General features: G+C 47.8%; 1 protein-coding gene and 1 pseudogene across 1 annotated transcript; one reads left to right on the top strand and one right to left on the bottom strand.

The window, feature by feature from the left end:
* Nucleotides 1-28616: 28616 nt before the first annotated feature.
* On the top strand, nucleotides 28617-51133 carry STC1 (stanniocalcin 1). The gene is made up of 4 exons (XM_066639719.1): nucleotides 28617-28734; nucleotides 38455-38597; nucleotides 41824-42035; nucleotides 50863-51133. The coding sequence occupies exons 1-4, from the start codon at nucleotides 28617-28619 to the stop codon at nucleotides 51131-51133; spliced, it is 744 nt and encodes a 247-aa protein (XP_066495816.1).
* Nucleotides 51134-53776: 2643 nt separating this feature from the next.
* LOC136662683 (5S ribosomal RNA) lies at nucleotides 53777-53890 on the bottom strand (annotated as a pseudogene).
* Nucleotides 53891-71718: the final 17828 nt, after the last annotated feature.

Genomic DNA, 71718 nt, shown 5'->3' with positions numbered 1-71718 from the left:
AATTATCACGCAAGACGTCCTTTCAGCTGTCCTGCTTCTCCTGCAGTGTTTCGTTGGAGCTCAGCAGCTGAGAAGTGGTTTGCTAAGTGACACTTGGGCAGAAGTGGAGCTGCTGAAAGGGCAGCACAGGTGATAAACGGGTTCTCCCAGCACCTTAGCAGCATGTCCCTGTCTCTCTCCTCTTGGTCTGCCCCTTTCTTCCCTAGAGATCCTTGCCACCTGAGGTCTCCTTCCATCTCTCCCTCCTGGAGCCATGGCAGAAGTGATGTGCTGAAAGAGCAGTGCTAGGAGAGCCCAATTATCACAGGGGATGGATAAAGAACTTCCAAGGGCTGCATCTGGCCCACGGACCTTATGTTTGACACCCCTGCCATAGATGGCTGATCTGTTGGCGGTGCACGGCCTCCTGGGTTGCGAGCCACTGGAAGTGCTTCACAAGACAGTCAGAGAGACTGCAGCCCAGGTAATGCACTGACAGATCTCATGGTCTGCCAGCAGGATGTACAAATAGGACTGGGCTGCAAGAGAGATGATCAGATGATTTCTTGGTTAAGAACTAAGAGCCCAATCCTATCCAACTTTCCAGTACGGGTGCAACCGCAATGCAACCCCAGGATAAGAAAACAAATATTCCCTTACCTTGACAAGGCCTCCGTGACTGCCTCTCCACCTCAGGATGAAGTTACAACCCATTGGCACGGCTCTGGGGCGGACTGGGCCCTATGGGAGCAATCCTAACCGGCACTTATGCCGGTATAGGTGCTCCGGAGGACTCATAAACGTGCCATAAAGAACGTTTGCGCCTCCTTAGGCGGGAGCCGCGTCGGCGCATCTGGATGCGCCAATGTGCGGACAGAGGCAGAAGCCGCCGCCGCAGCTCCTGCGCAGGCACAAGCAGCAAAGCTAGGCGTGGGGGGCGGGGGAAGGGGGTGGGAGGGGCGTTACTGGGCGGGGGAGGGCGGGCCCAGGGGAGGGTGCGCCGGGAGCCGGGGACAGGGCTGGGACCCGGCAGTTATGACGGATCCCAACCCCCCATCCCCAGGGCAAGCGGAGCAGCTTCAAGCCGCTCTGCTCTTCTTGGACTTGCGCCACCTCCGGAGGTGGTGCGGGTCCGAGGAGACCCTTAGGGGCATGCAGCCCTTACCCAGGGGTAAGGGGAAGAGCTTCCCCTTGCCCCTGGCTGCTTGCTGCAATCCCGCGTTGGATGCAGCACAAGCCTTTTGGCTTCCTGCTCCAGCGCGGGTTAGGATTGCGCCCTATATGACTTCCTGCAATAAAGCTGATAGAAAGTTTTTCAAAGCATTGCTAAGCCCTCTTATTATGACAATCATGATAGGGCCATTATCTTCACTTTAGGGAGCCTGGCTACCAGCCAAACTGTCCGGTCGCTGCTTTGAGACATTCACCAGCTGAAGAAAACAACCTGGGATTCCTCCAGCATTATCAGAAAATTGAAAGCACTTGAGTTTGTAGCAAGTGAAACTTTTTTCCCAACTCATTGGCTAGAAAGTTATAGGGGGGAAATGGGGAGAGGTTGTATAATGAAGGGTGAACGGAGAGCTGTCTGCAATATATTCACTTCCACACAAGAACTAAAATACCTGGAGAAGCGCAGGCAGGCAGCCAGCGCAGGCAGCGCAAGCGCAGGCAGCCAGAGGAGGACCGTGGGGAGACTTCTGGGGACGATCAGGCTTCGTCCCAACCTCAGGCGTGCAGCTCCTCGGCTGCCCGGGTGGGAAGTCTCGGGACTGGAGGACGTCATCCTGGAGAGGAGGGAAACAATCCCCTAGGGGGGATCCCTTCTCCAGGGGATGGGCCCATATCCGAGCGCACTCGGGATACTCCTCGGCGGGAGGGGGGTGGGGGGCTTCTTGTAGTGGGGGATTCGATTATTAGAAACATAGAGAGGGGGGTTTGCGACGGATGTGAGGACCGCATGGTGACTTGCCTGCCTGGTGCGAAGGTTGCGGACATCACTTCTCGTCTAGACAGGCTAGTAGACAGTGCTGGGGGAGAGGTAGCGGCTGTGGTGCATGTCGGCACCAACGACGTGGGCAAGTGTAGCTGGGAGGTCCTGGAGGCCAAATTTAGGCTTTTAGGCAGGAAGCTGAAAGCCAGGACCTCAAAGGTAGCGTTCTCTGAAGTGCTACCTGTTCCACGCGCAGGGCCAGCTAGGCAGGCGGAGATCAGGGGTCTCAATGCGTGGATGAGACGGTGGTGTAGGGAGGAGGGGTTTAAATTTGTTAGGCACTGGGGAACGTTTTGGGACAAGCGGGGCCTGTACAAGAGGGACGGGCTCCATTTGAAGCAGAATGGAACCAGACTGCTGGCGCATAACATTAAAAAGGTGGCAGAGCAGCTTTTAAACTGATCCCTGGGGGAAGGCCGACAGGAGCCGAGGGGCATCCGGTTCGGGACTCCTCATCCCTATGGGTTGAGGATGGGGAGGTTAGAGAACAAGACAAAGGCAGGGTAGGAGAAGAAATTGGGAAAGGTAGGGAGATGGGATGTGATAGACGGTTTGGCAAAATGAGAGGATGCGGGGACAAAGGAGCGAATAAGCAGCCCATCCTGGGGCATTCCGTGTATAAATGCTTTTATGCGAATGCCCGAAGTCTACGAGCAAAGGTGGGAGAACTGGAATGTCTGGTGACAAGGGAAAATATTGACATAGTGGGCATAACGGAAACCTGGTGGAATGCGGAGAATCAGTGGGATACCGCAATCCCGGGCTATAAACTCTACAGGAGGGACAGGCAGGGGCGTGTTGGAGGTGGGGTGGCCCTTTATGTTAAGGAAGGGATAGAATCCAGCAAAGTAGAGATTGAAGGTGGGTCCGACTCCACCGTAGAATCTCTGTGGGTTAAATTACCAGGCTTGTGCAGTGATGTAATACTGGGGGTGTGCTATCGTCCTCCAGACCAGAAATCTGATGGGGACCTTGAAATGAGGAAACAGATCAGGGAGGTGACAAGGAAGGACAGGGTTGTAATCATGGGGGACTTCAATTATCCTCATATTGACTGGGTCAATTTGTGTTCTGGTCACGATAAGGAAACCGGATTTCTTGACGTGCTAAATGACTGTGGCTTAGATCAGCTAGTCACGGAGCCCACCAGAGGACTGGTGACTCTGGATTTAATTTTGTGCGGTACGCAGGACCTGGTTAGTGATGTAAACGTTACTGAGCCATTGGGGAACAGTGATCATGCTGCGATCCGTTTTGACGTGCACGTTGGGGGAAGAATACCAGGCAAATCTCTCACAAAAACCCTTGACTTCCGACGGGCGGACTTCCCTCAAATGAGGAGGCTGGTTAGAAGGAGGTTGAAAGGGAGGGTAAAAAGAGTCCAGTCTCTCCAGAGTGCATGGAGGCTGCTTAAAACAACAGTAATAGAGGCCCAGCAGAGGTGTATACCGCAAAGAAAGAAGGGTTCCACTAAATCCAGGAGAGTGCCCGCATGGCTAACCAGCCAAGTTAGAGAGGCTGTGAAGGGCAAGGAAGCTTCCTTCCATAAATGGAAGTCTTGCCCTAATGAAGAGAATAAAAAGGAACATAAACTGTGGCAAAAGAAATGTAAGAAGGTGATAGGGGAGGCCAAGCGAGACTATGAGGAACGCATGGCCAGCAACATTAAGGGGAATAATAAAAGCTTCTTCAAATATGTTAGAAGCAGGAAACCCGCCAGAGAAGCGGTTGGCCCTCTGGATGGTGAGGGAGGGAAAGGGGAGATAAAAGGAGACTTAGAGATGGCAGAGAAATTAAATGAGTTCTTTGCATCTGTCTTCACGGCAGAAGACCTCGGGCAGATACCGCTGCCCGAACGGCCCCTCCTAACCGAGGAGTTAAGTCAGATAGAGGTTAAAAGAGAAGATGTTTCAGACCTGATTGATAAATTAAAGATCAATAAGTCACCGGGCCCTGATGGCATACACCCAAGGGTTATTAAGGAATTGAAGAATGAAGTTGCAGATCTCTTGACTAAGGTATGCAACTTGTCCCTCAAAACGGCCACGGTACCAGAAGATTGGAGGATAGCAAATGTCACGCCTATTTTTAAAAAGGGAAAGAGGGGGGACCCGGGAAACTATAGGCCGGTCAGCCTAACATCCATACCGGGTAAGATGGTGGAATGCCTCATCAAAGATAGGATCTCAAAACACATAGACGAACAGGCCTTGCTGAGAGAGAGTCAGCATGGCTTCTGTAAGGGTAAGTCTTGCCTCACGAACCTTATAGAATTCTTTGAAAAGGTCAACAGGCATGTGGATGCTGGAGAACCCGTGGACATTATATATCTGGACTTTCAGAAGGCGTTTGACACGGTCCCTCACCAAAGGCTACTGAAAAAACTCCACAGTCAGGGAATTAGAGGACAGGTCCTCTCGTGGATTGAGAACTGGTTGGAGGCCAGGAAGCAGAGAGTGGGTGTCAATGGGCAATTTTCACAATGGAGAGAGGTGAAAAGCGGTGTGCCCCAAGGATCTGTCCTGGGACCGGTGCTTTTCAACCTCTTCATAAATGACCTGGAGACAGGGTTGAGCAGTGAAGTGGCTAAGTTTGCAGACGACACCAAACTTTTCCGAGTGGTAAAGACCAGAAGTGATTGTGAGGAGCTCCAGAAGGATCTCTCCAGACTGGCAGAATGGGCAGCAAAATGGCAGATGCGCTTCAATGTCAGTAAGTGTAAAGTCATGCACATTGGGGCAAAAAATCAAAACTTTAGATATAGGCTGATGGGTTCTGAGCTGTCTGTGACAGATCAGGAGAGAGATCTTGGGGTGGTGGTGGACAGGTCGATGAAAGTGTCGACCCAATGTGCGGCGGCAGTGAAGAAGGCCAATTCTATGCTTGGGATCATTAGGAAGGGTATTGAGAACAAAACGGTTAGTATTATAATGCCGTTGTACAAATCTATGGTAAGGCCACACCTGGAGTATTGTGTCCAGTTCTGGTCGCCGCATCTCAAAAAAGACATAGTGGAAATGGAAAAGGTGCAAAAGAGAGCGACTAAGATGATTACGGGGCTGGGGCACCTTCCTTATGAGGAAAGGCTACGGCGTTTGGGCCTCTTCAGCCTAGAAAAGAGACGCTTGAGGGGGGACATGATTGAGACATACAAAATTATGCAGGGGATGGACAGAGTGGATAGGGAGATGCTCTTTACACTCTCACATAATACCAGAACCAGGGGACATCCACTAAAATTGAGTGTTGGGCGGGTTAGGACAGACAAAAGAAAATATTTCTTTACTCAGCGCGTGGTCGGTCTGTGGAACTCCTTGCCACAGGATGTGGTGCTGGCGTCTAGCCTAGACGCCTTTAAAAGGGGATTGGACGAGTTTCTGGAGGAAAAATCCATTATGGGGTACAAGCCATGATGTGTATGCGCAACCTCCTGATTTTAGGAATGGGTTAAGTCAGAATGCCAGATGTAGGGGAGAGCACCAGGATGAGGTCTCTTGTTATCTGGTGTGCTCCCTGGGGCATTTGGTAGGCCGCTGTGAGATACAGGAAGCTGGACTAGATGGGCCTATGGCCTGATCCAGTGGGGCTGTTCTTATGTTCTTATGTTCTTATGTAAAATAGTGCTATCTGCTCATAGAGGTACCTGTAACCAGGACCACCTTGAGAGTGCAATCCTAATCCTGCACCAGTACAGCCAGGCTGCATGGCCAGCACTGTATCCAACACAGAGTAGGAGGCTGCTGGAGTTCACCTCGGAATAAGGGGATATTTCCCCCTTTACCCTATATAAAACTCCAGCCTGCCTTATGGGGCTACTTGGATCTGCAACAGTTATTTAGGTGGCACAAATTCAAGCAGCCTGCCTGACTCAGGAGCATAGGTTAGGATAAGGCGTGTGCTGTTGCCACAGATCCCACCCCCTCCTAGGCTCGATCCTCCCCTGTTCCACCCTCCTCTGCCCAGGAACACCCCCTCTCCAAACCCAGAACGCCCTCCCGCCACCCATTCCCTGCATGTTCGGCACAATCCTATCTGTCCTGGTGCCGTACCGCTGGCTCTCAAGTCAGTGCAAATGTGCCTTACGGCGCACTCAAGAACCAGCGCAGGAGCCTGTGTTGGTGTGAATAAGTGCTAGGACTGGGCTGGTTGGCAACCTTCAGTCTCCAAAGACTATGGTATAAGCCTACAGCACTCCTGATTTTAGAAATGGGTTATGTCAGAATGCCAGATGTAAAGGAGGGCACCAGGATGAGGTCTCTTGTTATCTGGTGTGCTCCCTGGGGCATTTGGTGGGCCGCTGTGAGATACAGGAAGCTGGACTGGATGGGCCCATGGCCTGATCCAGTGGGGCTGTTTTTATGTTCTTATGTTAGTATTCCCAGGTGGTCTCCCATCCAAGTACTAACCAGGCCTGACCCTGCTTAGCTTCCAAGATCAGACAAGATCGGGCATGTGCAGGGTAGGACTGGGCTGCCCGGCTGCAATCCTATGTACGCTTTCCTGGGAGTAATCCTCACTGCACAGAATAGAACTTACTTCTGAGTAAACATGCATAGGATTGTGCTGTCAGTTAATTACTTAGTTTATGAGTAATTACGAGAGTCTAGCATCTGGGCGAGTTCAGCAGCAGGGCGAGGAAGCCAGGGCCCCATACACTGCACTTCCTCTTCCCTTGAGAAGAGGGCTGCTATTCAGTGTACGGTTTTAAAAGGACCCCTAAATAAAACAACAACAACAACAACAACAACAAAAAAGCTATGCAGTCAGACAGCCAGCAGCAGGGTGGGGGCTATCCAGTGTTCTGCATCGAGTGCCACATGTATGATTATATGCCTCTGGGGCATAAGTCATGGGTGTGTCCTCGGTGCAAGGAGCTCCAGGGTCTCAGGGAACGCGTCCGCTCCCTTGAAGCCTTGGTGGCCGACCTGGAGAAGCGCAGGCAGGCAGAGGAGGACCATGGGGAGACGTCCGGGGACGATCAGGCTTCGTCCCAACCTCAGGCGTGCAGCTCCTCGGCTGCCCGGGTGGGATGTCTCGGGACTGGAGGACGTCATCCTGGAGAGGAGGGAAACAGTCCCCTAGGGGGGATCCCTTCTCCAGGGGATGGGCCCGTATCCGAGTGCTCTCGGGATACTCCTCGGCGGGAGGGGGGTGGGGGGCTTCTTGTAGTGGGGGATTCGATTATTAGAAACATAGAGAGGGGGGTTTGCGACGGATGTGAGGACCGCATGGTGACTTGCCTGCCTGGTGCGAAGGTTGCGGACATCACTTCTCGTCTAGACAGGCTAGTAGACAGTGCTGGGGGAGAGGTAGCGGCTGTGGTGCATGTCGGCACCAACGACGTGGGCAAGTGTAGCTGGGAGGTCCTGGAGGCCAAATTTAGGCTTTTAGGCAGGAAGCTGAAAGCCAGGACCTCAAAGGTAGCGTTCTCTGAAGTGCTACCTGTTCCACGCGCAGGGCCAGCTAGGCAGGCGGAGATCAGGGGTCTCAATGCGTGGATGAGACGGTGGTGTAGGGAGGAGGGGTTTAAATTTGTTAGGCACTGGGGAACGTTTTGGGACAAGCGGGGCCTGTACAAGAGGGACGGGCTCCATTTGAAGCAGAATGGAACCAGACTGCTGGCGCATAACATTAAAAAGGTGGCAGAGCAGCTTTTAAACTGATCCCTGGGGGAAGGCCGACAGGAGCCGAGGGGCATCCGGTTCGGGACTCCTCATCCCTATGGGTTGAGGATGGGGAGGTTAGAGAACAAGACAAAGGCAGGGTAGGAGAAGAAATTGGGAAAGGTAGGGAGATGGGATGTGATAGACGGTTTGGCAAAATGAGAGGATGCGGGGACAAAGGAGCGAATAAGCAGCCCATCCTGGGGCATTCCGTGTATAAATGCTTTTATGCGAATGCCCGAAGTCTACGAGCAAAGGTGGGAGAACTGGAATGTCTGGTGACAAGGGAAAATATTGACATAGTGGGCATAACGGAAACCTGGTGGAATGCGGAGAATCAGTGGGATACCGCAATCCCGGGCTATAAACTCTACAGGAGGGACAGGCAGGGGCGTGTTGGAGGTGGGGTGGCCCTTTATGTTAAGGAAGGGATAGAATCCAGCAAAGTAGAGATTGAAGGTGGGTCCGACTCCACCGTAGAATCTCTGTGGGTTAAATTACCAGGCTTGTGCAGTGATGTAATACTGGGGGTGTGCTATCGTCCTCCAGACCAGAAATCTGATGGGGACCTTGAAATGAGGAAACAGATCAGGGAGGTGACAAGGAAGGACAGGGTTGTAATCATGGGGGACTTCAATTATCCTCATATTGACTGGGTCAATTTGTGTTCTGGTCACGATAAGGAAACCGGATTTCTTGACGTGCTAAATGACTGTGGCTTAGATCAGCTAGTCACGGAGCCCACCAGAGGACTGGTGACTCTGGATTTAATTTTGTGCGGTACGCAGGACCTGGTTAGTGATGTAAACGTTACTGAGCCATTGGGGAACAGTGATCATGCTGCGATCCGTTTTGACGTGCACGTTGGGGGAAGAATACCAGGCAAATCTCTCACAAAAACCCTTGACTTCCGACGGGCGGACTTCCCTCAAATGAGGAGGCTGGTTAGAAGGAGGTTGAAAGGGAGGGTAAAAAGAGTCCAGTCTCTCCAGAGTGCATGGAGGCTGCTTAAAACAACAGTAATAGAGGCCCAGCAGAGGTGTATACCGCAAAGAAAGAAGGGTTCCACTAAATCCAGGAGAGTGCCCGCATGGCTAACCAGCCAAGTTAGAGAGGCTGTGAAGGGCAAGGAAGCTTCCTTCCATAAATGGAAGTCTTGCCCTAATGAAGAGAATAAAAAGGAACATAAACTGTGGCAAAAGAAATGTAAGAAGGTGATAGGGGAGGCCAAGCGAGACTATGAGGAACGCATGGCCAGCAACATTAAGGGGAATAATAAAAGCTTCTTCAAATATGTTAGAAGCAGGAAACCCGCCAGAGAAGCGGTTGGCCCTCTGGATGGTGAGGGAGGGAAAGGGGAGATAAAAGGAGACTTAGAGATGGCAGAGAAATTAAATGAGTTCTTTGCATCTGTCTTCACGGCAGAAGACCTCGGGCAGATACCGCTGCCCGAACGGCCCCTCCTAACCGAGGAGTTAAGTCAGATAGAGGTTAAAAGAGAAGATGTTTCAGACCTGATTGATAAATTAAAGATCAATAAGTCACCGGGCCCTGATGGCATACACCCAAGGGTTATTAAGGAATTGAAGAATGAAGTTGCAGATCTCTTGACTAAGGTATGCAACTTGTCCCTCAAAACGGCCACGGTACCAGAAGATTGGAGGATAGCAAATGTCACGCCTATTTTTAAAAAGGGAAAGAGGGGGGACCCGGGAAACTATAGGCCGGTCAGCCTAACATCCATACCGGGTAAGATGGTGGAATGCCTCATCAAAGATAGGATCTCAAAACACATAGACGAACAGGCCTTGCTGAGAGAGAGTCAGCATGGCTTCTGTAAGGGTAAGTCTTGCCTCACGAACCTTATAGAATTCTTTGAAAAGGTCAACAGGCATGTGGATGCTGGAGAACCCGTGGACATTATATATCTGGACTTTCAGAAGGCGTTTGACACGGTCCCTCACCAAAGGCTACTGAAAAAACTCCACAGTCAGGGAATTAGAGGACAGGTCCTCTCGTGGATTGAGAACTGGTTGGAGGCCAGGAAGCAGAGAGTGGGTGTCAATGGGCAATTTTCACAATGGAGAGAGGTGAAAAGCGGTGTGCCCCAAGGATCTGTCCTGGGACCGGTGCTTTTCAACCTCTTCATAAATGACCTGGAGACAGGGTTGAGCAGTGAAGTGGCTAAGTTTGCAGACGACACCAAACTTTTCCGAGTGGTAAAGACCAGAAGTGATTGTGAGGAGCTCCAGAAGGATCTCTCCAGACTGGCAGAATGGGCAGCAAAATGGCAGATGCGCTTCAATGTCAGTAAGTGTAAAGTCATGCACATTGGGGCAAAAAATCAAAACTTTAGATATAGGCTGATGGGTTCTGAGCTGTCTGTGACAGATCAGGAGAGAGATCTTGGGGTGGTGGTGGACAGGTCGATGAAAGTGTCGACCCAATGTGCGGCGGCAGTGAAGAAGGCCAATTCTATGCTTGGGATCATTAGGAAGGGTATTGAGAACAAAACGGTTAGTATTATAATGCCGTTGTACAAATCTATGGTAAGGCCACACCTGGAGTATTGTGTCCAGTTCTGGTCGCCGCATCTCAAAAAAGACATAGTGGAAATGGAAAAGGTGCAAAAGAGAGCGACTAAGATGATTACGGGGCTGGGGCACCTTCCTTATGAGGAAAGGCTACGGCGTTTGGGCCTCTTCAGCCTAGAAAAGAGACGCTTGAGGGGGGACATGATTGAGACATACAAAATTATGCAGGGGATGGACAGAGTGGATAGGGAGATGCTCTTTACACTCTCACATAATACCAGAACCAGGGGACATCCACTAAAATTGAGTGTTGGGCGGGTTAGGACAGACAAAAGAAAATATTTCTTTACTCAGCGCGTGGTCGGTCTGTGGAACTCCTTGCCACAGGATGTGGTGCTGGCGTCTAGCCTAGACGCCTTTAAAAGGGGATTGGACGAGTTTCTGGAGGAAAAATCCATTATGGGGTACAAGCCATGATGTGTATGCGCAACCTCCTGATTTTAGGAATGGGTTAAGTCAGAATGCCAGATGTAGGGGAGAGCACCAGGATGAGGTCTCTTGTTATCTGGTGTGCTCCCTGGGGCATTTGGTAGGCCGCTGTGAGATACAGGAAGCTGGACTAGATGGGCCTATGGCCTGATCCAGTGGGGCTGTTCTTATGTTCTTATGTTCTTATGTAAAATAGTGCTATCTGCTCATAGAGGTACCTGTAACCAGGACCACCTTGAGAGTGCAATCCTAATCCTGCACCAGTACAGCCAGGCTGCATGGCCAGCACTGTATCCAACACAGAGTAGGAGGCTGCTGGAGTTCACCTCGGAATAAGGGGATATTTCCCCCTTTACCCTATATAAAACTCCAGCCTGCCTTATGGGGCTACTTGGATCTGCAACAGTTATTTAGGTGGCACAAATTCAAGCAGCCTGCCTGACTCAGGAGCATAGGTTAGGATAAGGCGTGTGCTGTTGCCACAGATCCCACCCCCTCCTAGGCTCGATCCTCCCCTGTTCCACCCTCCTCTGCCCAGGAACACCCCCTCTCCAAACCCAGAACGCCCTCCCGCCACCCATTCCCTGCATGTTCGGCACAATCCTATCTGTCCTGGTGCCGTACCGCTGGCTCTCAAGTCAGTGCAAATGTGCCTTACGGCGCACTCAAGAACCAGCGCAGGAGCCTGTGTTGGTGTGAATAAGTGCTAGGACTGGGCTGGTTGGCAACCTTCAGTCTCCAAAGACTATGGTATAAGCCTACAGCACTCCTGATTTTAGAAATGGGTTATGTCAGAATGCCAGATGTAAAGGAGGGCACCAGGATGAGGTCTCTTGTTATCTGGTGTGCTCCCTGGGGCATTTGGTGGGCCGCTGTGAGATACAGGAAGCTGGACTGGATGGGCCCATGGCCTGATCCAGTGGGGCTGTTTTTATGTTCTTATGTTAGTATTCCCAGGTGGTCTCCCATCCAAGTACTAACCAGGCCTGACCCTGCTTAGCTTCCAAGATCAGACAAGATCGGGCATGTGCAGGGTAGGACTGGGCTGCCCGGCTGCAATCCTATGTACGCTTTCCTGGGAGTAATCCTCACTGCACAGAATAGAACTTACTTCTGAGTAAACATGCATAGGATTGTGCTGTCAGTTAATTACTTAGTTTATGAGTAATTACGAGAGTCTAGCATCTGGGCGAGTTCAGCAGCAGGGCGAGGAAGCCAGGGCCCCATACACTGCACTTCCTCTTCCCTTGAGAAGAGGGCTGCTATTCAGTGTACGGTTTTAAAAGGACCCCTAAATAAAACAACAACAACAACAACAACAACAAAAAAGCTATGCAGTCAGACAGCCAGCAGCAGGGTGGGGGCTATCCAGTGTTCTGCATCGAGTGCCACATGTATGATTATATGCCTCTGGGGCATAAGTCATGGGTGTGTCCTCGGTGCAAGGAGCTCCAGGGTCTCAGGGAACGCGTCCGCTCCCTTGAAGCCTTGGTGGCCGACCTGGAGAAGCGCAGGCAGGCAGAGGAGGACCATGGGGAGACGTCCGGGGACGATCAGGCTTCGTCCCAACCTCAGGCGTGCAGCTCCTCGGCTGCCCGGGTGGGATGTCTCGGGACTGGAGGACGTCATCCTGGAGAGGAGGGAAACAGTCCCCTAGGGGGGATCCCTTCTCCAGGGGATGGGCCCGTATCCGAGTGCTCTCGGGATACTCCTCGGCGGGAGGGGGGTCGGGGGCTTCTTGTAGTGGGGGATTCGATTATTAGAAACATAGAGAGGGGGGTTTGCGACGGATGTGAGGACCGCATGGTGACTTGCCTGCCTGGTGCGAAGGTTGCGGACATCACTTCTCTTCTAGACAGGCTAGTAGACAGTGCTGGGGGAGAGGTAGCGGCTGTGGTGCATGTCGGCACCAACGACGTGGGCAAGTGTAGCTGGGAGGTCCTGGAGGACAAATTTAGGCTTTTAGGCAGGAAGCTGAAAGCCAGGACCTCAAAGGTAGCGTTCTCTGAAGTGCTACCTGTTCCACGTGCAGGGCCAGCTAGGCAGGCGGAGATCAGGGGTCTCAATGCGTGCATGAGACGGTGGTGTAGGGAGGAGGGGTTTAAATTCGTTAGGCACTGGGGAACTTTTTGGGACAAGCGGGGCCTGTACAAGAGGGACGGGCTCCACTTGAACCAGAATGGAACCAGACTGCTGGCGCATAACATTAAAAAGGTGGCAGAGCAGCTTTTAAACTGATCCCTGGGGGAAGGCCGACAGGAGCCGAGGGGCATCCGGTTCGGGACTCCTCATCCCTATGGGATGAGGATGGGGAGGTTAGAGAACAACAAGACAAAGGCAGAGTAGGAGAAGAAATTGGGAAAGGTAGGGTGATGGGATGTGATGGACGGTTTGGCACAATGAGAGGATGCGGGGACAAAGGAGCGAATAAGCAGCGCATCCTGGGGCATTCCATGTATAAATACTTTTATGCGAATGCCCGAAGTCTACGAGCAAAGGTGGGAGAACTGGAATGTCTGGTGACAAGGGAAAATATTGACATAGTGGGCATAACGGAAACCTGGTGGAATGCGGAGAATCAGTGGGATACCGCAATCCCGGGCTATAAACTCTACAGGAGGGACAGGCAGGGGCGTGTTGGAGGTGGGGTGGCCCTTTATGTTAAGGAAGGGATAGAATCCAGCAAAGTAGAGATTGAAGGTGGGTCCGACTCCACCGTAGAATCTCTGTGGGTTAAATTACCAGGCTTGTGCAGCGATGTAATACTGGGGGCGTGCTATAGTCCTCCAGACCAGAAATCGGATGGGGACCTTGAAATGAGGAAACAGATCAGGGAGGTGACAAGGAGGGACAGGGTTGTAATCATGGGGGACTTCAATTATCCTCATATTGATTGGGTCAATTTGTGTTCTGGTCACGATAAGGAAACCGGATTTCTTGACATGCTAAATGACTGTGGCTTAGATCAGCTAGTCACGGAGCCCACCAGAGGACAGGTGACTCTGGATTTAATTTTGTGCGGTACGCAGGACCTGGTTAGAGATGTAAACGTTACTGAGCCATTGGGGAACAGAGATCATGCTGCGATCCGTTTTGACGTGCACGTTGGGGGAAGAATACCAGGCAAATCTCTCACAAAAACCCTTGACTTCCGACGGGCGGACTTCCCTCAAATGAGGAGGCTGGTTAGAAGGAGGTTGAAAGGGAGGGTAAAAAGAGTCCAATCTCTCCAGAGTGCATGGAAGCTGCTTAAAACAATAGAGACCCAGCAGAGGTGTATACTGCAAAGAAAGAAGGGTTCCACTAAATCCAGGAGGGTGCCCGCATGGCTAACCAGCCAAGTTAGAGAGGCTGTGAAGGGCAAGGAAGCTTCCTTCCGTAAATGGAAGTCTTGCCCTAATGAGGAGAATAGAAAGGAACATAAACTTTGGCAAAAGAAATGTAAGAAGGTGATACTGGAGGCCAAGCGAGACTATGAGGAACGCATGGCCGGCAACATTAAGGGGAATAATAAAAACTTCTTCAAATATGTTAGAAGCAGAAAACCCACCAGAGAAGCGGTTGGCCCTATGGATGGTGAGGGAGGGAAAGGGGAGATAAAAGGAGACTTAGAGATGGCAGAGAAATTAAATGAGTTCTTTGCATCTGTCTTCACGGCAGAAGACCTCGGGCAGATACCGAGGAGTTAAGTCAGATAGAGGTTAAAAGAGAAGATGTTTCAGACGTCATTGATAAATTAAAGATCAATAAGTCACCGGGCCCTGATGGCATCCACCCAAGAGTTATTAAGGAATTGAAGAATGAAGTTGCAGATCTCTTGACTAAGGTATGCAACTTGTCCCTCAAAACGGCCATGGTGCCAGAAGATTGGAGGATAGCAAATGTCACGCCTATTTTTAAAAAGGGAAAGAGGGGGGACCTGGGAAACTATAGGCCGGTCAGCCTAACATCCATACCGGGTAAGATGGTGGAATGCCTCATCAAAGATAGGATCTCAAAACACATAGACGAACAGGCCTTGCTGAGGGAGAGTCAGCATGGCTTCTGTAAGGGTAAGTCTTGCCTCACGAACCTTATAGAATTCTTTGAAAAGGTCAACAGGCATGTGGATGCGGGAGAACCCGTGGACATTATATATCTGGACTTTCAGAAGGCGTTTGACATGGTCCCTCACCAAAGGCTACTGAAAAAACTCCACAGGGAATTAGAGGACAGGTCCTCTCATGGATTGAGAACTGGTTGGAGGCCAGGAAGCAGAGAGTGGGTGTCAATGGGCAATTTTCACAATGGAGAGAGGTGAAAAGTGGTGTGCCCCAAGGATCTGCCCTGGGACCGGTGCTTTTCAACCTCTTCATAAATGACCTGGAGACAGGGTTGAGCAGTGAAGTGGCTAAGTTTGCAGACAACACCAAACTTTTCCGAGTGGTAAAGACCAAAAGTGATTGTGAAGAGCTCCAGAAGGATCTCTCCAGACTGGCAGAATGGGCAGCAAAATGGCAGATGCGCTTCAATGTCAGTAAGTGTAAAGTCATGCACATTGGGGCAAAAAATCAAAACTTTAGATATAGGCTGATGGGTTCTGAGCTGTCTGTGACAGATCAGGAGAGAGATCTTGGGGTGGTGGTGGACAGGTCGATGAAAGTGTCGACCCAATGTGCGGCGGCAGTGAAGAAGGCCAATTCTATGCTTGGGATCATTAGGAAGGGTATTGAGAACAAAACGGCTAGTATTATAATGCTGTTGTACAAATCTATGGTAAGGCCACACCTGGAGTATTGTGTCCAGTTCTGGTCGCTGCATCTCAAAAAAGACATAGTGGAAATGGAAAAGGTGCAAAAGAGAGCGACTAAGATGATTACGGGGCTGGGGCACCTTCCTTATGAGGAAAGGCTACGGCGTTTGGGCCTCTTCAGCCTAGAAAAGAGACGCTTGAGGGGGGACATGATTGAGACATACAAAATTATGCAGGGAATGGACAGAGTGGATGGGGAGATGCTCTTTACACTCTCACATAATACCAGAACCAGGGGACATCCACTAAAATTGAGTGCTGGGCTGGTTAGGACAGACAAAAGAAAATATTTCTTTCCTCAGCGTGTGGTCGGTCTGTGGAACTCCTTGCCACAGGATGTGGTGCTGGCGTCTAGCCTAGACGCCTTTAAAAGGGGATTGGACAAGTTTCTGGAGGAAAAATCCATTATGGGGTACAAGCCATGATGTGTATGCGCAACGTCCTGATTTTAGAAATGGGTTATGTCAGAATGCCAGATGCAGGGGAGGGCACCAGGATGAGGTCTCTTGTTATCTGGTGTGCTCCCTGGGGCATTTGGTGGGCCGCTGTGAGATACAGGAAGCTGGACTAGATGGGCCTATGGCCTGATCCAGTGGGGCTGTTCTTATGTTCTTATGTTCTTATGTTCTTAGTTGACCTGATAGTGATCATGGCTGATCTGAAACAAAATGAGAGGCGTTGCACTCTGGTCCCTGTTTGGGCTCGGACAGCCGCTTTCTTGAATCATCTGAACCTAACCAGCCTATCTGAAAAGGTTGATGCTGTCAGAAGTGCATAGTCAAGTGTGAATTGCTCTCATTCCCGCTCCACTTTGTGCATTAGGGCCACCCAATCCATGGCCAATTGGAGGCACTTTCAGGCAGCAAACTGGTGGGGTGGTGACAGTATCCTGCCTGCTTCTGTCTCCGCCACTCCTCCTCTTACCTCTAGGTTCAAAAAGGAAAGGACTCTCTGTGTCCTCCCTGTGACACTCCCAGTGTCAAACGTAAGGCCTGGGGGCCAGATTCGGCCTGTGGAAGCTCTTTATCTTGCCTTCAGGCTCTCCCAGTACCACTATCAGATGCTCTCAGTGACTGACATGTGCCTGCTGAAAGGGGAGCCTGCATGACAATTGGGCTCTCCCATATCTTGAAAGCATGATCAAGGTTTGGCGTAGTTTCTCTTCCGATATTTGCAGCTAATAAGTTTGTAAAGGTAAACGTTCTCCCCAGCATTAAGCCTAGTCATGTCCGATCTCAGTTTCTAAGCTCACGTCTCAGTTTCTAAGCTCACAACTCAGTTTCTAAGCTCAAGAGTCGGAGTTGTCCATAGACAGTTTCCATGGTCATGTGGCTGGCATGACTAAACACCTAAGCTGATGGAACGCCTTTACCTTCCGCTGAGGTGGTAACTATTTATCTACTCTCATTTACATGCTTTTGAACTGCTAGGTTGGTGGGAGCTGGGACAAGCAATGGAGGCTCACCCTGCTTCGAGGATTCAAACTGCCAACCTTGCAGTCAACAGGCTCATTGGTTCAGTGGTTTAACCCGCCATGCCACCACATCCTTAATAAGTTCCTAGGTGAGGAAAAAACGTGATTTTTTTTCTGGTCAGTTCCTGCTTAATGACATCACTTCTCAGTACGGTATCTGTTCAGAGACTTTATTTGCCAAATATTTATGCCAAATAAAGGTTGAACGAACGACATCACTTCTGGCCCTCGGCAGGTATCATGAATGATATATGGCCTGCTGTATGAAATGAATTTGACTACCACTCTCTTATCTTCCCCACTTCCTCACCTGCTGCCGTGATGCCGTAAATGTGACTCAAGCACCAAAACAAGTCTACTCAGATCTGCACCAGCAATTAGACCTGCTCCTCGGACCTGCTGGTGCTGATTGCACCAGCGATCAACTGGCGTGGATCTGTGGGAAGACGGATCAAGGCCAGGAATGGGGATAGGGTATTGGTGCCAATACTGCTCCCTTCTAGGCCTCACTCTGCCCCCATTCTGCCCCAGTCTCCTCCACATTCCATCTCACCCTGTACCACCCCCTCCCTTGCTGCCTTCCACCCAGCCATGTGCAGGTGGCAGGGGATGTCCAGGGACCGCTGGGTGGGTCACTGCTCCCTGCTTGCCTCAGCGGCCCAGCTCCACAATATAGACTTTTGCGACAGTCAGAAATTTATTTATTTTTATTTATACAGGTATTTATATACCGCCTTTCTTTGGTCATCAGATTTCTCTTCAGACTTTAATCCAAGGTGGTTTACACAGGCAGGCTGTTCTAAACCCCTGTAGGGATTTTTACAATTGACTAGTTCTGGTCTTTCATAGAACTCCTCGTTCCAGCTGGATTCCTTCCTGGTCTGGCCTCTCTCTGGCCCTTTGCCTCCCACGCTCCACTTGATGGCAACTCCTCTCTGCCACCGAGGGTCAGTGTGTCGTCAGTTCTCGGGTACTTCTGGTTGTTCGAACTGGCAGCCTCAGATCTTCAGGCATACAAGGCGGCAGCTCTACCAACTGAGCCAGACCTCCTTACCCTCCTGCTGCTCCTTGCAGCAGCATAAGATCAGATTGTTTCATAGGACTGGTTTCAGCTCAGCCTACTCTGACTGCAAAACGTTAGTTGAATCCGCTGATCCCAGAACTCATTAAGAGAATTTTCGAACGTGTTCTCAGTCTGTGGGCATCCAGCAGCTGTCCTCAGAGAAATCTTCTGCATGCCTTTTCTCCATCTCCTCTCTTGCCAAACCCTGTAATGGTGACCTTTAACAATCCCTTTCCTAATTGCTTTCTCAAGAGCATTTCCATCTCCACACCGCATTTAGACAAACTACTTATATGTAAGCCTGCTGATTTCCGGGAAGGAAATCAGTTTGAAGATGGATCTTTTGGTCTCTGTTCCCTCCTTCTATCCCAGTATCAACAACCTGAGGCTTTGGGATGGGAAGTTGCCTATAAATGAATAAATGAGGGGGTCTTTGAATGACTTGCCTGATTCTTAGTAATGTGCAATTGACATTTGCCTGGCTTTATCATGTAGCTAGCCAATTGATAGTTAGGAGGGGATAGTTGTCTCCTAACTCAGTGGTTCTCACACTTTTAGCACTGGGACTCACTTTTTAGAGTGAGAATCTCTCAGGACCCATTGGAAGTGATGTCATTACCGGAACTATCATTGTTAAAAGCATATCCATAGTAGCCTGTTCAAAGTACAGATCTGTAACATTTCCCCAAATGCAGTAATATACTATGGCAGCATCAAGTCTAATATATTAAAAATAAAATATGGAAGTGAATGGGGACCCACCTGAAATTGACTCGCAACCCACCTAGTGGGCCCTGACCCACAGTTTAAGAAACACTGTCCTAACTGACAATGGCAGAAAGCTGAAACCACTTGTCAATAAAATGCTTTAAGACTGACAGGTCCAGTGCTGGTGTGGTGGAGCCACAGGGCCTCTGCTGTATCCAGCACTCATCAAAAGAAGACTGGAGGTCTCCTCAGGATGAGGGGATATTATTTCCCCCCCCTTACCTCAAGGAATACTCCAGCCTCCCCTGAGGGGCTACTCAGATCTGCACTTGCTAAATTGCAGGTGCAAGCTGCCTGTGTAGGGTGTTCAGGTCCAGGAGAACATAAAAACATAAGAACAGTCCAGTGGATCAGGCCAAAGGCCCATCTAGTTCAGCTTCCTATATCTCACAGTGGCCCACCAAATCCACCAGGGAGCACACAAGACAACAGGCACAACCTGTATCCTGGTGCCCTCCCCAGTATCTGGCAATCAGATGCAGCCTGCCTCTCAAACCAAGAGCTTGCACATACCTACTATGACTTGTAACCCGTAATGAACTTCTCCTCCAGAAATTTGTCCAGTCCCCAAGGGAGGACAGGATATGGCAGAGGCCTGCTCCGTCAATCCCACCCTCTCCCGGGCCTAATTCTTCTGCTGTTCTGCCCTCTTACCCCAGAAACACCCTCTCCCTGTCTCCATTCCACCCTCCCATCACTCTTCCACCACCAGATACCAACTCTTACCTCTGCCATTGGCCGATCCTTTGGCTTCTGCATCAGCAGGGCAGCACAAGTGTCCCTGCTGGTGCTGCTTACTCGTTCCACAAATGTACTTTACGGGACATTTGTGACACTTACCAGCCAGCGCTGGGACTGCTGCGCCAGCGTAAGGCCAGGTTTGGATTGCACTGTGACTGACGTAATCCTATGAACCTTTGAGTGGGAATTCCATTGAACTCTACAGGACCAGGTTCCGGGTAAGCTGGCAGAAGCAGGGTCAGAATCAGAAGTCATGAAGCAGAGGCTACGGAATGCTTTTGCCTTGTTTTCAAGAAAACATCTCTCAAGAATATTATTTTAAATCTGCAAGTCAACCAGCCCAATCCTATCCAACTTTCCAGCACTGATGCAGCCTCAATGCAGTCCCGAGGTGTTCCCCTTCCTTGAAGAGGCCTCAGTGATGCAGTGCACCCCATTGGCGTGGCTGCATTGGCACCGGAAAGTTAGTTAGGATTGGGCTGACCATCTAGTAATACCTTAATTCAGTGGTTCACCAACATTTTAGCACCAGAACCCACTTTTTTAAACAACACTCATAGCAATTTTCAACCATTTTCATCTCATGGCACACTGACTAAATTTAGCACTAAATAGGTGCTAAAATTGTCAAGGCGCACTATTGGTTTTTTGGACAATTTACAAGGCACACTGTATGGCTGAAGGGTGATTCATATCCCTTAATGGCCCAACTAATAAATGACCCTCCCCCACATTCCCAAAGCACACCTGTGAGCCATTTCTCCCTCTCCACCTTTCAAAATTATGTGCGCCTGCAATGCTGCTCTCTGCCCCTCATTTTTCTTCCAAATGGCCTGAAGAAGAATGACCTCTCATTCCAAATGAAAGAAGGAGTAGTATGATGCTGTATTAGGGCACGTGGATTGGGTCCTACCAGGAAGAAGCATGGCAGCTTACCTGCCCACACCTCTCATCTGCTGGACTCTCAAATACTGATTCCATGTTACTGTTTGGGATTTGGTCCCAGCTGTTGACAATGGCTGAATCTCATTGGCTGAGAGAGATGCTCCAGCAGTTGATCTGGTGACTTGCCCTTTGAAGCGAACAGCTCACAATTCCTTCTTGCAAATCTTGGCTATCTTTGATAAAGCCCATCTTGGAATCTTATGAAATAGATATGAATCTTTTACCCACTTTTGCCTCTAATAAGATCAAGATTTTAATTAAGAATAAAATTCAACTTTTTTTTTTAAGAAAAAGGATCTATGTAATATTTTTAATTTACCTTTTCCCCCTCCCCTTTCTTATATAAATCAACTTTTGGAGCAGAAAAATATTTAACTAATTTAACTTTGCTCCCTCTACGAAAGGCTTTCACTGCAAGTGTAATCATCTTAGTCGCTCTCTTTTGCACCTTTTCCATTTCCACTATGTCTTTTTTGAGATGCGGCGACCAGAACTGGACACAATACTCCAGGTGTGGCCTTACCATAGATTTGTACAACGGCATTATAATATTAGCCGTTTTGTTCTCAATACCCTTCCTGATGATCCCAAGCATAGAATTGGCCTTCTTCACTGCCGCCACACATTGGGTTGACACTTTCATCGACCTGTCCACCACCACCCCAAGATCTCTCTCCTGATCTGTCACAGACAGCTCAGAACCCATCAGCCTATATCTAAAGTTTTGATTTTTTGCCCCAATGTGCATGACTTTACACTTACTGACATTGAAGCGCATCTGCCATTTTGCTGCCCATTCTGCCAGTCTGGAGAGATCCTTCTGGAGCTCCTCACAATCACTTCTGGTCTTTACCACTCGGAAAAGTTTGGTGTCATCTGCGAACTTAGCCACCTCACTGCTCAACCCTGTCTCCAGGTCATTTATGAAGAGGTTGAAAAGCACCGGTCCCAGGACAGATCCTTGGGTCACACCACTTTTCACCTCTCTCCATTGTGAAAATTGCCCATTGACACCCAGTCTCTGCTTTCTGGCCTCCAACCAGTTCTCAATCCACGAGAGGACCTGTCCTCTAATTCCCTGACTGTGGAGTTTTTTCAGTAGCCTTTGGTGAGGGACCGTGTCAAACGCCTTCTGAAAGTCCAGATATATAATGTCCACGGGTTCTCCCGCATCCACATGCCTGTTGACCTTTAATCACCTTGTTACAGGACAGACCCACTACAGCTCAGGTCTGCTGCCTTCTACTTGATGCTGACATGGGGATCACTTTGAAAGTGGCCAATTTTGCTCTTGCAGCGTTGAAAATTCTTACAAATTATGTACAATCTTGTGCAGTATAGTAATTGTTCTTATGGGAAATTAATCTATTCCATAGAGCTGATTATGTCAGGGGTCACCTTATTTCTATGGAATCAGATTCGGTTTTTATTTTAGCTAATTTTACCTAATTCTGAGCTAAGCAGTGAGCTCTTTTAAATGGTTTTTAATATTGTGGTCTATTTTATGTTTTTATATCTTTTATTAGTTGGTTTGGTCTGTTTGATGTTTATAATTATTCTCCCTTTTTAGCTTATGGATATTTCGCAATTTACTGATCTTTTATTGTAACGACCTATGGTTATCACAATTAAACTTTGACTGACTGGCCCTCTGAAGCAGCCACGCGCTCCCGGTTCTTGCTCCTAATGCCCACAGACTCCAAGGATCTCAGTCCTAAATCTTATGTAACTTGGCCAAGTTTAGGGACCCCAAGTGCTCCAGTGAAATATGGTGTGCATTCCTCTTCCTTGTTGCTACACATTCGCAGCTGTTTTCTTTCAGGGATCAGGCTTTTTCAGAGGGGGGTGGTCTTCCATCACAGAATGGGCTTTCTGTTAGCTAGAAGCAGGGGTTTTGAGGATCAGAGCCTGAGATCAGTCTCTCCTTCTCCTTCTCCCCAGTAACGTTTACCACAAACGTAATCCTTATGTACATGACAGCAAGGCTGGTATGAACATCTTTGCAAGCCAAGCTTTGGATTCATTTGCAAAAAGCGGGATCAGAGCTTGATGGGGACGGTGGCATTTGCACTTGTACGCCACAGAATTGCATGCACGGATGAAGGCCTATTTCTGATCCAAAGCCCTCGGACCATCGATCTTGATGAAGAAATGTTTGGCAGCTCAACTGAGAAGCTGGGTTTTTATTTTAACCTTTAAGAATGACACCAATTTCACAGCTGTTAATGGTATGTGGAGCTGGTGCTTTCCAATGCAAATTAGCCATCAGGGGCTAACAGGCCTCAATAAATGGAGGAAGAGAGAAAAATTCATATTAATGTGCTGGGGCATCTTTGTTTCAGAGTCTCCCATGTTCTGCTTTAATCAGATCACTTCCTGTAGTTATTAAAATATTCTCAGAATAAATAAATAAATAAATAAATGTAATAACAATAATACAGGTATTTCTATACCGCCTTTCTTGGTCCTTAGATTTCTCCTTAGACTTTATTCAAGGCGGTTTACATAGGCAGGCAATTTTTAAATCCCTGTAGGGATTTTTACAGTTTGAAAGAAGGTTTCTATCTTTCAAGAAACCACAACATTCAGGTGTTTCTTTCTTGATCTGGCCGCACATTCTGGCCTCCATCCTCCCACGTTCAGAGCAGATGGAATAACTCGGCTCAGCTTGTCAGCCGCTTCAAGGTCGCACGGTGCTGGTGGCCTCGAACTGCCAACCTTCGGATGTTATCTTCAGGCAAATGGAGGCTCTACCCTCTAGACCAGACCTCCTGCCCAAATGTATGTATGTAAAATTTAGACATACATTGAAGTTGTTGAACCCAGGATACTGCCATGCAGAGGAAAAATAATGGTACCCTACCAGGCAGGGCTGCTCTAAGACTACCAAGTGCTTGAGGCAGCATGCCAAATGCACACACACACACCCTTAGTTTGCAGCATACCAGCTTTGCCACCACTTTTCCTTCTCCCACTCCCTGGATTCGTAAAGGAAGAGGGAACGGAGCAGAAAAGGAAGAAAGAAGAGTGGAACTGTGGCCTAGAACTGTGGTCTCCTTCAACCTGTTTTATGCCACGACCCCAATATGTAAATAAAGTATGAGACTGGGAACCCAGCCATTGATCCCGCCCTCTCCCAGGACCCTATCCACCCACACCCACCCTCATCATGTCACTCCCTGCCCCTGTAATGCCTTCCCAACTCTGTTCACAGTTACCTAATATTCTTTGGCATATTGGTATATTGCTAGAAAGCAGAAAAAGTCACCATGAAGCCTGGCGCTAGTGAAAACCAAGAACCTGAGCAGAACACAATCCCCTGGTCCCTGAATGAGTACACCAGGTGCTTCCCCCTTGATGCTCTAGTCCCATTTATTAGTAGGGCCATTGGGGGATTTCTAGTCTTCAACCTTTTTCATTCCCATAAGTTGCCACAACCCCAGAACTGAGACTTTGTTACCCCCAAGGTTGAAGAACAGTGGTGTAGACCAGGGGTGCCCAAACCTTGGCCCTGGGGCCACATGCGGCCCTCGAGGCCTCTCAATGCGGCCCTCAGGGAGCCCCCAGTCTCCAATGAGCCTCTGGTCCTTCAGAGATTTGTTGCAGCCCGCACTGCTCTCAGCGTGAAGGCAACTGTTTGACCTTTTTGCATGAGCTGAGGGATGAGGGCTTCCTCCACTGCTTGCTGTTTCATGTCTGTGATGCAGTAGTGGCAGCAAAGGAAAGGCCAGCCTTGCTTTGTGCAAGGCCTTTTATAGGCCTTGAGCTATTGCAAGACCTTCATTCATTCATATAAGTTCATCTTTAATATATTCATTTATGTAAACTTATGTAAATTTATTCAAATTTTAAATGTAAATGAATTCTTTCTTTCCCAGTGTCAGACGCAGTGTCAGACACAGTGTCTTTCCCATTCTCTGACACAGTGTCAGAGAGATGATGTGGTCCTCCTGCCAAAAACTTTGGACACCCCTGGTATAGACCATCGTGGTTCAACAAGCAGCCCAAGGACTCTTTTTGGCAGACCTCAGGAGCCCAGCTGCAGTCCCCCACTGTCTCCTCCTGCTTCATTGGTTTTTTAAATTTAATTGCAGTTCTGAGTTGGATCTGAACAAGTCCCATTGGGCAGACTGGAGAGTTACACAGGGTAAAGGGGAAAAATGCCTCTTAACCTGCTCTGGATACGACATAAGACAGTCGACCCAGCTGTGCTAGCACATATTAGAACTGGGTTGTGAGTGAGTGGATCAAGGATCTTATTCACTAGTGGGCAGCCAGCTTTGTATGTTCACAACGGCTGAGACTGAGGAGCTCGCTGGGGTTGAAAAAACAACCCTAACATCTAGTGCTATCACTGTTTTAACGAAGCATTCCCAATAGGCAAAAATAGGACTAGGGGCAGTTGGAGCCTATGCACCTGATGGTAGGAGATTTTGGTTGCAACATCCCTCTGATTTTCTTTTTTGCTTAAGATGGGTGGGGGGGGGGGAGAAGGGATATGAAGAACATGAATGGTAAAAATAAATAAATAAATAAATAAATAGAATTCTTGCTGCAGAATAGGGTAAAAGGTAGGAGCTTGGATTCAAAAGATGAATGGCGATTTGCATCAACCGAACCCTGCTTTGCTGTCAGTTCACCTGCATCGTCTGGCTTCATTCATTGGCCTCCCCTTCCCTTTGACCAAATGGCCTTGGACAATCTATGCAGTTGTTATTACCATGGGAACAAAATCAGAATTGACACAAGCAGCTTCACTCCATCACATACTTCTCCTTGCTCTGGAATTTGTGTAGTACTAGGGTGGAGAAGACACACTGGCTTCCCCCTGGATTTTGAATCAGTCATAACATCATGGATTCGTAAAGTTGGAAGGCAGCCACAAGGTCAACCTCCTGTCTGTAGCAGGAAATTCTCCTAGAGCATCTCCAGCAGGTGCCTATGGAGCCTCTGTTTGAAGATCTCCAGGGAGGGACAATCCACCACCTCCCTTGGCTGTCTGTCCCACTACAGAACTCCTTAGATCTTCCTGCTCAGCCAGTTCCAGTACCTTCAGCACATGTCTTGTGATGATCTCCAGGCCACTCAGCAGAGGCTCTCTCAAGTTTATACTCTCAGTTCCCTCAGGGAACAGGTAGGCAGGTGGAGACCTGTTTCTACCATCTGCCCATCTGCACTGTTCCTCATCCTCCTGCTTCCTGGATTGGGCATCTGATGGAACAAACCGATGGGAGATTTAGGACACATAAAAGGAGGTGCTTTTCACACGATTAGTCTGTGGAATTCATTGCCACAAATGCAGTGATGTTTAAAAGGGGATAAATTGGATTGGATAAATTCCTGGAGAACAAGTCTATTAATGGCTACAAGCCACAATAGCTTATGTGCGGCCTCTGATCTCAATAGTATGTGAGCCTGTGAACCACCAGGCAAGCAATGGTGGAGAGGGGCATGCATTCACATCGCTAAGCATTCTGGGTAAATATTTCTTTACCTAGCATTAATTAGTCTGTGGAACTCCTTGCCACAGAGTGTGGCAATAGCTTCTGACCTAGATGTCTTTAAAAGGGAATTGGACAGATTTCTGGAGGAAACAAGATTTCTTGTTCTTTTCTCCAAGGCTGCAGGTGGAGGACTACATGACAGGATGCTGGACAAGGTCCACATTTGGTCAGATCCACTAGGGCAGTGTTTCTCAACCTTTGCCCCCCCGACATACCACTTCTCATGGTCTATCAAGTACCAGCAATACCTGTGATGTCAACTCATGGTTCTGTGCCTTCTGGTCCCTCCATGCAGAAGCTCTTGGGGAAGGGGGAAGGGGGGAAGATTCTTCATGCAAACAAATGGCCACCTCATTTCAAGGCTGGCATCAGGTGACAGCTGTGGGGCATTGGCCAGGGGCCCCAGAACATTAGGGGCATAAGACTTGCTTGGTGCCCAATTTGTGCAATGAAAAAGATGACAGCTACCAGCCCAGCCGCTGAGAAGTGCTGAGTGACTGTTAAAAGTGAGGGGTGTCAAACATAAGGCCCATGGGCCAAATGCGGCCCCCAGAAGCAGTTTATCTGTCCCTTGTTAAAATTGGGCTCTCCCAACTTGATAATTGGGCTTGCTCATATCTTGAAAAGATAAATAAAATTAGTATATTTTCTGTTCTGTCATCTGTAGCTACTGAGTTTCTAGGTCTGGCCAACATCTGCTTAATGATGTCACTTCCTGCTGATTGAGGTCACTTCCGGTCCTCAGCAGGCTCCATGAATGCTAGCTTTGGCCCTCTGTATGAAACAAGTTAGACATCCCTACAAACACTTTCCTAGGAGTAAGCCCCACTGAACACATTGGGCCTTACTTCATTATAAACAAGCACAGGTTTGTGCAGTAAGCCCCCCACAATATCAAAGAGCTTGGTAGTGGAGGAGCCTGATAAGCCCCTCAGCAGCTGTGCTGTTGGCTGCCATCTTTTTTGTCAATAATGCAGAGCCACCCCCCATTGCGATGTCACACTCATGCAGCAAAGGAAGCACAATCTATTATGGGTTACAAAGTCAGCGCCTGCAGCTGTGTATTCTAGATTGCCACCACTCACACCTGTCAGAACCTGGGGAGCACACCAAGATACTTGGCCTCCATGAAGTCATCCCTACCCCCCACACAAGTGTTTTGGACAGCCTGCATGCCAAAGCCATAATACGTAGATTGGTTCCATGCATAAAGAAGTGGGAGATACAGGCTAGTAGTTCACACTCATCACTTGAGGACTGCTACACCAAGTGATGACTTGCCTGCATAAATGGGTAACATCACAGATATTATATCATCAGGAGAACTTGCATTGCTCCACCTGGCCTGCATTTCACTGGAGTTCATTCACACATTCAACTGCCATCAAAGGTTGACTTAGGGCATGCACACTCATCAGCTGATGACTTAAACATCAAGTAATGATTTCACTGCCAGCACTGGGATTCAAGGGGGAGACTGGGATCAAGTTCCACACTGGATCCTCAAGACACACCCCTGATGGTGCATTGGGTAGCACCACTGACAATGTTACTGAGAGCACAGTCCTATGCATGTCTACTCAGAAGTAAGTCCCATTGTTTCAAATGGGGATTACTCCCAGGAAAGTGTGTATAGGAAAGTGTGCCACTGAGTTCCCCAGGATACTTAGGACTGCAGTTTGAGTCAGAACCAAGTGCCACTGAGTTCCCAGGGTGAAAAGGACTGCTGTTTAAGTCTGAACCAAGTGTCAGTGAGTGCCCCAGGATGCATAGGGCAGCAGTTTGACTCAGAACCAAGTGCCACTGAGTTCCCAGGGTGAAAAGGACTGCAGTTTAAGTCTGAACCAAGTATCAGTGAGTTCCCCAGGATGCATAGGACTGCAGTTTGACTCAGAACCAAGTGCCACTGAGTTCCCAGGGTGAAAAGGACTGCTGTTTAAGTCTGAACCAAGTGTCAATGACTTCCCCAGGATGCATAGGGCAGCAGTTTAACTCAGAACCAAGTGCCACTGAGTTCCCAGGTGAAAAGGACTGCAGTTTAAGTCTGAACCAAGTATCAGTGAGTTCCCCAGGATGCATAGGAGTGCGGTTTGACTCAGAACCAAGTGCCACTGAGTTCCCAGGGTGAAAAAGACTGCAGTTTAAGTGTCCAAGTGTCAATGAGTTCCCCAGGATGCACAGGGCAGCAGTTTGAGTCAGAACCAAGTGCCACTGAGTTCCCAGGGTGCAAAGGGCTGCAGTTTGAGGTGGATCTCTCTCTCTCTCTTTCTCTCTCTCTCCCTCCCCCCCCCCTTACTTGAATGGAAAGGAAGGCGTGTGCTTGCGCTAAACGGTTCTCGCCCGGCAGCTACTTTAATGGGCTGGAAAAAATTCTTCCCCTGAAGTCCCCACGTTCTCCTGTGCTTGAATGAGCATCGCTCGCCATTGGCTGCCGGGCCGCTCCTTCGGATTGGCTCCGGCGTGGGAGTGGGGCGTGGGAACCGGACCAGGGAGGCTATAAAAGGACCAGGTCGGTCACCTGCAGCTGAGCAGGAGGGAGCGGTGGGGAGGAGAAGAAGGGCTGGGAGAGGGAGCCTCGGTGAGCCCGGTCCCGCCTGTGCTGAGGCTCCGCAGGACGAGCAAGCCCAGGGGGGGCGCACGCCTAGCAGCAAACTTCGGAGAAACTTCCTCGAGGATGCTGCCGAAGTCTGCGGTGCTCCTGCTCCTGGCGATCGGGGCTTCAGCATCCTTCGAGGCTGAGCAGAATGACTCTGTCAGCCCCCGGAAGGCGAGACCTGTAGCCCAGCACTCAGGTATGGCGACCCCCGCCCTCCCACTGTCACCCCCTGCCTTCCTTGGGGGCCTCTTTGGCTGGGGCCATGCACTGTTGCAGCTGACTCTGGGTAGAGTTACTGCAGAGCGTGTGCAGGGGAACTTGCCAAGGGGGGTGAAATGGTACCTTTTCTCTCCCCCCCCCTTATCTCCCTGGTACAAGAGATGGCTCTGGGGTTCCATAGCCCAAGGGGGAGGAAGCAGCCCTTCCATGATAGGCACTCATCAGCCATTTTCAACCACTGTGCCGTGGCACCCTGGCGTGGCACAAATGGTCTGCAGGTGTGCCGCAGGAGTTTAAAGGAGGGTCGTTTCTTAGTAGGGACATTGGGAGAGGTAAGCTGTCCCATCAGCAGCCTGGTGTGCCTTGTCAATTGTCAAAAGTCTGACAGCATGCATTGCCAACTTTAGTAGCTGTCAGTGTGCCATGAGACGAAAAAGGCTGAAAATTACTGAGCTAACTGGGGACATTTTAAAAATGATTTTTTCCTCATTTTATACTGCCCTTCCTCCAGAGAGCTCAGGGCGGTGTACACAGCTGCTCCCCTCTTTTTGTCCTCACAACATCCCTGTGAGGTAGGCGAGGCTGAGAGAAAGCAACTGGCCCAAGGTCACCCAGGAAGCTTAGCGGCTGAGCGGGGATTTGAACCTGGATCTTCCGGGTCCCAAGTTCTACCTCCCAAACCACTACAACCGCCCTGGCTCTCAAAATGAATATTATGGTTTTAAAGAAATAATCATCTAAGTCTAAAGCAGTGATTTTCCCAACCTTTTTCATCCCAGGGCACACTGCTGAAATGGTCATGGTGCACCATTGGTGTTTCGGCGCACTGCTCTGCTGTTGAGGGGCTCAAATCACCCAATGGCCCTACAAAGAAATGACCCACAGCACACCTGCAGACCTTTCACAGCCCATCAGTGTGCGGCATAGTGGTTGAAAATGGCTGGTGTAAACCTTCTGATTTCTCTATCTTTTGCCCCACTGTTGCTGCAAACACAGGAAGCATGTTTCATGCATCTGCAAGTTAGTTTAAAAAAAATCTCCTAGTTAAAAAAAAAAAATCCTAGGAAATATCTTGTGCTCCCACTAGCTGTACTGAGAGGGAGGGGTCACATGTGCTTTTCACTGACAGACTTGGAAGGGGGTGTGGGGAAATCAGTGCCTATCCCTTTAAGACCCACTTTTGTGAATAAGCAAACCCCTTTTTGGGCTTAGAACTTCTAAATCTGTCCCCTGGTGCATGTGCACAATGCATCACTAAATTGATAATGGTTGCATTGCACATGGAACTGTCAATGAGCTGGGAACTGGACAGTGCATGCTTCAGTTGCTAGACTTCCCTGCAATATGTTAAAAACTAAATTCTTGGCAGATCTTTTTAGGCTGCTAGTATTGCGGGGATCCTTTTTTTTGCAGAGACACTCATTCCAGGCAGGGATGGCCCTCTTAAACTGACACTTGCAAAAAGAGGTGTATTTTTAATTTCAGCTGTGCAGGGTTGTGTTGCACAGTGTGAGGACATTTGCTCAATATCCTTTTGTACTTGGTTGCTATAGAAACATAGGGTCTGGATGATTCCACTGTGCTAAAACAATAAAGACCCCAATGCATATTAAACCTGCTACATGCAAAGTTATATACTTGGAATCCATGGAAACATGTTAGGAAAATGAGCAAAATGGACAGTGATGGCTGAATGGTGGAGAGCCTCATCGGATTAAAGATTTCTCTCGCTGTATAAAGTCACATGGGAGCATCATATCTGTTTTTTCCTTGAAAGGTGCGAGTTATAAGATGGTGCCCTTAAGCTTTGAGTTGAGATGCAAGGGTTCTCAAACCCCCCCCCCCCATTGACTTTTGCCTGTCATGCTGAAATTCTCCAGGCCTCTCAAACAAAGTAGCATCTTGCTGTAAAAGTCCTCATCCGTGACATCTGTAAAGTGATTGGGCAAAAAGAGTAATGGATATGCCCTTCAGGGTTGATGCACGACTGAGTTGAAATTGCTAGCCAGTTAATCTAAAGGACATATTGTTTGCTGGGAGAAAATTGTTATTCCGACTTAGCCTTGAAAAGTTCAGTTTTTTCCTATTTTGCATAAACCCTGGTGGGTCCTCCTGAATTGCCTTAATGATTTTTTACATCTCATTTTTTACCCTTCTCTGGAGTCAGTAATCTAGTAAGACTAGAGCCCTACTCCCTGCAATGACAGGCAAGTTATCCAGGTTTTGAGGAGAGGGGCCTTTCCCAGACTTTGAACCAGAAACCTCTTCCATTCAAAGCAGGGACTCCTACTGAACTAAGGCCTTTCCCCATCCATAGTTGCTATTAACTAGGGTCCAGTGGTGTTGGTGTTCTGCATAAGAACAGCTCTGCTGGATCAAGCCATAGGCCCATCTTGTCCAGCACCCTGTTTTCCCCACAGTGGTCCACCAGCAGCTTCTGGGAAGATCGCCAAGATTTTAAATGGAATTTTGCATACACTTGAATTGGGGTTAAGAAGTTCTATATTAGCCATCCTACATAACACCAGAACCAGGGGACATCCACTAAAATTGAGTGTTGGGAAAGTTAGAACAGACAAAAGAAAATATTTCTTTACTCAGCGTGTGCTCTGTCTGTGGAACTCCTTGCCACAGGATGTGGTGATGGCGTCTGGCCTGGACACCTTTAAGAGGGGATTGGACAAGTTTCTGGAGGAAAAATCCATTACGGGTTACAAGCCATGATGTGTATGTGCAGCCTCCTGATTTTAGAAACAGGCTATGCCAGAATGCCAGATGCAAGGGAGGGCACCAGGATGAGGTCTCTTGTTATCTGGTGTGCTCCCTGGGGCATTTGGTGGGCCGCTGTGAGATACAGGAAGCTGGACTTGATGGGCCTATGGCCTGATCCAGTGGGGCTGTTCTTATGTTCTTATGGTTGTTCTGGATATACGGTCCTTCCATGTTCAGAGGTTCCTGAATACCGCATGTTGGGAAGTGCAGAGAAATAGAAAGAGGTTGGCTAGAGTGATGCTCCAGCCCATTTTTTTCCCCACACTTCTCTTCTGCTCCAGCCTCTTCCTCTGATCTAGAGATTGGGAGGAGCAGAGTTTGGGACTTCACCAGGTAAGGGAGGGCAGCATTTCGCCTGCTGTCCCAGGTCCTGGGAGGTCATGGATCAGTCCTGTAGAGGGCATCACCTTTTAGTTGCTGTGTTGGTTCAACTCTCAGCCATGGGAGTATCTCCAAACAAGTGTAATCTGATCTTGAATTTGTCCCAGGTGTCTGTCTGTGTTCCAGACTGCCCAACCAAGAGTACTGCCATGCAGGTATAGCCTCAACAGTGTTGGCCCCACAGAGAAGCAAACTTTAAAGAAGAGAGAAGGTTAAGCAGCTGCCTCAGATGGTGGGCTTGGGATGCCATTGGGCTTGGGTGGCTTGGGGTGGGCTTGGGTGGCAAAATTGGAGGCAAGCCAAGCTAAGCTCCCAGAAAATCCTCTGAATAAATGCCCTAGATGGGGTGGGGAGAGAATAGATAGCGGTGCATGAGCAAAGCAGATCATGCCCTGGAGGTACATGAAATCTGCCATACAGATTCAGACCTTTGGTCCATGTAGCCTGATATTCTTGACACTGGCTGACAGCAGTTCTCCCAGGTTTCAGGTGGGGAGGTTGGGCTTTCCTAACCCTACCTGGAGATAACAAAAATTGAATGTAAAACCTTCTGCATGCAAAGCAGAGTTGCATTCTTCTACAGAATGGTGTCCCGTCCCTATAAGTTAGTGAGGAGGAAAGCAGATACCACCTAGATTTTCTCAAATAGACCTCTAGGTATCTTGAGTTGTCATTTTGGCAAATGGCCAAAATGTGAAGTAGCTCATCTCTGCACGAACTAAGGCCTGGAAGGTCCAGGTTCAAATCCCACACAGCCACAAAGCTTCCTGGGTGATCTTAGGTCAGTCACCTATCTTGCAGTCTCACCTACCTCACAGGATTGTTGTAAGGACAAAAGGAGGGGAGGAACTATATACACCACCCTGAGCTTCTAGGAGGAAGGACGGCATAAAAATGTGAAAATTAAATGAGTATGTTAAGGCCACTGGGGACTATCCTCAGAGAAGGGCTTTTCTGTCACAAGCAGGCTAAGGTCCAATAACTTCACAGCAGGAGCTCTGCTCTTACCTTTGAAAGAACCCTGCTGGATCAGGTGAAAGAGTCATCAAATCCAGTGGTCTTCAACCTTTTTTGTGCCACAACCCCAATCAAGTATGAGACTGGGGACCCACTGTCAGTCCCACCCTTCACCAGGATCCAGTCCCATTTCATCCTACCTCTTGTGTCTTCACAATAACCCTGTAAGGTAGGAGCCAGAGCAGGGCTGGCCTTAGGAGATGCAAGACAGCAAGAAGAGCAAGACAGCAAGAAGAGGCTGGGCAGGATTATATCAAGAACTCAGTTTTGATAAGACGGCACCATTATTGGATTGGATCCAAACCCTCTCTGCACAGACCTTGAGTGGTTGTTGCGACCCCCTCCACCCATGAGGCTTTGTGGTCACAACCCACAGGTTGAAGAACACTGATTTGTAATCCATCGTCCTGGTGAGGCCATCTGGGTCAAAAGCAATATTGTACTGCCACTATTGCTCCCCAGCAATATGCTCCCTCCTTTGGAGCATGGAGGTTCCTTTATGCAATAGTCGCTAACAGACTTTTTCATGAATTTGTCTCTAGGAATGTGCTTCTTGTCCCTGGAAGTAAGCAAGACATCTTCATTTAAGATGGCTTGTGAGCATCCATCGGACTTGAAACACTAGCTGGTTGGCTTCCACAGTTTAATTCTGTGATGGTTTTTTACACTGTTAGATCAAAAACAACCCCAACCTTTAGAAGAGTAGAACGTAAATAGCTACAAAGTTATTGATGCCCTGGAGCAATGCGAACGTGTGTGATGCTGTGCTTTAAACTTGGAACTGCGCCGTGGCACACTGGTGTGCCGCAAATGGTCCCCAGGTGTGCCGTGGGAATTTGGGAAAGGGTCATTTATCAATAGGACCATTGGGGGAATGTGAGCCCTCGTTGACAGCACAGTGTGCCTTGTCAATTGTCAAAAAGCTGATGGTGTGCCTTGACCATTTAAGTGCCTTGCCAGTGTGCCATGAGATGCGAAACATTGAAAATCGCTGATCGAGTTCTCCATATGTACCTCTTTTAAAATGCTTGATAGTTGTTTCTCAACGGATGGTAGCATCTGTTATGCTTCAGCATCCCCTACTTGAAATTATCGTACCACCTGTCTGCCAGCATACACATTTGTATATAGTGGGACCCTCTGTATTCATGGGGATCCATTTCCAGAACACCCCCCCCCCCAAGGATACTGACATCTAAGGCTATTCAAATCCATGGAGGGCTCTTGGAGGACCCCTGCACATGACCAGAAATGCCTTCCAGTCATGTCCTGGAGGTGTTCTGAAGCTCACATGGCCTCTATGTGCCTCGGAAGGCCTCCTGGAGGCTTCTGAGATTCACCTCCAATTTTTCAGTAAACTGGCTCTCTGAAGCCCCTGGGAGTCCTTCTGAGGAATGTGGAGACCACGTTCAGCCTCCCTACACCTCAGAACACCTCCTGAAAGGTGTCTGGAAGGCACTTTGGGTCCTGTTTGGGGGGTCTTCTGAGGCCCTCCAGCTGCCTGCTGGCATCCGTGGTGAGTCAAATCCACAGGTGCGGAGCCTGTGGCTAAGGAGGGCCAACGGCATTGCTGCTGAAATAAGAATTCTAATTTGTCAGTAGATCAGATGGTACCTCCAAATTCCATATCTCTTCTGCCTTTCATGGAGGATATGGATCAGTCGATCAATTGCTGCTGTACAATTGCAGGGGGTGGGTATATCTTCACGTCCTGCTCTTGAGCTTCTGTTGGGCATCTTGTGGGAGAAGCCAGATGTTGGATGAGATGGGCCTCTGGCCTGATCAGCGAGGCTTTTTTTCTGTTTATAGAACCCTCTGTGTAATCTCAGTTTAGTCATTGGAGTGAAACTGCTGGAAGCCGACTACAGTGAGTCGGGATGGCATGACGGGCAAGAATGTTAGCTATTAGCAAAGACGTCCCCAGTTCAAATCTTGGCTCTGTCACAAACTTGCTGGGTGGTCTAAAACGAGCCACTGTTTCATCTTTGGCCTCACAGCTGCAATACACTTGCACAGTTTCCGGCTGTGCAACTATGTATGTGGCGCATGGAGGGAAGAGTTGCCGGTTATCGATAAATGCCAAGCACTTGGACTATACAAGATCCAGACATTTGAATTTAATGGTTGATTGACACTGGATTTCAAACCCTTGGAAGAGAATGGCTGACATAAGGTCACCCTGGGAACTTCACAGCAAGAGTGGAAATGTGAACCCAAGTTCTAGTTTAACACAGTAATCCCCACTCCACACTGGTGCAGTGGGCCCCCCTTATCCATGGGCTGAGCATCCAAGGATTTGAGTATTCATGGACGCCGAGCCCTTTGTTCAGAACACCTTCCAAACACAACCAATGGCTTCCGGTCGCATCTGTGAGGTCTTCTGCTCACAGGAGGTTGAGGCTGGGAGGTTTGCATGACCTCTGGAGGGCCCGGTGCAGCATCCAGGTATGTTTTGGCATCATGCCCCTTCCCCACCCCATGGATTTCAGCATCTGTGGATTTTGGAATCCGCAGGAGGTCATGAAATTGATACCCTACGGATACAGTGCCCACTGTACATTATATATAGCAGTGGTTTGAGAACCACCAGTGGAAAGTTTTTTAGCACCGAGACCCATTTTTAGAAGGGCAATATGTCAGAACTCACCAGAAATGTCATTAACTCGGAAGTGATGTCATGGCCGGAAGTGACATCATCAGTTTAGACTTCAAGCCTAAGCTGCAATCAGCCAGATTCCATTACATAGCACACCTGTGCTGATATTTTGCATAGCTCAGAATTCAAACATTCCATCTCGGAAGTCAAAGCAGAACACAAATCCTTCTCCAACCACACAGTGCCCCCCCCCTTCCAGCATCCCATCTCCCCACCTATTCAGGGCAAAGCACCCTGCCTCTCTCTCACCAGGAGCGTGCCCTGCCAAGCATCTCTGTACTTCTGTATTTTCAGCTCTGTATTTTCAATGGAGGCCGAGCTAGCTACTACACAACCCACCTGAAATTGGCTCATGACCCACCTAGTGGGTCCCAACCCGCAGTTTGAGAAACACTGATGCATAGTATCAAATCACAGTCTGGCTCTCCTTGCACACTCAGATTCCGTTCTTGACTTTCTGCCTTGTGGCCAGCTAGTACTAGAGACCATGATTTGACATCTTGGTAAGAGTCAGTGCCTGCAAGAAAAGGAACATGCCCCTGAAGATGGCCAATCCTTGGCCTGCTGCTTCCTGTGTATTGTCTTTTCCCTGTAAAATTGGGCTAATGTAACTTAAGGGAGTGCATTTTTGTCCCTGTGGGTCTGCCTGTTCCCCAAGAAGCTTGGGAGGGGCTGTTTGCTGTTTTCACTGCTGTCTGATGTGTGGTTTGTGGGACGCAAGATGGCCTTCTCGGTGGTGACCCCACTCCCTCTCCTGCATGAGATGCAACTGGTTCTCTCCCTGCTGGTATTTCAAGCACCTTCTTTCTCTTCGCCTTCTCAGACTTCAACTATTGTCTGTGGTGTCTTGTGTTTCTCTTTGCCCTTCTGATGCGTCTTGGATGGATTGTGTGGTTTGGTTTTTAGGTTGCTATGGCATGTCTCAGGCTGCAATCCTATATGCACTTTATTGGGAGTAAGTCCTCATTAATTCAATGACGCATCCAAGTCATGGAGGGCCTCAGAAGAACATAAGAACAGCCCCACTGGATCAGGCCATAGGCCCATCTAGTCCAGCTTCCTGTATCTCACAGCGGCCCACCAAATGCCCTAGGGAGCACACCAGATAACAAGAGACCTCATCCTGGTGCCCTCCCCTGCATCTGGCATTCTGACATAACCCATTTCTAAAATCAGGAGGTTGCGCATACACATCATGGCTTGTACCCCATAATGGATTTTTCCTCCAGAAACTTGTCCAATCCCCTTTTAAAGGCGTCTAGGCTAGACGCCAGCACCACATCCTGTGGCAAGGAGTTCCACAGACCGACAACACGCTGAGTAAAGAAATATTTTCTTTTGTCTGTCCTAACCCGCCCAACACTCAATTTTAGTGGATGTCCCCTGGTTCTGGTATGAGTGTAAAGAGCATCTCCCTATCCACTCTGTCCATTCCCTGCATAATTTTGTATGTCTCAATCATGTCCCCCCTCAGGCGTCTCTTTTCTAGGCTGAAGAGGCCCAAGGAAGTCTCACAAGGCTGAAGAAGGCCTCCAGGACATGACCAGAAGTCATTTCTGGTTTGCATTTCTGGTTTGCATGCCTTCTTTTGGTCTCGTCCGGAAGTCCTCTGAGGTCCTCCAGCCATGGATTTAATATCTGTGGAATCGGGTATCCATGGAGGGGCACAGATCCTGGCACAGATCCCCTGCAGATACCAAGGGCCCATTATACACTGACTGTCAGTGGCTCTGCTGGGTTACAGACATGAGCTGGTGAAGGGGTGCAAAAAGTTAAGGGTCAAAAGGTACATTACCAGAAAAATTGGCATGCTGTTTTTGAATGGCAGTAGCAGCTGCTAGGTGTGGGGGAAGGCGGGGCCTCTGGATCAGAAGCATGAAATGTGGAATAAAGCTCTAGTCCTTTGCCTATCTAGGATAGCTAACCAATCCCTCCAGGATACATCTGGAGTCCTGGAATTGGTCTCCCAACTTCAGGTGACTTCTGAACACAACCCTGGAGATCTTAATAGGACCACCAGAAATGTCTAACTTTGCATCATGTTCGGCAGAGAGAAATCTCCTGGAATACTTTCAGTCAGAGCTGGCAATCTCAGCCCTCCCACGCTCCCAATAGAGATGGGATGGGACATGAATATTGTTGGCAATGTCTTTAAGAAAACAAAACGTTAAAGCACAGAAGCAATAATAGCTTTTGGAGGAGCTGTCATTTGATCTTAAGGCACCCTGGGCTAGGTGGATCTCAAGGGGCTGCATTCTACTGCTTTTTGAAAGTACACTGGATCCTTAGTATCTGTGCAGGATTTGTTCCAGGGCCCCTTGCAGATATTGAATTCTGTGGATAATTGAATGTGGGGGGGGGGGGAGAGAGGCCGGCATCGTGGCACAATGACTTATGTATAGGCTGTGCCTGGCCCTCTGGTTATCTAGCATGGCTTCTGGCCTCCTACAAAGCCTCTCAGATGTGACTAGAAGCCCCTTCCAGTTGCGTCCGGGAGACTCTGAGGCCTTCTAGTCACAGGTTATTCAAATCGGCTATTCAAATTGTGGATGTTGATCCTGCGAATAAGGAGTGCCCTCTGTATTTAATTAAATACTTGCAATACGGTAACTGTACAGAACAAGGGGCGGAAAGCTACCTGGTGCCCAGTGTGTGTTTATGATTCAATGGGTTAGCTGTGAATACTTATAAAACTGTGTGGGTGTGAGAATGCACCTTCCTGGGAGCCAGAGTCAAGTATGACTTGGCAGTTTTTGGCAGACACTTTTGTTTGAGGTGGAAATAATAAAGCAGAGTGGAATCCTGTATTAAGGTTGTGTGTCTCTTCTCTCTCCCCTTCCCCCTTTCTTCTTTGCCCTTCTCTCTCTCCAGCGGATGTGATCCGGTGCTTAAACAGTGCCCTCCAGGTGGGATGTGGTGCTTTTGCCTGCTTGGAAAATTCCACGTGTGACACGGGTGGCATGTACGATATCTGCAAATCCTTCCTCTACAGCGCCGCTAAATTTGACACTCAGGTATGGAATACACATCAGATCTTCTCATCCTTCCTCTTAATGAGGCTCTGTTACTACAGAGTTACTGTTACTCTGTTACTTTCTGCAAGATGAATCTGCCTGTCAATCTTCAGGGTAGGCTGTTAACATGTGCGGTCACTGAACGTGGCTCAGCGGACGTGGGAAGGGCCTCCTTGGTGGTAGCCCTCCCAAGATGTCTAATTCTGTGCCTCAAGTAATACAGGTGGCCCCTGTCTTTGCTTTCGAAAAGCTCAAGAGGCACCTATTCCACAAGGTGGTGGTTGAGCTGCCATGTATCTGCTTCTGCTATACTTACCTGTCAATTTTGGTTGAATCTATTGTAAAGTGAGTGTTAGTATCTTGAGACTATCTGGAAAAAGGCAGGATACAAACTGGGAGAAGAAATAAAATCCAGCATTTGGGGGGGGGGGAGAGACATATAGTGTATAAGACTTGGATAAAATGTGCTTACATTGTAGAATGAATTATTTAGTTTGTTTAATCAAACATATTTTGATTACAAAAGAGAACCGTTTGGGCAGGAGTTTTAAAATATGTATGTTTTTTACACACACACACACACACACACACACACACACACACACACACACACACACACACACACACGGTGGTAACTTTGGGTGACTGACTGGCATGTGTAGGCACCCATCTCTCTCCCTACTTGTGCCCACTGCTGCTCCTTCCACTCCCTGGATTGGAAAAGGAAAGATGGACTAGAAGAGAAAGTACAGTGGACCCTCTTTATCAGCAGATGTGAATACCTGCTGAGTCTGAAGGGCCTCAGGGCCCTTTGAAGGGCCTGAAGAGAACATCCCGGATGTGACTGGAAGCCACTTTAAGTCACATCTGGGAAACGTACTGATGTGCACTATGTGGCTTGAGCATATGTGGACACTTGATGTGCACATGTGGAGGCTATGTGTGACCTTCAGAGGGCTGGGTGAGCCCCCCAGGTAGGTGATTATGGTGGTGATTCCCTCCCCCCCATTGGATTTCATTGTCCATGGGATTTGGTATCTGCGGGGGATTCTGGAACAGATCCCCCACAGATATCAAGGGCCCTCTGCATAGAGGAGAGTGGAGGGGTTACAGCATCCTCTCCACTACAATTTCACTTTCTCATCCAATTCACTTTCTCATCCAATTAAGGGAGACACAGAGTATGGCAACATCATCAGGTAAAAGAGGACAACGTTTGACATCCCACCTTGGGTGTCATAAAATTTTGATCCAGTCCCTGTTGATGTGCTGGTTTCAGTCAACCAAACATATTTTTAATAGCTTGAATCTCCATCGGTTTACAGCTATTTTGATTGCATCAAGGAGTCAAACCACTGAACTTAAGTTCATTCTGGTTCATCAGTAGCCTTTAATTCTGGTTCAGGTGCTTGAGTTTTCATAGCTTTACAAACTAACTAACATACAGAAAAATAATTAACATCATAGGGCTGAAAGCTGGTTGTATGATTAATGAACCGTTTATTGGCCCAGTTGCCAGTATGTTTTCAGGGGTTTGTGTCGATGTCTAGGTATCTAAGAGACTCGAGTCAGAATTTGGCTCCAGTTCTCCAAAGGTAAACCATTGATGATTTGACTCCTTGTATGCTTAATTACACACCTGCTTCTCCTGGGGAGGGGCAAAGACTCATCCAGTACACCAAAACTCTGCCCAGGCCTATCCACTGGAAACCATGTGCTCAAGCATTCAGAAGGGCCCACCACCACTAGCCCTCCTCTAACACACTACGCTCAATCCTATTCAGCCCTGGCACAGTGGGAATTGCACAGCCTATGCCATAACCAGTGCTGGGATTGAGCAGGCTGGAGCTCTCCTCAAGGTAAAATATTGTTCCCTTATACCAGGGGTGTCCAAAGTTTTTGGCAGGAGGGCCACATCATCTGACACTGTGTCGGGGGCCAGGGAAAACAAGAATTAATTTACATTTAAAATTTGAATAAATTTACTTAAGTATACATAAATGAATATATTAAAGATGAACTTATATGAATGAATGAAGGTCTTGCAATAGCTCAAGGCTTATAAAAGGCCTTGCACAAAGCAAGGCTGGCCTTTCCTTTGCTGCCTCTGCTGCATCACAGACGTGAAACTGCAAGCAATGGCAGGAGCCCTCATCCCACAGCTCACGCAAGAGGTCAAACAGTTGCCTTCACGCTAAGAGCAGCTGCGTCGGGCCAGTGGGGGCTCCAACAAGTCTCTGGAGGGCCAGAGGCTCATTGGAGACTGGGGGCTCCCTGAGGGCCATATTGAGAGTCCTCGAGGGCTGCAAGTGGCCCCAGGGCCAGGGTTTGGGCACACCTGCCTTACACCATGTCGAGCCCCAGCCTGCCCAAAGGGGCTTTTCAGATCTGTGCCAGCAATATCACTGATGCAAGTCCAAGTAGCCCCTTGTAGGGCTTTCAGTTCCAGGAAGGGAGTTAGGATATAGCAGAGGCCACAGCTGCCATCCCTGCCCCCTCCTAGGCGTGACTCACCGCCCTCCCCCTTGCTGTGTGGCAGTAGCTTACATGCTCAGTCCAGTGTAATTTCTGGATACAGCAGTCACAGGACAGCATGGGCCTTTCTGCCAGCACTCACAATACCCCCCTGATGTAATGTCTTCAAGGTACTGGGATGGGGGGGGAATGGCACCAGCCAGCCAAATAGCAGCCAGGCCCAGCCCCACCAGGAACTCCAGAGAAAAAGTAAAAACCTTGCTATTGCTACCAAGTAAGCCTGCAAGATGAATTGGGGGAGGGGGGGTTTGCTGGCTTCACAGCAAGGGAGTCTATCCCCACTTTGCTGAGGCTTCTTTAAACCTGGAGCTGGCCTTGTGCATATTTATTTATTTCACATTTTTATACCACAAAGCTTCCTGGGCCAGTCACTGTCTCAGCCTCACCTAGCTCCCAGGGTTGTTGTGAAGACAAAAGGAGGGAAGGAACTACCCTGAGTTCCTTGGAGGAGCGGCGGTAGGTGATAAATCAATAAGCAAGCTGTAGAAACAGGGTTACTTTTTTATTTAACATCTTTCTGCAGAATAGCATTCCTTCTGAACTGTCTATCAGACAACTCTTTCCCAATGAAGGAATTTATTTGTAAAGAATTGTATGATCATTGATCCATGTTGATGGGAAGGGTACTGTGCGCACTACCAAGAGGCTTTGACCCGCTCACTCGGCCACTAATGTGCTTCTCCCTCGGCAGGGGAAAGCCTTTGTGAAGGAGAGCTTGAAGTGCATCGCAAATGGCATCACGTCCAAGGTTTTCCTTGCCATTCGGAGGTGTGCCATGTTCCAAAGGATGATTTCGGAAGTGCAAGAGGAATGTTACAGCAAGCTGGATATATGCGGCATTGCAAAAAGGAACCCCGAAGCAATCACAGAAGTGGTCCAGCTTCCAAATCATTTCTCCAACAGGTAGGCTCATTGGTACTCCAAAAAAAAACAAACATGGATAACCTTGTTGAGAAAGTGCCAGCAAGTGGGGTTTGCATCATACTGATGCAAGGGTAGATTGGCTCCACCATCAGCATTGTAGTCCTCTCCCTCAAGCGGGAACAGGAAGTGGGGTTTGCTGTAGCTTTTTCTGTAGGGGGGCCTTGCTCAGGAATATCTTTTCCACAGTGCACAAAGCAGTGAGAGGTAGAGCAGCCACCATGGTCTGTCCTTGGCTGGGCTCTTTTAGGACTTTCTCACTTCTGCCTCTTCCATCTTCCAGCATAAGTTTTTCCCAAAGAAATTAGGCGGGTAGAAATAAAAGCAGAAAAGTCAGAAGCCTAATACCATCAGTATTCATGGGGGATTGGTTCCCCCATGGATACCAAAATCCATGGATGTTTGAGTTTGGTGCTGCAATCACTTACCTGAAGGTTGCGCTAGGTGCCTTGGAAGGCAGACCAGCCTGCAGTCCGCTCCACGGACCTCCCTGGACTTCAGAACACCCTGAACATTAAACTTGTGTGCTAATCCAGACTCTCGGTTTATACCTGGTAAAGAATTGTAAAGCTTGAATGAATAGAAATTTTGAATGAATAGAAATTTATTATATAACCATAGGTCATTACAGTATATAAGAGCACATATTACAATATATACATATAAAAGCACACAATAACATTACAACCTACAAAACACGTAAAATAAGGCAAGAGATTTTAGTACTTAATGTAGGTCAGAACCGTAAAATAGAGGATATTTTTGGAATAGTTCAAAAATAAAAAAAGCTTAAACAATTGTTGGAATCTTACAAACTAATAAAGAGGACAGAGAAATTTGAGTTTAGGACAACAAAAATTTGGCTCGTATTTTCTTTGCCACAAGGGCAAAGATAGCCACTTGTAAAGCTTGAAAAAGTCTTAATTACATTTTATTTTAATTGTTATGCAAAAGGAACTCTGCCAACATATTTCTAAGAACCACACATTATATATAGTCACATGTTTGGCCACCCCTGCTATAGATGCCACTCTATAGAGGCCACTCCAAACTACAGCCACATCTACACACACACACACACACACACACACACACACACACAAGATTTTATCTGGCCTGCAGCAACTTAAAATATTTTTATTGCTAATTTTTTGCTAACATTTGACATATTTACTTGTATATCATTTCTCAGTTTAGGCATGGCATTGTTTCTTTGTAATTGTCCCATTTCTCTTTTGTCATGAATTATATCATGCTGATTACAACAAAGATTTGAGGAAAATTTATTCATTCATTTAAATTTCATTCATCTATAAAGTTGTTGTTGTTGTTGTTTTTGGCCTGTGAAAACGTGGCCCTCGTACCGCAAGGTTTAGCGACCCCCAGCTGTAGAGGCCCTAAAAGAAAAAATCCTGCAAGGGTAGAACTTTAAGGTAATTGAGGAAGAACCAAGAATGGCCAGAGGTTACCGACACCTGATTAGTTCACACATACTCCCTCCCCTTGCCTGCACATTTTGGATCAAAAGGTTGTGTTTGTATAGTAATTGGCTGTGCAGGGAGTAAGATTCTCAAAAGGGTTGTCTGTAAGAAGTTTCTATCCTCTGCTAAGGATTAGGGGATAGCAGCACATGATTTTGGGGGGGGGGGGAGAGACCCAAGAAAAAATTGAGAAATAATTGCAAACAGAGTTCGGGCATCTCAAAGGCTCAGGCTGCGATCCTATCTACACTTCTATCTACACTTACCTAGGAATAAGTCCCACTGAACTTGCTGATTTCTGAGTTGACCAGCCAAAGATTGTGCTGGAACAGACAGATAGTGGCATAAGCTTTTCATGAATGAGAACGACCTCCTACTTCAGTAAAGAGCTGTAAGATTCACTTGCTTTACTGCAACAGACTAGCACATCTGGAAAGAGTAATCCAGCACCGAAAAGACTCTGTAGAGAATACCACACTCGGCAAAACCAATTAGAATCAAAACGGTATAATTAAGGACTATAATATGGGTTACACGCACACAGTGGACTTTATAATTCCAGACATCCCAGAATGTGCCAACCTACTAATTAATTTCATAACCCCTCTTCAGATGTTTCAGTGGAACATGTGGAGAACAGGGGCCAGCTAGACACAGCCCATCTCCTCACCCCCACCCCATGTTGACCTATTCAGTGGCCGTACTCCCTGCCTTCAGGGAAAAAACTCTTCCCACATTTGTAGAGGCAAGCCCTGCCTGTTCCTTCCGCGCAACCCCCTCCCAAGTTTCCATTTAAACCCCTGAAAAGGGTCTCTAGATCAGGGGTGTCAAACATAAGGCAGCCCCCAGAAGCAATTTATCTGGTCCCCTTTTTAACTGGGCTTTCCCAGCATGATAATTGGGCCGTCTCATATCTTGAACTTGTGAACAAGATTTGCACATCTCCTGTCTCTTGCAGCTAATGAGTTTCTGTGTGAGAACAAAGGGCTTATTTCTCGCCATCATCCGCTTAATGATGTCACTTCCTGCTTAATGATGTCACCCCTGGCCCTCAGCAGGCACTGTGAATGCAATTCAACCCACTACATGAAATGAGTTTGACACCCCTGCTCTAGAGAATTTTGAGTGCACAACTTTGGAGAATATCCTGTGTGCTTAGTTAAGCAAAGTACCCCATATTTTGGGTTTCCCACCAAAGATTGTGGGATTCATTGGGCACAGCAGAGTTGCCACATCGGTTTCCTAGTGGGAAAGTATTGACAAGATGTACTCTAAGGCTGTAACAACGATTTGTGTCTCTGCCAGGGTAGAAACTTGCTGGCCAAATGAGAATGGCTTAAAATGCAACCCAAACTTTTTAGTGCTACAACCCACCTCCTCTGCATTGCCTTCTTAGGAACCCCCAGAGGCTGCTCCAGATTGGCCCAGACCTACAGCCACTCCATTGGCCCCAGAATGCCCCGTGGAAGCATCCGCCTGTCAAACAGGTAGTTGCGTCCGCAAACCGGTAGTCACTTCCACGGAGCTTTCAGGCCCCCACAGAGGCCAATGGAGTAAGTTGTGGGCCCATCGTGACCCAGAAGCAGCCTTTGGGGACCCCCAAGGGCTATAAGGTGCTATAAGGAGCATCTCATTGCCACCCAATGCAACCACCCATTGGGTCACAACACACAGTTTGAGAAACTCTGGCTTAAAGCCTTTCCAAAAACCAGTTCGTACTACAGGAGTCGAGGGATCCTTCCAAGACTCCTCTCCTGAATTTCTCTCCAGATTTTGTTGCTCTGAATTGCTTGGTCATCATTCCTGGGTGGAAATGCGAACGATTTCTTCAGCAGTAAAAACCAGACTTGTGTAGAGTGTGCTGTACATGTGCACTTTGCCGCACAGCTGGTCCCTTCAGTTCGCTTTGGAAATGCCCAAATGCACTTAGACAAACCCTGCAGGAGAAGGAATAACCTGATTTAAAATGGACTCTCTTCCAATGAGTCTTCCATCGACTCTCTTCTCCTCCTCCTCATTGACAATCACTGTTAATGCATTCTGTCCTAAGGCCCCAGTCCTTCTGGGGCCTTGCGCTGCCGGAATAGTGCTATAGCCTTACGTTATGGCTGTGAAATAGCTTTGCGGCATCAAAGCCAGGCTGCTGTGAGATGCTTCCGGGCCACTGCTGCAAGCAGGAGGTAGCATGGTGTGAGCAAAAGCAGCTCAGGAGGTGATAAGTTGGAGGTCATGGGTGGGGAAGGAAAGAGTAGTGGGAGTTTAGGGGAGGGAGGAGGTGGATCTCGGCGACACCAGCATGCACCAGATCTTATCCCCTCTTTCCCAAGCCTCCTTTGTCTGAAGAGAGAAAACACCAGCAAAATGGTTGGCATAGGGCCGAGGAGACCCACAGGTGATTGGGCAGCCTGCTGGGGGAGTAAGTAAAAAAAATCTCCTGCTGGCTAGCCGATTCTCCCACCACCACCACTGGGTGCAGAACATGCTCTGCCCATGTGGCTGCATTGGCACCAATGGGGAGGTATAGGATGGGGCAGCAAAAGGGGTTCATGGCATGATTTGTGCAAGTGCCCTCCCTCTTAAGTAAAAGATGTGTGGAGCAGTTATGGTGGGGGGATGTAAAACAGTTTGGGTTTGCAAGATACTAGCATTGGGCACTTGGGAGGAGATTCCACATGGTCTGGGAGGCAATTACCTGGGCCCAGGATCTGCAGGCATTGATTCAATGGGAAATAGCCACAACCTGCTGTCCCGTCCCCCCCCCAAAAAAAATACACCTCTCCAATCAGTAGGTCTCACTGTGGTGGCAGTGCAGTGACCTGGGTTGATTTTACTGGGTCTGGGGCCTCAGGAGTTCAAGGGAGTCATGAATAGAGGCAGAATGACAGAGCAGCTCAATCTGTGCGGTATGCTGGCAACTCTTGGCTCCAGGCTACCATTGTCAGGACCTCACAAGGTGACCTCTGTCAAGCCTCTTATTCTCACAACTGCAGCACCTTTGCAAATGTGGGGATGATTATTATATTATATGGGGACTGCTATGACTTGGATGAATCAAAAGGTGTTCAGCATGCAAGCAAATTATTTTAAAAACACACACACTGCAATGCCCCCCCCCTTTTCCACTGGCTTAGCATCTGTGGATTTGAGTATCTGTGGAGTCCAAGCCTAGAAGGCATCAGAAGCTAGAAGGTGTCAGAAGCTCCCCAGGCATGACAGGAAGTCACTTCAGATCATATCCTGGAGGATTTGAACAGGTCAGGAGGTTTGGCATGACCTCTGGAGGGGCAGGCACAGCCCCCTTGTAAGTAGTTGAAGCACCATGTTCTGCCCCCTTGTGGATTTCATTATCTGTGGAATTCAGTATCCATGGTTTGGTGGTGGTCCTGGAACAGATCCCCCCATGGATATCAAGGGCCCACTGTATTTCGAATAGAAGTCCTTGTAAAAACTGAAGAAGGTGTGCCTGGTCCTCGGAGAAGGTGAGGTGAACATGTGGAGCAGTTACCAATGGAGTAAGATAGTTGATCTCCACGTTGCCAGCTCTGGCTGGCAGGAATCGGTCTTTGATTGCAGCCTGGGACCATGAGCCATGAGCAATCTTTCCACCATGAGCCATGCCAAGGTGGTTCCCTCCTCTCTGGCATAGGAAGAGATGCTCATTAAAGATGACTTCTGTGATCTGTATGTCTGCCTCACCTTAAAACCAATAGCAGTATGGCTTGCATCCGTGTGCGCCTTCTAGCAGATAAAACAAAGTTATGCCATCAATTGACAACGGCCTCTTTAATCTGATGTCAGTCTTACTGGTCCTATGCGGGTTCTGCCAATCCATGAGGCTGACTGAAGTGTTTGCTGTAGGCAGCAGGTTGGCAAGGGTTGCCCGTTTCAGGGCACCCACTTGCCCTCACTGTGGTTCCACTCTGGTTTGGAAGAGGGCGGGCAGAGCAGAAGAGTCCCCGTGCGCAAACCTACTCCTCTCCTTCGCACTTCTCGAGCTTCATCCTCTTCTTCCCTTTCCAGCTCTGAAAGTGGCAGAAGCAGAGGCTGGCACATCACCAGGTAAGGGGGGGAGGGGAGCAGCATTTGACCCAACACTTTGACCATTAGGAGGCCTTAGGCCACCCCTGATTATATCCTCTGTTTTTAAATTTCCCCCTCCCCTGTCGCAATTGTGACTTGGTTCTCTTTGCAAATGCTGTAGACTCATAATTGCTAGAGGATGCTATAGGAGACAGATGTGAGAATGCTGATAGGATGTCCTCTACTGTCCATGTCCTTTTAAGCATCCTCACCTCTTGGTAGAGGATACTACAGTAGGAGTCGAGGATTTTGTGGTTTGCTTCCTGTTCCAAAGTGAAATGAAGGAAAAGTTGCCTTTTTGCAAAGAGGTGAATCATGAGCACATGTGGGAGGGGAGGGCTCAAGTAGGATTTGCTGCCATCCTTGCTTTCTGGTAGCAGCAGGAACCTATCCCCCACAGATACTGGGGGACACCTGAATTGGGTTCCCTTATAGATATGTATGTGTGAAGTTCTTTGGGACCCTCTTTCTGTATGCAAACTCTGCACCTACCACTGAGCCATAGTCTGAGGGCCAAACTACATGTTACAATAAGTGTGTGTGCAGTCCCTTTATTTTATTTTTTTAATTTTTTTATTATTTTGCAAAATAAAAACAAACAACAAATATAAACAAACACAAACTCAATACACAACACAAAAAAACCACAAACACACTGTTGGAGGGTGCAAGCAATCATATATTAATATATCTAATCTAATATATCTAATCATATATCAATATATCTAATCATATATCAATATATCTAATAACACATCTAAGATGTGTTGATTATCTTCTAATCTTGTTCCTCTTCTAGTTTAGCCTCTTAATATCATTTATCTATCTTATCATAACCTGTATATCATGTATGCAATATATTCATCTAAATGTCCTATGTCATACATCTACAACTTCATTTTCAACCGAGCATAAAATGGTCTCCACTGCTCTATCTGTGTTGGTTTGCACTATTGATCCAAAATCTCTGTAAGCCTATACATTTCCGCCAGTTTCATTATTTTCTCTATTAATTCATCTTTCATTGGAATTTTAATATCTTTCCTGTATCTAACATATAAAATCCTTGCAGCAGTTAATATCATAATAACTAAATACACATCATTTTCTTTATAATATCTAAGGTAATATTAAGCAAAAATAACTCTGGTTTCAGTGATATCGTAAATCCAACGATCTCTTGTATTGGATTCCTTACCATTTTCCAATATACTTGCATTTTTTTTACATGTCCACCACATATGATAAAACGTCCCTTCTGTACATTTACACTTCCAACAATTTTCTGATATGTTCTGATTCATTTTTACCAGTTTTACTGGTGTCGTGTACCATCTATAAAACATTTTATATACATTTTCTTTAACATTTGTTTCTCTAGTAAATTTTATATTATATTTCCAAATCTATTCCCATTGTTCTAATGTAATATTATGACCTATCCATATTTAACTTTTACAATTGAAGGAAGACTTTCTTTCGTTTTTGAGGAATTTAAGCTATTTATGTTGTCAGAGTAAATACTCCATCCTCCCTTAACCATCATGTTTCTTTTTACTACTCGCCCTCTTTTTGTCGTCTTCTTGTTGCTATTGGTGAATGCCTCCTTGCCTTCTCTGATTCCTCAGTTATCTCTGAATCATCTGATTTCTTTTCTTCCAGCTCCATTTCTACACTTTCTAGTTCTTTTCTTCTCAGTTCCTCTTCCTCATTTTCTTCATTTCTCGTCTCATCTTTCATCACTGTACTCAAAAGATTTTCTGGTTTCATTGTTGAATTTATATTATATCTCTGTGATTGGAATTGAAAAAAAACATACCTTCAGGGAGAAGCCATCTATATGGTATTTGATTTCGCTTTAAACAGAGCCTCTGCTATGAGCTCACAAGGTACCCTTAGGAAAACTGCTCTCTCTCAGCCTCAGCTACAATATGGGAGTTAATACTCTACAGGCTTGTTGCCTGACAGCATGAAACTCTTAGGGCGCAATCCTAACCCATTTTCCAGTACTGACATATATGTAATGCAGCTCCAAGGTAAGGGAACAAACATTCCTTTACTTTGAGGTGGCCTCCATGAGTGCCACACAACTACAGAATGCAGCACATGTCCCATTAAGACAGCTATGCCTGTGCTGGAAAATTGGTTAGGATTTGGGCCTTAATCTCAGGGAAAAGGGTTGGTGCCCCATGTGGAAAGGTGAGGGTTCATTGGTATAGTGTTGCTCTCAAAAGGTCCCAGGTTCAGTGTTTGGCATCTCCAGGCAGGACTGAGAAAGATTTCTATCTGAAACCTGGAGAGTTGCTGCCAGCCTGTGCTGCTAGTACTAAACCAGGGGTGCCCAAACCCCAGCCCTGGGGCCACTTGCGGCCCTCAATGCCTCTCAATGCAGACCTCAGGGAGGCCCCAGTCTCCAATGAGCCTCTGGCCCTCCGGAGACATTCTGCAGCCCACACTGGCCTGACGCAACTGCTTTCAGTGTGAGGGCAGGTTTGACTTGTCACGTGAGCTGTGGGATGAGGGCTCCCTCCACTGCTTGCTGTTTCATGTTCGTGATGCAGTAGCGGCAGCAAAGGAAAGGCCAGCCTTGCTTTGTGCAAGGCCTTTTATAGGCCTTGAGCTATTGCAAGACCTTCATTCATTCATATAAGTTCATCTTTAATATATTCGTTATGTAAACTTATGTAAATTTATTCAAATTTTAAATGTAAATTAATTCTTTTTTTCCCCCGACCCCCAACACAGTGTCAGAGAGACAATGTGGCCCTCCTGCCAAAAACTTTGGACACCCCTGTACTAAACTAAGGGACAACAGCCTGGCTCTGTATGCAATGGCATTGCTACAGGGTGTGGGGGGGGGGGCGTGCAAGCTGCACCAGGGGAGTCACACCACACCCAAATTTTTAAAATCTTTGTATTTTCAAATAATACCATCATCAATTGATGCATAATTTCATGTAGAATTCAGTGAAGCTAACCACATTGGAATATGTCTATTCTATCAAAAGTTATAGCCAAAAAACCAGTAGGGTGGGGCTATACTGCATGGCCACACCCACCATCCAGGGCATTACCCATCCACTGCATGGGAGGAGGTCCATCATAAGTGTGAGGCACTGGCCTTCTGCACCAGGTGTCACAAACCCTTGTAATGCCACTGTCTGTATGGCAGTGTTGTGTGTTCTTGTATCAATGCTGACCGTCTGGCTACCGGAAGCATGGACCCTGACTGTGTTGTCTTCACCCAGGTATTACAACAAGCTTGTGAAAAGCTTATTGGAATGCGACGACGAGACTGTAGGCACCATCAAAGACAGTTTGATGGCCAAAATCGGACCAAATATGGCCAGCCTCTTCCACCTGCTGCAGACGGATCACTGTGCCCGAATCCATCCTCAAGCAGACTTCAGCCGGAGACGCATCTCCGAGCCTCAGAAGCTAAAAATCTATTTGAGGAATCTTCGGGGCGAGGGCCCGGCTCCGCCCCACATGAAGCGCACTTCTTCGGAAAGCGTGTAACGTTCCGTGATTTGGGGGAAAAAAGTGTAGGGAATCCGAGCTCTGCCAAAGTAGGAAATTGCTTTTGGTTTTTATCTTTTAGCATTTCAATACACATCAGAAACGTACTGTAACGGATCTTAAAGAACACTGAGCCAATCTACACATTCACAAAAACAAGCAGGTGGCATAGCCCTCCGGGGACTGTACCACTTTGATAAGCAGGTGAGAAAAATCATACATAAATAAAATGGGCCTTCGGTATCCACAGGGAATCCATTCCAGGACCTCCCGCAGTTACTGAATTCTGCAGAAAATGAAATCCGTGGGGGCAGGGGGCAACACGGCAGTTGCTACCTAGGGGCTGCGGCCAGCTTCTGGAGGTCAGCTGGCCTTCTCAGAAGCCTCCCAAACATGACAGGAAGCCACTCTCAGGTCTCCAGCTGTGGGCTCAGCATCCACATATACTGAAACCTGCGGGGGCCGAGCCTGTGGATGGTATACATAGGTAGCTGTCTCCTACTCCAGAGCTTCACAAGGGTCTTTCCCAGCTCTACCTGGAGATGCCAGCAAGGGACTTTCTGTGTGTAAAGCAGGGGCTCTACCACTGAGCTACAACACCATCCCTGCAATTTGATGCAACACACACCTGCTCCTTTAAACACAACCAATGAATCTGAAAAGGTGAGATTAGGCCTCTTTCTTCCTGGCCATCTTCTCTGGTTGTTGTTTTTTTTTTGAACAGTGCAGACCATTCTGCAGTGAGGAGCAGCATTCAGTCACATCTGCTTGCAATTCAAAGTGGTGCAGTCCAAGAAAGCCCATGCCAGTTGCTTGATCTAAATATCCAGATTGGCCCTTTTAGAAAATGGTGTTTAAAGTTAATTTTTGGTCCATCTGTTTGTTCTTCCTCCTCCCACCCTTTCAGGTAAGCTTCCCAGAACAAGATTTCTAGGTGGGGAGGGTTCTCCCTAATTGCTTTCTGAATGGAAGCCTGCTTTTTGTACTACCCCACAGAGAGATCAAGTGAATTGGAGCTTAACAGTCTTAACAGCACTTCAGCAAACATCCAAACTATCACTGTGTACTGTAGCTTGTATGATCCTGGTATTTGGTAAGAAATATAATCAACTCGGGTAGACTTGAATTCTGCTCATACCAAGTGGGCAGGCATTGAAGGGAGGTCAAAATCCATCTTTTATATGTGGTGCTGTGGAATTTGCAGTATGAATGGTACCGGCCATGCGAATATGATGGTTGCACTGATCTCAGTGTTTAATCTCTCAAGCCTGAGGTTCTCTTAATGCTTGATCTACACCAAAATGTAATGCTAGTGTTGTGTGGTTATAGAGGGCTGAGTTGCCATTGCAGCTGTAGGACAAGCCTGCTTTAATTGGTGTCCCACCAAGCCAAACACAGCTTGCCAGCCAAGTCTTTTAGTTGGCTCGATGCTTCAGCAACTACCTGTTTTTGCAGTATGAGAAGGGCAGCAAACTCAGGAGATCTGTCATGCAGCCTGGTGGTTTGCTAAGCATGGCTAGCTGGGCAAGGAGGCTTCTAAGATTCTCCTTGTGAAAACTTCTCCCAAGTTTTGAAACTTCAAATTCCCTGGTCTTATTTCCAAATTGGAGCTGATCCATGAGAAATACTCCAGTGTTCTGTTCCAAATTTTGTCTTGAGCAGTGGACTTGCACCACTGCACTGCCACAGCTTTCAGTTCACCTGTGTTTCTTGCACCGTGCAATAGCCATGTACACATTGAGAGCACACTGCAGCAAAGATACTTGGCTAAAGAGTCTTTTCACCTATGCAGTTTTTCACCTATGTGCTGGAGCACACAGCCACATCAGTAAAACACCACATGAAAGAATCTTGATGCTGTCATATACTGGGTTTTTGGCAAGGTGTTTTCAATATGCACATTATGTTCATAAAGAATTGTGGGGGGGGGGAGAAGACAAGGGGTTTGAAACCTGTGGCCATGGGCTCCTGCTCTGACCTCTTTCCTCTTAGAACTTTGTTGAACTGGCATCCGGGACTGGGGTGCAAGGCAGTGTGAACCAAAGCAGCAAAGAGAGGACAAGGGAATATCTCTACCCTGATGTGTGTCACAAGTTGCACAGGTCTGCTGTAGATCTTAGCACCACTGTAAAACAGGCACTTGCCTAATTCTCACTGAGGTGGTAAACCTGGCTGCGTAGGGGAACTCCATGATCAAGGGCTCCTCTGTACATAGACTTCCACAAAAAGCTGGCATGAAAGTTAGGGTAGGGTTCTTCTCCCTAGTAATGGGTGAGACCCCCTAGAAGAATTCAAATCAAACTCTTCCTCCCTCAAAGAGAAAAGGCTCAGCCTAAATTCAATGAGCCCCTTCTCACCCATCTTCCCTACTCCCTTGCATACCCACATACTCTCCATAGTCTCTTTGGCTTTCAATCTGAACTTTACAACCTTAATAAAAAAAAATTTCCCACAAATACAGTGGGTATCCACATGGAATCTGTTGCAGGACCCCTTCTTCCCCTCCCCCAATGGTTGGCTGGCTGGCAACCTTCAGTCTCGAAAGACTATGGTATAAGCCTACAGCACCTGGTATTCCCAGGCGGTCTCCCATCCAAGTACTAACTAGGCCTGACCCTGCTTAGCTTCCGAGATCATGGTATAAGCCTACAGCACCTGGTATTCCCAGGCGGTCTCCCATCCAAGTACTAACCAGGCCTGACCCTGCTTAGCTTCCGAGATCAGACGAGATCGGGCATGTGCAGGGTGACAGTCAAATTTCATGGATAATTAAAACCACAGATGGGGCTCAGAGGACCTCCTTGACAGGACTGGACGTCTGTGGCACAAACTGGAAGTGCCTTCCTGATGCAACCGGGAGGTCCTTAGAGGCCCTCCCTTTCCCTGGGTGCAGCATCCACGGACACTGAAATCTATGGATGCTGAGCCAGTAGAAAAGGAGGGCCCACTGTGCCACCTTCTACAGGTTGTCTCTCTACCAGAGAGTGCAGCTGCGCACAGAAGAGGGTGGCCTGACCTGCAGTTGAGACTTCGCTCTGTGCCCTTCTTTCCCAAAACCATACTTCTCTTGATGGGCCAGGCAGCTGCTTGGCCACATCTTACCAACCGGTGCACAACTGCCCCAGCGATCTCTTTTTCCCAGCAGGGCCTGACAAGGCAGTGCCACGTGGTCACCACCTGCCCGACTGTGAAGTACCACTAGATTCACTAGTACTTCTGGTTGATGAACCTTCCATTAAGCTGTGCTCGTCTGGCTGGGCCACTAGTGCCAGTAGTACTTTGGTTGCAGGGAGAGGCAAGGATGGCAGTAGACCTTGGGAAAACTGTGTTTCCCAAGGACCCCTGGGGCCTCTGGGGTACTGCCATGCAGTGTTCCGCGTGCCGGAGAGGGGAGGATGGGAATCACTTTCCTTTGTCCTCTCTTTCTCTATGGTTGAAGTACTGCCATTGCAGCTTAAAGAGGAATGCGTGGGGGGGATCAGAAGGCTGAGTAAGTGGGACAGGGATAACCTGGCAGCCTCCTTCAGTTGAAATTGTAACCAAAGCCAGAGCAGAGTGTTCACCTACTCTTTGAGGCACACATTAGGAGCCCTTTACATAGTTGTGGCAGTACCTCTGCTTCTCCTGGAGTAAAGGAGATTGTATAGCTCTTCTTATGTAAAGAGGTCTTTCTACGGAACAGCATTCCATCATGGGAGCCCCCCCATCACCTATAGTCCTGTGTGATTCATTCCAGATCCAGGCTTCCTACTTTAATCAGAAGCAGATTGCTCTTTTTCAGTAGGGTCCTGTTCAGTGGTGATTAGGAAATAACTTCACAGTCTTAGCGGCCTTTGTGGCGTGAATTGTGGTGCTTGGCCAGCTTTTGCATGGCTTCCAAGAGAGCGAGTAGCTCCGTGTACTGTATCTTGAGTCAAAGCTTTAACGGGATCTTCAGCACAAAAAAAGCAATTGTCTTAACGGGATCTCCAGCCTGGTTCCAACTGCGATAGCAGTTGTACGGCTCTTTTCGCGTACTGTATGTAACTTCCAAAGGAGTCTACTTAAGAAGCAAAAAAATAGAATAACTTTGTAACGCGCATCTTTCTTTCTGCCATTTTAGCCACTTTTTAAATTCCCCTCTGGGAAAACTGTAGCTTTGAAAATATGCCATTTTTAAAAGAAGGACAGTGGTCTGAGCATTAGAAAGCCTTGGGGCTGAGCAATGAAAGCATGTCTGTGTGTGCTGCCGGGGTGAGCTTTTTTTTGTGGGACAGCCTCCTTTTCTTAAACACAGCTAGCAGGGAGAGGGCACAAATCCTGGCTGTGGGAACCATGGCTTGTGGAAAACTGGAAGTTCATCTTTATCTATGCCCACCTTTTATCTACTACAGGGGTGTCCAAAGTTTTTGGCAGGAGGGCCACATCATCTCTCTGACACTGTGTCAGGGGCCAGGGGAAAAAAGAATTAATTTACATTTAAAATTTGAATAAATTTACATAAATTAATATACTAGAGGTGGAACTTATATGAATGAATGAAGGTCTTGCAATAGCTCAAGGCCTATAAAAGGCCTTGAACAAAGCAAGGCTGGCCTTTTCTTTGCTGCCGCTACTGCATCACAGAGTGAAACAGCAAGCAGTGGAGGGAGCCCTCATCCCACAGATAATGCCAGAGGTCAAACAGTTGCCCTCATGCTGAGAGCAGTTGTGTTGGGCCAGTGCGGGCTCCAGCAAGTTTCCGGAGGGCCAGAGGCTCATTGGAGACTGGGGGCTCCCTGAGGGCCACACTGGGAGTCCTCGAGAGCCGCAAGTGGCCCCAGGGCCGGGGTTTGGGCACCCCTGATCCACTGTAAAAGGTGGTACAGTAGGCCCTCCTTATCTGCTGCCTCAGCATGTGGTCTACCGCCACATTCTGAAACGTGACCATCCCCTCCCTTTGAAGTGACGGTTTGTCCCTGAAGTGGCGATCTGGCTTTGGGAACAAACCGCTGCTTTGGAGCAGTGATTTTAAAATAAATAAATAAAAATAAGAACAGCACATGGGGAAAGGCTGCCTTTTCCCCGTGTGTCCTGTTCCCATTGGGATTGGTTCCCCTGTGCTGGTTGTATTTAAAGAAAAGGAGGCACTTGCAGTGGCATAGCTAAGGAGGGCAGGCGGAGGTCATTTCCCAGGGTGCCATGCCCTTGAGTGGCTGAAAACAGGCTTTGTGGAAGCTTCTAAGACACCACCTCAAGGTGTGGTACCCAGGGCCTTAGAAGGTACCCAGTGCCCCTGGAAGTGCCTTTCAGAGACCTCTAAGATGTTGTAGGGGGGGGGTTAAAAATTTGGATGGGGGTGTAATGGGGGTATGGGGTGTGTTAAAAATGCTGTGCCTCTGGGTACCAGATGCCTTATCTACACAACTGGGCAGTTCCTATAGTAAGACACCACCATACGGAGTAGCTTGGCTACGTAGTGCCCCGTAGAGAGTCAGAGCAGGGCAAGTCAAACCCCAACCTCCCTACAGCGTGCCACCCATTTCTGCCGCTCCTCTTTCTTCCGTTCCCTGGCTTCAAAGAGAAGAGGGTGACAAGCGGGAGGAGAGCGATGGATTCAAGAGTGCTGAGGCCTGGTGGAGGTCAGCTGCAGCTGGTGGCCGGCGGTGGGTGATCACTGCTTCTCTGCCACCTGCCAGCCACATGGGTGGGCTAGCCTTGAGAAAGGGCCCAACGGGGCATGATGTGAAATGCATAGTTCCACCCTGCTTTTGCGACTCAAATACCTGTGGGAAGGAGGGTGACCGTGATTGGGGCCACTGGGGAAAGGTTTAAAGCCCCTTCTCCTCTGCAGCATAGTCCCACAGAGTCGGCTCCCACAGCTGCAGCTTATGTGATAGGAAATGAGCATGAAGGCCCAAACCACATACCCTGCATAGCATTCCATTCAGCCCTGGTCTGGAGGCAGGGACTCAGTACTGCTAAAATGGCATTGATCTCGGAAAGAAGGGGAGGGGGGAAAGGGAGGGGTTTACTCTGGAAATTCAAGATACTTTTGCTCAGGTCTCATGGCTATACTGCAGCCAATTTCTTTAAACAGTTCCTGGGAAGCCAAGCACAGTGTGGGGCAACTAAGTGGGCTTGCTTGGTGGGGGCTTGCCTGATTTGCTTGCCGGTTGTGCAGCAGTGGGCCCTCGGTATCTGTGGGGCATCCGTTCCAGGACACCCCGCAGATACCAACTTCATAATGAAATGGGGGGGGCTGTGCCAACAAACCGGAACTGCTTTCCAGTTGCAGCTGGGAGGCCTCCCAAGGCACAGGGAGGCCTCGGAATACTTCCCAGGCATGACCAGAAGCCACTTCCAGTTGGATCCAGGAGGTCCTCTGAAGCCCTCCAGCTGCAGGCTCAGAATCTGTGGCTATTCAAACCCATGGATCTGAGCCTTTGGATAAGGATGGCCCACCGTATGTGCTTAAAGCTGATGAAGGTCTGGTCTTGATGAACAATTCATATGCAGGTATGTGCAATGCAGATGAGGGAATGGGGGCTAGAATGCAAGCACAAAACCAGCATGTCTGGAAGAAGGCAGGTACACTGAGTAGGAATGTTAAGTATCAAGCTCCCCCAGTCAGTCTCTTGCATGAAGGATTGAGGTAAATACAACCTGTGTGCAAGCAATCAGGCCTGCATCCACCCTGATCTTGCCATTACTGCCACTCCTCACTGCAAGAGGAACTCCTTGGGGCAAGGGAAGGGACTTCTGGAAAGGGACACTCAGGCTACTCCAGGCCCCAATTAAGTATCTTTTCCCCACAGAAGCCGCAACAGGGAAAAGATGCTGGGTGGACCTTTCCTGGGAAGCTGGGTGGATTGTGCAAACTCAGGCATTCCTTTTTCCCTGACACCCAAATTTCTACAGAAAATGCTTTATATGGGGAAGGCTTCCACGAGATGCCTTACAAGTGTCTCCATTAAAGGAATAGCAACTGCCCCACAATGTATGAGATCCTCCTAGTGAGGCGAGAGGGAGGGACTAACAGCAGAATTTGATGTCTGTGTACTCGAAAGTAAGTTCCATTATTTCAGTGGGGCGTACTCCAAAGTAAGCGCGTATAGGATTGAATGTGTGTGCTTCATCCAGTTCTGGAAAACCATATTGATCAAGCAGGAGCTGAGTCAAAACTTTTGGCTCAAACTTGGGAAAGGCAGAACGGGAGTGGGAGTATGAAATAGGGTTGACATCTTTGCCCCTTTATGGCCAGAAGTTTGGGGACAGCAGAAGGTTTTTTTGTGTTTTTTTTTATTTACCAGGAACCCCTTATATCAGAACAATGGTACCCTAGGGGTGCTGCGGGGGGTGGGGGAAGCTTTCTGAGTTTAGAGGAAAAGGTAGCTGTCACTATGGCACCAATTTAACCTAGCCTACAGTGGGCCCTTCTTATCTGTGGTCTCAGCATCCATGCACTGAGAACCCATGGCTCTGAAGGCCACAGTGGGTCTCCCAGATGCAACTGGGAGATGCAGGCATGAACTTAAAATTGCTTTGGTTGCATCCGGGAGGCCTTCTGAAGAGACTGGGAGGCTGGCGTGGCCTCCAGAGGGCCCAGTGTGGCCCCAGGTGAGTCCATGCGGCACCACAACCCTGGCCCCAGTTGGTTTTTATCATCAGTGGGTTTCAGTATCCGCTGGGTGTTGTGGAACTGATTCTGGCAGATACCAAGGGCCCACTAGGATCCCCACCATAATAAATAAAAAACAAGGGTCAACTCAGTGGCAGAGCACATCCTTGGCATATCTGCCAGGTCTGCTGAAAGGATCAGACTGCAGAAAGACACACGCCTTGCCTGAACCCATGGGAAGCTCCAACCAGAAGACAATATTGAAATAGGTGGATCAGTGGGCTGATTCAGGATAAAGTTGCTTCATATATCCCATTTCCCTGCCCTACTATCTGCAGTGGTACGTTCCAAGGACAGCCTTTTACCCTGTTTGCCTTGTCCCTACCGTTTACAGCTGCCCTGCAGTCCTGTGCTGTAGCAGCCTGGATACTTGCAGGATAGACCCTTGACTGGCACTTTACATGTTGCACTTTCAAAATGGGAGTTGAACCAGAGTGGGTGGGGCAGGCAGCTTGCCACAGTTAGTCCAAAGACGAGTGTGATGGTTGTGCTGTCAAAATCCAAAGGGACCTGATCCGTGCACATTTCAAGCCTTCCTCAACTAGAAAAGCTACAGCTGCAAGATAGCTGCCTGCCCACCGTCCACTCGGTTCAAGACCAAATGGGGACAGAGGACCTCTCAAAAGGACGTCTCTCATGGAGAATTATAAAAAGCAATAGAACATCTTAACCACAAAGCCTTTTAAAACAGTTGCTTGCTGCTGATCGCATGCCAAGCCAGAGACAGCCTCTCAAGTGCGTGGCTGTCTTCCTTTCAATGTACGTAGCCCAGGAAGTGCTGTGGCAAGATCACGAGCAGCAAAGTAAGTACAGGTGTGTGCCACTTAGCGATGTTCGGACCAACAAACCGTTGTTGATTTTCTGTGTAGTAACAGAGAACTCCTTACCTTTGTGTTGATGGTGTTAGTATTTTCATAAGGAACCGGCAATTGACCATTGATGAGGCTAGAAACATTGCCAACAATCGCAAAGAGTGGGTGTGTGTCACAAATGACACAAGGACCCCAGCAGCAGCTTATTGGTTGAGAGGACAAGGAGATTCTCAAGCACCTGCTAAGGAAAAAAAGAAGATGATTTTCATTAGGTTCTCCTCTAGGTTGTGCTGGGCCTCCAAGGGCTTCAGAATAGCCCATAGAAGCATCTGGAAACTACTTCTGGTTTTTAGAGTGCTACTTCTGGTTTGCTTCCAAAAACCAGAAGCAGCTTCCACACACTTCTGCGACCCATTCTGAGGCCTTAGGAGGTCCAGCGCAACCCAAAAGAGGTCTCCAAGGCCTCCTAAGGACAACACCAACACAAAGGTCAGGATTTTGCATAACGACAAAATGGCTTTAATGATGGAATTCGGAGAATGTATCACTGTCGTTATGTGATGGATACCTGTACATAAATATTTTTTTTAAAGAAATGCCACGGGCAAGATTTTATACTCTATAATCTGTCAAGTTCAACCTCAATTCAATGCTGCTGAACATAATCTTAGCACTTTTCAGGTATTCGAGATGCCTATTTTGTAGGATTTGCCGCCCCTTTCGCAAGGATGTTACACCATAATATAGGATCTTGCTTCATTTTTAAGACTTCCCCCACTTAGAGTAAGCGGTTAAATTCCATGCATGGAAATTAGATAGCAAGACAACCTGGCTCCACCACCATCTGTGTCTCTTGCTCTTTAGCCAGAGGGAAATGTTTTTCCACTAAAGCTGTGTCCCACTACAGCTCCTTCAGAGATGGAGACCAGGACCAGCCCAACCCTCAAGAAGGCTTTGCAATGCAGCCGCCTGCGGTGACAGAATCCCAAGGAGGCTCCAGGCCCTTAAGAGAACTCACAGGGAAGAGTTGAGCTCCTCCAATCTCAGCTTCTTAGGTTAACATAGTCAAACACTGCAGTCCTGTGCATGGCTTTTTAGAAGTAAGACCCTTTGATTTTGGGATTAACTCCTAGGTAAGCGTGTATAGGATTGTAACATAAATCAGGTGTGGGCAAATTATGGGATCTTTTTACAGAAATCCTGAAAGCTCATGAGTTGCATTCTGGAATGACTTGCATTGCTATAGGTTCTGATTTGGGTGGTAGGGGAGCCTTTTTGTTGTTTAAACACGGCAAACACCCGGAGATAGATTTGAAGATTCCAATAGACTATCTGTAGCGGCAACTCCCCCATTCCCCTACATTTTCCCCACACTCTATACTGATGAATGGTGTGAAAAGATCCATTTATTCCTATGGGAGACAATCCCTTCCCTGATCCAACCCCTTTTACCTTCTAGAGGAGGAAAGCATTCCTGCTCCCATACAACAAGAGGCAAGCAAAATGAAACGAATGTTCACCTCAGGTGGCAAAAATGACTTTAATAAGCCTGTTCAGTGCTGCTGAACAGGTCCAGGAGGCCAACTGAGGCAGTCACCTTCTGGGGTGAAGTGGCAGGGGGTGCCTATCACCTACTTCTCTCCACCCGTCTCTGCCATTCTTCCTCCTTCCATTCCCTGGATTTGAAAAAGAAGAGGGGAATGGCACAAAACAGGAAGTGTGGAGGAAAAGAGGTGTGCTAGACTCGCTCCGCTTCTCTGCCTCTTTCATTTAATTCCCCCTCTTCTGTGAGTCCAGGAAGCAGGGGGCAGGGCAACAGCGGATGTGACACTGGGTAAGGGGAGGTGTAAAATACATATATTTTAAGCCTATGGAGATAAACAACACAACCACTGGAATAGGGTTATCTGTGATGGAAAATAGTGATTATTCAATGTAAAATATGTCTGAAGCTCGTTCATCCACTTCTAACGATGTTTGACCTTCTATTTGCAGAGTCCTGCTTCAGAATGTGGGATGGCTCATCTTAAAAAGGAAACAAAAAAAAAAATATTTGCATGATTTCTTTGTGATTTTTTTGCACTTTAGATAATTTGTGCCATTTATAAAGTATGTATTTATAATTTAATAATTTTTTTTTTTTTTGCGCCAAGTACTGGAATAAACAGTGAGCATATCTGGTATATGTCATTATTTAATAAATTGCATTTTTTTAAAAAAAGAAAAGAACTCATATGTTCATATAAAGATTATTTGAAACCTATTGCAGTGACAGGAAAAACAAATGCAAGTTATTTTCTCTGCTTATTTTTATAATTAAAAAGTAAGAAAGATGCATAATGTTATGAAACCTGTGATGGATTCCTTCTGAGAGAAAATTAAAAGAAAATGGTCCACGTTAAGTGTCTGCTTTTTAAAAAAAAAAATTAATGTTTTCACTACACTTTGGGACTGATCTTCCTTTGAATGTATCCAAACCACAAAATGGCCTTATCTGGAAACATCTGAGGCTGCAGGCCAGGAAGTGGCCTCTGATAGGTGCCTCCACGCTTTGTCTTCCCACAAAGCTCTGCTGTGAATTCCTATATTGTTGATATTCCTCATTTATATCCCACCCAAAGAACTCAGAGCAAAACACATGGTTTCTCCTCTTCCTCCCCGTTTTATCATCACAACAACCCTGTGAGGTAGGGTCAAGCTGACAGATGACCTACCTCAATCAAACAAGGCAATCTAGTGAACTTAATGACTAAGGGGGGATTTGAATCCAGCTGACCTTGTATCCCTGTTTGCTTTTTGTTGGCAACCTTCAGTCTCGGAAGACTATGGTATCGCGCTCTGGATGGTGGTTCTGGAACAGCATCTAGTGTGGCTGAAAAGACCGATTCGGGAGTGACAATCCCTTCCACACGGAGAGCAAGTGCAGTCTGTCCCTGGTCTGTCTCCCTGGCTATGGGCCTTCCTTCTTTGCCTCTTTGCCTCAGACTGTTGGCCAAGTGTCTCTTCAAACTGGGAAAGGCCATGCTGCACAGCCTGCCTCCAAGCGGGCCGCTCAGAGGCCAGGGTTTCCCACTTGTTGAGGTCCATTCCTAAGGCCTTCAGATCCCTCTTGCAGATGTCCTTGTATCTCAGCTGTGGTCTACCTGTAGGGCGCTTTCCTTGCACGAGTTCTCCATAGAGAAGATCCTTTGGGATCCGGCCATCATCCATTCTCACGACATGACCGAGCCAAGGCAGGCATCTCTGTTTCAGCAGTGCATACATGCTAGGGATTCCAGCTCGTTCCAGGACTGTGTTGTTTGGAACTTTGTCCTGCCAGGTGATGCCAAGGATGCGTCGGAGGCAGCGCATGTGGAATGTGTTCAGTTTCCTCTCCTGTTGTGAGTGAAGAGTCCATGACTCGCTGCAGTACAGAAGTGTACTCAGGCAACACACTGTTTGCACATGCTTGCAAACTACAGGAGTTCAGTTCTTTGCAAACCGCAGCAGCTGAGCTCTTTGCAGCACTGGCATTCTGGGGGGGGAGGGGGGTGAAGTGTTTAAGGCACCTAGATGCCAGTATTAAGCGGCACCTCCCCTCACCTGCAGAGCCATTTGGAGCAGGGACAGCAAAGCAGAGGTTAGAGCTTTGCAGGGCAATTAGCAGCTATCTGATTTTTTTTTTTTTAATAGCCTTGGGATTTGAGGCAGTTACCTGATCTTGCCATCACTGCAGTCTCTGCTTGGTGCTACTCAACTCACCAAAAGTAGGATTCTTGACCCAGAAGTTTGGGAACTGCTGGTCTACAGTCTACACTGCCTGGCAGCAGTTATTTTGGGGTTTTCAGGTGGGGATCTTTCAGGTGAGTGTCTTGTGCTGGCCTGACCTTGAAGCAACTGATTGGTCCTGAAAAGGGCAGAAAGGTGGGATATAAGCATTTTAAATAAAGCAAATCTCAAGACAGAGCAGAGTGGACAATAGCGGGTGATTTGATGTGGCTCATATGGTTGACTGATATTTGTGTCTTTTTTAGCTTTGTTGCATAACATGGGATTCAAATTTTCCTGGCTCTCACCCTTCCTGCTTCCCCCCCCCCCCAACTGAAGGCTAAAGGAAGGAAAGGAGAAACTTAGCACTTTAAATGACTTTATATAAAATGACTGGGTGTGAAGTTTGCAGTTATTTCTCTTCCTGTCTTCAGCATATATATTTTGCTCCTTAAAAGCTACCTTTTAAAATGATTTTTGAAACCCTTTTGTCGTTCTCTCTCTTGTTCAGCCAAAATAGATGGAAGAGGTCAAGTGTTTCAGAGTTAGGACCAAAGTAGCTATTACTTTAAAGGGTGTGTTAGAACCCCAGTTATTGGGACATGCCACAATTTTTTTTTTACATAAGATTGGACAGGAAACTCCAGTCCAGACTGGGACCATAATGATGGGGTTAACACCGTTTTCCCCCTGCTGACATAGCCTTTCCTGTTCTGCATTTTCTGGTGCCACTTAAGTCTAGTTTACTTATTTTTCACATTTTTATACCACCCGTCCTCCAAGTAGCTCAAGGTGGTACACATGGTTCCTCCCCTCCTGTTATCCTCACAACAACCCTGTGAGGTAGCTGTGGCTTGCCCAAGGTCACCCAGAAAGCACTTGGCTGAGCAGAGATTTGAACCTGAATCTTCCACGTCTAAGCCCACTACACGATCCTGGATCTTATGCCCAGCCTCAGTACACATTTATAAAACCTTATCTATAAGGGGCGCTGAGTGCCAGGGCAGACATGGGGGGGGGGGGGAAGCTTGCTGAAAAGACTATCTATGATCACCATTATCATCATCTATGCCTCTATCTCTAAAGTCCCTACACTCCCGCTGCAAAGGCTGTAGCCAAAACAGGACCACCCACAAAGTCAACAGGAGTTTCTGAGTACTGACTGAACTCCAGAGGTATTCAGAGCTTAGACTTAAAAACACACTCTCCAAAAGAAGCAAAGCCCAACATGTCTTTGATCCTTGAAAAAAAAATCTAAAAAGGTTAATGAGAAAGGGGCTGGATTCCTAGTTCAGATTCATCCTAGGTAGGATTCACTCATTCCTTGATCAGGAGAACAGAAGGGATTTTATTTTTAAGTATGGCATGTGTAGCAGAATGCATTTGAACTGCATTGGAAAGCTGTGTGGAAGGTGGGGCAGGGCAAGAGCTTGAAAACTGTAAAGAAAAGAGCCAGGTAGACTGGAAACACCTTTAGTGAATCCTGCAACCTAACCGTGTGGTCCAGGGCATATTTACACAAGTCCAGTGGAACTTACTGTGGAGAAGATGCTGGGAAGACAGGCATGGTAGAGGATGAGGCAGACAAGGTTCCAACCCAGTCCTTGCAAAGCATTTACTTTAGTCCCATAGAGTCTAGTGGAACATACTACAAGGGAGATATTTTAAATGCATACAGCCTGCTACATTCTGAGCATGTTAAGTGTCCTCATCATCCCCCCCCCATGCCACAGAAATTTGAGTTGGCAATTGGGAAAAATCAGCAGTAGAATTGGTTGCTGGGGAGAATTGTTTCAGCCTTCAACAACTGGAGGTGGACAATTTATAACTCGGAAGATAACATATTTTGTTGCAGGTCTCTCTTCTTGCCTTTAAACTAAGAGCAAACTGAGGTGTTGCACACTGGTGTACCTGAAGGGATGATCAGTGGGTCCAAGTGCTCCTGGGTGGCATGGCTAGGGGACACTGTGCAGCACAGGAAGCTGTGCAGCACAGGAAGCCTGCTCACAAAACCTGCCCCCCATGTATCCTTCGGACTTGGCCCTTCCAGTCATGTTCGGGGGTGTTCTGAGGGCTGGAGAAGCCGTGTGTGCTTCTCTGGCCCTCAAAACACCCCCGAATGTAACTGGGGGGGTTGTGTCCAGAGGGTACATGGGGGGCATTTAGAGGGATGGCCCCAAGATGGCAGGACTGCCACTGGTGTTGAGAGGCAAAAGAGGGGCACCCTCTTAAGGCAGTGGTATCTACATAGTCAGGGAACTTGATAGATAAGCAGAAGTAGTAAAAGAAAAAGGAGGGGGGAACCCTAAACAATAACAGAAGAATGGGGGAGCAGCCAGAGAAAGGCGATTGGCCTGCTTGAGCTAAATGAGCCTAAATGGGCATTAAGCTTAGGGAGATGCAATATTTTGTTGCAAGTTCCTCTGGTAAAAACAGTAAACTTAGGTGGTTGTGTGCTGGTCAGATTGCATGCAGAGCCAAGCCAAAATAAAGTCAAAGTCTGGCATAGTCAGGGTATGTAGTCAGGTACACAGAAGGACATACATTTTAAAAATTGAAAGACACAAAGGTTAAGAATCATAGAGTTGGAAGGGACCCACAAGGACATCTAGTCCAACCTCCTACTGTAGCAGGAAATAGATCCTAGATCAGATCAGGGGTGTCAAACTAATTTCATACAGTGGGCCAAAGAGCATTTGAGGTAACTGCTGAGGGCTGGAAGTGACATTATTCAGCAGGAAGGTGATACTTAAGCACACAAGCACTTTGTTCTCATCTAGGGACTTATTAGCTGCAAATGAAGGAAGGAAAAAATATGCAAATCCTGACCAGTTGTCAGTCATAACTATAAGTTAGCAACTTGATGCTGCCTCAAAGTTGGCAAATGCTATGAGATATATGGGCTACAACAACCTCCAGTATGGTTATTGGAGGGGGTCCTGTGTTGTGCTCTTACTAATGCACCTGTCTGAAGATGGCCCTTGAAGTTCTATAAATTCAGCTCCTTAATATGGATTAATACACAAAGGTGTGGCCACAATACTGCTGTTATGGGGAACTCTTTCTGGGGTTGACTGAGCATGGTTGTGGGCCCTTGTATGGATGTGGGCTCTAACATAGGCCCCACCTATGGAGCACTCCTGAATTGGCCTTTTCAGCCACACTAGACGCTGTTCCAGAACCACCATTCAGAACGCGATACCATAGTCTTCCGAGACTGAAGGTTGCCAACACATTCATTCACCTGTGGAGCCAGCCCTGCAGTCTTCTGTTCTGCATCTCTCCCCCAATGAGAGATGATAGCTCAGGCCTGAAGTATGTGCTTTACATACAGAAGGTGCCAGGTACAGTCCTTGACATCTACAGTGAGAGAGGAGCAGGACTGGAGAAGATCCACCAAGTAGAACAGACAGTAATGGACTAGCAAGCCAATGTGGCCAGAGACTTGCCACTGAAGCTTGTGTCTGTACATCCTGCAGCTATGATCCAGTGGCTGAGCTAAGATTTCAGGCAAAGCTCTCTCTGGTTCAACTCCCTCCACCTAAAATGTCTGAGGAGCACCATTGTTGGCATACCGGGGGTTAAATCTTGGTAAAATAGGATTCAAGATGACAGATTCTTTATCAGTCCATCAGAGGAAGGGACTCAGGGCAGATCCACCCCTCATGGGAAACTTGCTAGGACTGTGCACAGAGGTCAAGGAGCAAGCTTCCCTTGTGGAGGGGAGTGAAGGGAGTGGCACTTCACGTGAAGAAAATGAGATTAACAGAAAGAGGCTATTATCCAGAGCTGTAGCCAAACCCTTAATACAAACATTATGACATGTGACCTTCCCAATCCTCCAAAAGGCTTAGTTTGCAGAGGAGATTATGGGAAGCAACCAGAAGGTCATCAGATCTCCATGAGCTCTCCCACACCCATCCAATCTGGCTGAAATGAGTCTTCATAAGAACATACAGAGAGCCCTCCTGGATCAGGCCATTCAACCCAGCTTCCTGTTTCCCACAGTGGCCCACCAGCTGCCTCTGGAAAGTCCACAGATGCATCCTTCCCTCTGCAACTTGCATTCAAAGCCTCTGAACCTGAAGGTAGTGTACACCCATTATAAATAAGAGCCATTGATAGACTTGTGACATCTTCTCAAGAACTGCAGCTCCTACAGTAAGGGTTCCTGCCAGGTGTGGGTGAAGGGGGGCAAAGACCTGACACGTAGGCATGTGCTGGACCCTGTTTGCCATGGCTGTGTAACAGGGCAGCAGCTTCATGTAGCACTTTGTAGTGGCTGTAGTGCAGTGGTGTCACTGGGGAAGTGCTGGCTGCACCTGGTTATTGTATTCAGGGAGGGACACCACTCTAGTCAAAAATTGTAAAATCTTGGTATTTTCGAATAATACCATCATGTTTTATATCATTTGATGTGTAATTTTATGCAGAATGCAATGACTCAAACCACATTTAAATATCTGCATTTCATCAAATGTTATAGCCAAATAACCAGAAAAGGAAAACACAACTGCTTTATGTAACAAAAAGTGGATTACTTTAACTCAAAACTGACCAATGCGACTGACTGTTCTGAGAGCCAATGAGGTGTTGTTATGACACAGCAGAGAACCAATAAGGTATGAGTCAGCTCTCATTTCCACGTATCAGAGCTAACGCTAGAACACTTATTCAGTTGCGTGAGTGTCCTCAAGTTGGCCACTGGTGTTTGGTTAGTTACCAATTCGTTGGGTGACCTGCACTGTTATTTATTAGAATAAATAAAGTTAATGAGGGTTACACCGACCTTAGTGATGTGTGTATGATACTGTAATTTATTCTATATGGTCTGGTACGAGTGGAGGTCCATCATGGGGGTGAGGCAATGAGCTTGCACTGGGTGATGCAAACCCTAGTGTTATCTCTGCAGCAGTGGTGACTGCTGTCTTGCAGTGCCCCCACCCCATTTCTGCACCAGTCATGCAGTGATGGGAAAAGTGCTTGGCATCACTGTTGGGGGAAAAAATATATAGGTGACCAGCACAACTACTATGAAGTGCTCTCAGGGGTTATCCAGATTGCTGCTGTGGCCAAAGTTCTCAACCAAGTAACGCGCTTAGCAGAGTCTCACATCTGGGCTGGGGTCCTCCTGATGGTCTTAGATCCTCAGCGAGCACTCATTTAGTTTGATCTCTATTGCTGCCCCTGATCAGAGTCAAGGATTATATGTCTTTGCAGAAAGAGGGCCATCCTTGGCAAGGCGCCAGCCCTATGCATGAATGTTCTCACTCAAGTTCCATCAATGTGTTCTATCTGAGAGCCCAATCCTATCCAACTCTCTGGTGCTAATGCAGCCCTGGGAAATGTGTCCTTACTTAGAGGAGGCCTCAATGACTGCCCCCCCCTCCCACCACAGGATGCTGAGCACACCCTGTTGAAAAGTGCTGGAAAGTTTGGTAAGGTTGGGCCCCTCACTCTCCTTTGTTTCTTCCTGGTCATAGCCTTGCAACCCAGGCTGGATTTCTCTGGATCTCCAAACCAAGATGTCTCCTTCTCTTTTCCCATCCAATGCTTGAGCCAAGTTCCCTACTAGGTATTTCAAGATTGCAGCAATGAATTATGAAGCTTTAGGGAGAGGTCTGAAATAGTGCTTGGGGTGGGGTGGGGTAAGGAACCAGGCCTCTGGTGGCTGCAACCCTGTACATCTGTAATAGTGGATCTACAAAAGCGCATGAAGCATCAGCAGGTCTGGAGTGAACTGGGAACTATGGTCTCTGAAAAGGGGAAGATTACACTTTCTGTCTGAGCCTGAATGGATCCCAATGGTGGGGCTCTAGCTATGGCAGGCTGCCACAGAAATCTTGTGACAATGGCGGGAATTACTCCAATAGTCTTCCAAGGGAATCCAGAATTTTTTGCTGGACCAAGAGACATCAAGTCCCAAAAACATTCTGGGTCTGTCAAAGCCACCTCATCTTTCAGTGTAAAAGGAAAAGACCCTTGTGGAATGACCAACTCTGCCACTCTAGCACACCACTCTCCTCTGTTTTATAGAACCAAAGGCCAGAAGAGGAGTGGGAGCACCTCCACAGCAGGAAACCTTGGGCTGACCCTGAAGACACTTTGTATGTTGTGGCTAGTCTGCTTTCCCTGCACTTTCTAGCCCTCTTCTTCTCCTTTGGCTCCAGGCCAGGAGGACTGCACAATAGCCTCCCACTCCCTTCACAATGCCAGGGCAATTCAATAGCCTTCTCTGAATGGTGTAACTGAATAATACATTGAAACCTGAACCATTTTGTTGTACACTAAAGGGGAAAAAAAGTACTGAGATAGGCTTGCAGGCACTTGCAGACAAAACACAGGGGGGGGGAATAGAACCCCTGGTGAGATGGGGGCCTGTCCTTAGTTAAACTTGGCCAACTTTGGGTCCATTTACACGTGATACCCAACCTAAGACCTCGCACCACCTGAAACAGTGTGTCAAGAACTGTTCCTGTGCCTGGAGGTGAGCCAGTAATTAATTAGCTCCTCCTGTTCCCTGAATTCAAAAAGGAAGAGGCGAATGGATTGGGAGAGGAAGTGCTGAAGACAAGGAGTGGTGGGCTAGAGCATCTCTCCTGGCCACATTTGCCCACCCTCCTCTTGCCCCTTCTGGGATTTGCCTTGCTGTTTAACTGACAAGCCGATGCATGTCTACTCAGAAGTAAGTCCTATTGTGTTCAATTAGATTTACTCCCAGGAAAGCATGGATAGGATTGGGCAGTAAGACTGTAAAACCCCTCGAGCAGGTTTGTTCCTGCTAATGCAATCCTGTTAGCCCATAAGAACATAACAGTCCCACTGGATCAGGCCAAAAACCCCTCTAGTCCAGCTTCCTGTATCAGATGTCTCCAGGAGCCCACAAGCCAACAAGAGACCTGCATCCTGTTGCCATTCCCTTGCATCTGGCATTCTGAGGCAGCCTACTTCTAGCACCTACTTCTAGAGCCGCCTTGGGTGCCCTTCAGGGAGAAAGGCGGAATACAAATCAAATAAATAAATAAACCAGGAGGATGCAGATACCCATCATGGCTTTCCTCCATCAACCTTTCCTCCATCAACCTGTCCAATCCCCTTTTAAAGGCATCTAGCCCAGATGCCATCACCACATCCTGTGGCAAGGTGTTCCACAGATTACACAAATAGTACTGATGCATAGGATTTAAATTTCTGCCATAAATTCCTGTCTCTTTTCTCTTTGCCATGGATTCCTCCCTCAATAGGAAATTACCTTCTGCTGAACCAGCGTCAGTCCATGTTGCTCAAAGTTGTCCACAATGACCAGTGGCAACACTCTTTGGTTCTAGGCAAGGGTAATTCCCAGCTTTGTCTGGAGATGTCATCAACTTGGGACTTCCTACATACAAAGTATGTTCTACCATTGAGAACATAAGAACATAAGAACAGCCCCACTGGATCAGGCCATAGGCCCATCTAGTCCAGCTTCCTGTATCTCACAGCGGCCCACCAAATGCCCCAGGGAGCACACCAGCTAGGGATCCTTCCTTTCTCCTCCACATCTCTATTTCTCCATTTAAAAAAAAATCCTAGATGAAAGAAAGTGGTATGAATGACGTGACAGGCCAGGACATGGGAATCCTACACGCCAGCAGATGTCCTATGAGCTACCTAGGATGAACTGGGTTGAGCCAGACTAAAAGACGCCCTAGATCAGTGTTTCTCAAACTGTGGCTTGGGACCCAGTTAGTGGGTCATGTCCTGGTTTCTGGTGCATCCTGCAGAGCCTCCAATAAAAACACAGTAGGTGATGGAGAGATCAGATAACTAATTGCCTCAATCCCTGAGGCTATTCAAAAATCAGATAGCTGTTAACTGCCCTGCAAAGAGCTGATCTCCTGCAGTTTGTAAACTTGTGTAAATATAGGGCGATAAATATTTGAGCATTTTTTTAATCTGGTGTGTTTTTTTCCAAGTCCCTGGATGACAGGTAATGGAGGCAGATGAAGGCTGGGTGGGTCACAGAACCAAACCTCTTATGCCCTGAGGCTATTCATTAGGGCTGCCTCATTATGAGAAATGGATCAAGTTTTTTGCTAAATAAATAAACATAAAACAGAGACACCTGCTTTGGCTTGGTCATGTCGTGAGAATGGATGATGGCCGGATCCCAAAGGATCTCCTCTATGGAGAACTCGTGCAAGGAAAGCACCCTACAGGTAGACCACAGCTGCGATACAAGGACATCTGCAAGAGGGATCTGAAGGCCTTAGGAGTGGACCTCAACAAGTGGGAAACCCTGGCCTCTGAGCAGCCCGCTTGGAGGCAGGCTGTGCAGCATGGTGTTTTTCCAGTTTGAAGAGACACTTTGCCAACAGTCTGAGGCAAAGAGGCAAAGAAGGAAGGCC

The sequence above is a fragment of the Tiliqua scincoides genome, chromosome 11 (assembly GCF_035046505.1).
Source record: "Tiliqua scincoides isolate rTilSci1 chromosome 11, rTilSci1.hap2, whole genome shotgun sequence".
NCBI lineage: Eukaryota > Metazoa > Chordata > Lepidosauria > Squamata > Scincidae > Tiliqua > Tiliqua scincoides.
The sequence above is the reverse complement of the archived record's forward strand: the minus strand, read 5'-3'. Positions and strand labels throughout refer to the sequence as shown.

Coding starts and splice junctions, on each gene's coding strand:
- STC1 (XM_066639719.1), top strand. CDS start 28,617: ATGCTGCCGAAGTCTGCGGTGCTCCTGCTCCTGGCGATCGGGGCTTCA. Junction 38,598..41,823: donor CCGCTAAATTTGACACTCAG/GTATGGAATACA, acceptor CTCCCTCGGCAG/GGGAAAGCCTTTGTGAAGGA. Junction 42,036..50,862: donor CCAAATCATTTCTCCAACAG/GTAGGCTCATTG, acceptor GTCTTCACCCAG/GTATTACAACAAGCTTGTGA.